The following is a 63,890-nucleotide window of genomic DNA, read 5'->3' on the forward strand; positions in this document are numbered from 1 at the left end:
CAGCTCAGCAGAGTAAGTTCTGTGTAAAAAGTTATACTCAGCTGCTCCCAGCTGCAGGTAAAAAAATAAAAGAAATGAAGAAATGAACAGCAGCCAATCAGCAGCATCAGCAGTGCTGCGGTCATGAACTCTTACTGTGATCTCATGAGATTTGACTTAACTCTCATGAGATTTCATAGTAAGCTTCCTTTACCTGATTGGTGAAATAATATGAGAGTTCACGAGGCTCATCCTTTCAGCTGTCCCAGGACAGACATAATAATATGCTGATTAGAAATCCTTTACAATGGGATGTGGCTACTGAGGAACTTTTTAGGTAAAATATCTTTCGTTTTTACATAGAGATGTTCAGGAGATATTTTCTAGTCAGCTTTTTACAGCTATGCTGCAGCACTTTAACCCCTTAATGACCACAGCACTTTTCCATTTTCTGTTCGTTTGGGACCAAGGCTATTTTTACATTTTTGCGGTATTTGAGTTTAGCTGTAATTTTCCTCTTACTTATTTACTGTACCCACACATATTATATATCGTTTTTCTCGCCATTAAATGAACTTTCTAAAGATACCATTATTTTCATCATATCTTATAATTTACTATAAAAAAATTATAAAATATGAGGAAAAAAATGGAAAAAACACACTTTTTCTAACATTGATCCCCAAAATCTGTTACACATCTACAACCACCAAAAAACTCCCATGCAAAATAGTTTCTAAATTTTGTCCTGAGTTTAGAAATACCCAATTTTTACATGTTCTTTGCTTTTTTTGCAAGTTATAGGGCCATAAATACAAGTAGCACTTTGCTATTTCCAAATCACTTTTTTTCAAAATTAGCGCTAGTTACATTGGGACACTGATATCTTTCAGGAATCCTTGAATATCCCTTGACATGTATATATTTTTTTTTAGAAGACATCCCAAAGTATTGATCTAGGCCAATTTTGGTATATTTCATGCCACCATTTCACCGCCAAATGCCATCAAATAAAAAAAATTGTTCACTTTTTCACAATTTTTTTCACAAACTTTAGGTTTCTCACTGAAATTATTTACAAACAACTTGTGCAATTATGGCATAAATGGTTGTAAATGCTTCTCTGGGATCCCTTTTGTTCAGAAATAGCAGACATATATGGCTTTGGCATTGCTTTTTGGTAATTAGAAGGCTGCTAAATGCCACTGTGCACCACATGTGTATTATGCCCAGCAGTGAAGGGGTTAATTAGGGAGCATGTAGGGAGCTTGTAGGGTTAATTTTAGCTTTAATGTAGTGCAGTAGACAACCCCAAGTATTGATCTAGGCACATTTTGGTATATTTCATGCAACCATTTCACCGCCAAATGCGATCAAATTGAAAAAAAACGCTAAATTTTTCACAATTTTATGTTTCTCACTGAAATTATTTACTAACAGCTTATGCAATTATGGCACACATGGTTGTAAATGCTTCTCTAGGATCCCCTTTGTTCAGAAATAGCAGACATATATGACTTTGGCGTTGCTTTTTAGTAATTAGAAGGCCGCTAAATGCTGCTGCGCATCACACGTGTATTATGGCTAGCAGTGAAGGGGTTAATTAGGTAGCTTATAGGGAGCTTGCAGGGTTAATTTTAGCTTTAGTGTAGAGATCAGCCTCCCACCTGACACATCACACCCCCTGATCCCTCCCAAATAGCTGTCTTCCCTCCCCCACCCCACAATTGTCCCCGCCATCTTAAGTACTGGCAGAAAGTCTGCCAGTACTAAAATAAAAGGTTTTTTTTGTTTTGTTTTAAAAAAAAATGATTCTGCTGTGTAGGACCCCCCCCCCTTAGCCCCAACCTCCCTGATTCCCCCCCCCAAACAGCTCTCTACCCCCCTCCTCTGCCTTATTGTTCACCATATTGGGTACTGGCAGCTGTCTGCCAGTACCCAGTTTGAAATCAAATGTTTATTTTAAGTTTTTCTGTAGTGTAGCTTACCGCCCTTAACACCCAACCCCCCACCCTCTCCCAGATCATTAATATTTTTTATTCCCACCCTCTCTCCCACTGAGTCCCACCTTGTGCCTCTTGCACTTCAATGCTAACTTCTGGCCAGTTTCACACGTGCACGCGCGTGCACGCACACCCACACGCGATCCCGCCCCCCTCCTCTACTGATGGCCGCCCACTCGCCTCCCTGGACACGCTCCCACCCACCAACGATCATAGCCATCAATAGCCGATGCAGAAAGGGCCACAGAGTGGCTCTCTCTGCATCGGACTGCTTAAAAAAGTTATTGCAGGATGCCTCTATATTGAGGCATCACTGCAATAACGTGAAAGCAGCTGGAAGCGATCAGGATCGCTTCCACTGCTTTCAAAGACCAACGACGTGCAGGGTACGTCCTTGGTCGTTAAGGACATTTTTTGGAGGACGTACCCTGCACGTCGTTGGTCATTAAGGGGTTAAAGTGTTTAAACATTTGGGTATTATGGCCCTTTAAGGTCACAAGTGATTCCGCCAGGATTGAGAATGAACTTGCTACAGGTTGGCAGCTAATTTGATGTTGAACCATCTGCGGAATATCACCAGCTGTTAAATATTGATGCTGATTTATGCTGGTTGGATGAACCAAATATATTTTCTACTGTACATAAAAAGTACTGGAAAACCGTATATAGCAAGTACATAAAATAATTCAAAGTGCAATATAGAACTGAAAAAAGGAGGTATCCGGAAGGGGTGGAGCTTCGATACACCTGCTCCAGGTCGGCGTTCAGGTGAACGCATGAGGGAAAACTACCCCTAAGCTCATAGCCACATAGCCCGCAGAAGTTTGCTGTTTTTCTGGGGTTTTCACTTCAGTGGCAATACGGAGTGTAATCACCTGCACTTGAGCTGGAAAACCTACACGGCCGTTAATGGCCTGCGGCTATACCGCATCTTGCCTGATGCTCTAGGCGCGGAAGTAAGACTGCTAGAGCCATAGGTCAATAACCTGAGAGAGCGAACATTGTTTTTTTAAACAGAGGTGTTTGCGAGACTGGCTATCATCAGTTGTTCCCTCGGCTGGAAAAGATACTGCAATTACTGCAGAGGACATACTCACTGAGTACAAAATCCCTAGGTGGTGCAATTGGAGGACGGAGCTCCCGACGCCCAGAGACAGCTGAGGTTCACGCCCCAGAATCATTACCTGGCTACAGGAACAAGACGGGGCTCACCGATATCAGTGAGGCTGTTCCGTGGAAGTAAAGAGCTGCCGATGCCTGGAGGCATTGAGCACATCACTATCGAGGCTTTACTATGGAAGGAAGGAGCTGCTGACGCCCGGAGAGATCCGAGCTTCATGCTCCAACCTCGCAGAAAACGCCCAGCTTCAGGAACAATATCGCTATACCTAGGTGCAGGAGCATCCAGTCAAAGGTTTCATCAGGAATCTGCTTTGCTAAAACGGGCTTACAGATTCATATTTGGGCAAATGGTAGCCTGATGGAGCTATAACGGAAAACGATAGCCCGGTTGAAATAACCTATTGATCCTTTGGAGCGCAAGTATTGACTTTTTTTTTTTATAATGGGACATTTTATAGCTGCCTTTGGTGAATATCTTATGGTATAAAATGTAAAGTGTGGTGAAGCCATTGATATTGGTATTGTATACACCTAAAGAGTAGAACTTAACACTACTAAACTAAGCCATACAAAGGCAAGGTGTTTGGCAGCAGCGATGTAAATGTGTTGGACGCTTCTAGTGGACTAATTTTCTCCAGAGATATTAGAGATCTGGTAGAAATCGTTTTTTGGGGGGGAAAAGTATGTTGCATATCAAGCTTTGAAACGTATAAGGTGCTTAAAAGAGAAAGGAAAGGAAGAAAGAAAAAGAGAGTTATATTATTTGGTTAACTCTTGCTAATATAGCTAGATAAAAAGAGTTGAATTAGTGTCAACAAATAACACAATTTTTGCATAATATTGTTCTGTTTTGCTGTTTAGAAGTTTATAGGTGGTTGGTAAAAAGGTTTTTTTTCTTTTTTAGGATTGTTATAACTCTGTAGCGAAGTTAATACTGATACATTGTTTCTGCATCTGTTTCAAATATTGTTCCAAATAGGAGGGAATAGTAGTAATTTTGAATCCTAGGCCTGGTCTCAGGCATTTAAAGGTTGTAAGCACAGATTTTTTGTTTAGATATCAACCTCGTCTGCATATATTGCACACACTAGCACTTCACGGAAACACTATTTAATAAGTTGAATGTAATTTTCATTTTTGGTTACACCTTTTCACTCTTTTCACTTTTTTTTTTTTTTTTTTTTTTTTTTAATATTCACATATTTAGTCATTTTGCAGGATTTGCACATTATACACTTAGTCACCTAACATTCACCTTCATTCACTATTTGTAAGTAATCTCACGATTACCTTATTACCACCCAATTATCTTTATTATTATTCTTTTTTCTTTCCCTTTCAATGGAAAGGTTTGTCACACAAGGCAGACAAAGCTCACCAATAATGCCTTCCAAATCAAGAGAAAAGAAAGGTAATAAAATGCCAGAGGTCAGTCTTGAGACTACTAATGAATCCTTAAATGACCCTCAAATATTGATAGCCCAAATAAACTTGCTCTTTACACCTCAATTTGAGGCAATAAAAAAGATCTCTCTAATATCTCTATAAATTTAGACATGCTTACTGCTGAAGTAAAGCAATTTTCTGCAAGGCTAACAGAAGCGGAAAATAGAATTTCGGATGTTGTAAACTTGGTAAATAACCATGATAATATATTAGCCAAACAAGATTCCAAGATCAAAAATTTACAATCTCGCCTTGAGGATATGGAGGATCGCTCTAGGCGGAATAATTTGAGAGTAGTAGGTCTCCCAGAGACAGCAGAGTTTGAAAATATGCTGAATTTTGCTTCTAACACTTTACCCCAGCTATTGGGATTTCCTCCCTCTAAATTACCTTTGCAGATAGAAAGAGCACACAGGGTAGGTCCAAGGAAATATAATGAAGATTGCTCTTTAAGAAATAGAGTGTGCTTATTTAAGGTTTTGAGGTTTCAAGACAAAGTTGAGCTGCTTAAGTTGTATAGGAAAACCGACACATTCACTATTGCAAATAAAAGAGTTTTTATATTTCAAGATTTTTCGAACGAGACTTCCTCAAAGAGGAGAAATATGGCTCCCTATTGTTCACAATTGATAGATAAAGGTATAAAAGCACACATGGTATATCCTGCTAGAATTATTATAGAAAAGGAAGGTATAAAGAAAAACTTAAACACTATAACGGAAGCTAAGGATTTCATAGCTAATCTTGAATCCCTACAGAATTAGAGAGAGACTCTAATAGCAGTGTAAATTAGGATAAAGATCTGTAAGGTTATATGGATTTTATTTTATGTCCCTGTGTGTTATTTTTTTTTTTTTTTCTCTCTTTTTTCTCTCTCTCCCCTCCCCCCTGCGCTCTGGAAGATAGGATTCTAATTTTGTGTCTATGATAGAGTTTTGTAAATATTTTAAGATACTATCCTGGAATGTGGGGGGTATCTCTTCCCCGGCTAAACCTAAACTGATTTTAAAAACGTTAGGTAAATTGACACCAAGTATTGCTTTCCTCCAAGAAACCCATTTAAAAGATAGTGAAATAGTTAAGTTGAAATCAAAATGGGTGGGAGAAGTTATAGGAGCTCCCTGTATAGGTAGAAAAAGTGGGGTGGCGATTCTGTTTAATAAAGATTTGACGTATAGTGTCACGAGCATTGAGATAGATATAGAGGCTAGATATATAATTGCACAAGTCCAAATAAATAATACAAAATTAATATTATGTAATATATATGGTCCTAATGGATTCTCCCCCTCTTTTGGGGATAATATGAAAGTTTAATTATTTCCATATATTAAATATAATCTCATTGTAGCTGTAGATTTTAATATGTGTTTATATGATATTCTGACCTAGAGAGATTTAATGTAGATCATCGTGTCCGATATAATAAACAGGCTAAATATTTTAAAAATTTCTGTACTCATTTAAAATTAATCGATATTTGGAGGGCTAAGAATCCTGATAAAATTAAATTTACTTGCGAATCTAAGTCCTTTAAAACTTTTTCACGAATAGATTATATTTTAATCTCGGAATCCTTGTCTATTGTTAAATCTCAGGCGTCTATAAACGACATAATGATCTCCGATCATGCAATTATATTGCTTCATTTTGATACATTGGTGAAAGTTAAAGACAAAGTAAATACCTTCTACAGTACTTCCCTAGATATCTATATAATAATCTTAGATTTAATAACTGGTTAAGACAGAAGTGGAAAGATTATTGTACATTGAATAACGCAATATAATCCGATTGAAAATTTTTGGGAGGCTTCTAAGGCTGTTTTAAGAGGAGAGATTAGTGCTTATATTTATGCTAGAAAGAAAAAAGCAAATTTTATTGAAAAGCAAATGATGAATTGTGTCAGAAATGCATATAGGAGATTTTTTAATAATCATAGTAATGAAAACTGGGGAAAATATATTAAGGCTCGGCAGGAAAGGGATATACTATTAAAACAAAAAGCTCAAGAGGAGAACACTAGACTTAATATGCATTTTAGGGCTTTTCATGGATGTTCAGCTAAATATTTAGCAATGTTAGTGAGAAACAGAAAAAAAAACTATATACTTGCAGTCAAAGAGAGGGAGACAAGATTTACGGATAACGCAGATATTATGAGGGTCTTTTATGATTACTATCAGAATCTATATTCTGAGAAAAAAAGTGATTTATTAAATCAGGAAGAATTTTGGGCTAAAATCCAAATCCCGAAAATAACTGAGGAAAATGTAACCTTACTAAACGCCCCTATATCATTGGAAGAAGTGACTAAGGCAATAAAAAAAGCGAAATTGAATAAAGCTGCAGGCCCATATGGCTTCCCAGCAGAATATCTGAAAATTTTAATGGAGGACATATCACCTATCCTACAAAAGCTTTATAATAATTATTTTATTTCAAATATGCCCATTTCAAATTATTTTTCAGCAGCTAACATATCTTTAATATTAAAAAAAGGGAAAGACCCGGAAGACCCTGCCTCATTTAGGCCTATATCAGTGTTAAATGCTGATTATAAAATATTAACTTCTATAATAGCTGGTAGGCTTGCTCATTGCCTCACTGACATCATTCATCCAGATCAAACTGGTTTTATGATAAATAGGAACTCCTCGAAAAATATTCGAAAACTTGTTACATATATGGATTACATATGGTCTATAACTATAAATGGAACAAGGAATCCCCAATTGACTCAGGATCTAGCAATCCTTACACTTGATGCCGAAAAGGCGTTTGATTCGATTAATTGGGAATATCTATTCAGCTCAGTATCAGAATTTGGATTCCAAAACCAATTTCTACGTTTTATACGTAATCTTTAAAAGAATCCTATTTCCTATTTGCTGGTCAATGGGTCTCTTTCGTCGAAAATTATAATGGGTAGAGGTACGAGACAGGGTTGCCTGCTATCGCCACTATTGTTTAATTTAGCTTTAGAGCCTCTAGCAATATGGCTTAGGGATATAATATTAGGAATAAAGCTAGGATCGAGTAGGCTAAAAATACTGCTGTATGCAGATGACCTGTTGATTTTTCTCCAGAACACTACCTATTCAATCCCATTAATAGTAGACACTTTACAGTTTTTTGCATCGTTTTCTGGGTATAATATAAATTGTAATAAGAGTGATATTATGTGGTTAAATAAAACTAATACTAGTTTGCAACAGATTCCATTTAAAACCACAGAAACCCTTAATTACTTAGGCATTAAGCTTAGTCCCAATCCTAATAAGTGGTATGCAGAAAATTTCTGTCCCTTGATTCAAAAAATTATTGCGGATTTAAAGTTATGGGCATCTCTTCCCCTATCAATGTCAGCTCGAGTAAACCTAATTAAAACTATTGTTTTCCCTAGATTATTATATCCTCTGCAAAACCTTCCTCTTTTTATTAATATTCACGACCAACGGAGAATTAACTCTGCTTTTTCTAACTTTATCTGGAAAGACAAGAAACCAAGAATAGCGTTAAAAAAGATGACCCAACCCTATAGAATGGCAGGTTTTGCATTACCAGATATTCATCTTTATAATATAGCCTTTTTAGCTAAAGTAGCAATTGAGTGGATGATAGATATAAATATGGTTTCATCGAATGATATTGAGAGTTTCTTTGTATATCCTTTTTCTCTGAAAGCAATCTTACATTGCCCTTTGAAAGAACTTCCAATTAATATAGACTGCTTAATATCTTTTAAAAATATTATTATAGCCTGGTATAAATTGTGTAGCATACTGGATATGGATCCATATTATTCAGATTACCTTCCTATTATGGGTAATCCAAGTTTCACACCAGGAATTAATCAAGATATCTTTAGAAAATGGTCAGATAAAGGTGTGAAATATATTGGTCAACTATTAGCGAATGACTGGGGTGTCGTCTCTTTTGAAACCCTCTTATTACAATTTGAATTAGCCAGAACTAGTTTTTTTTGCCTATTTGCAATTAAGACATTATATAGAGGATATGAGAAGGGATAGGAATCAATCCAAGGAATGGACAGATATTAAAGTATATATACATCAATACATAGCAGGCTCTACGTCTATCTCTTTGCTATATGATATTTTACTTGCTAAGCAAAGCCTCATGTCTTTGAATAAAACCTATGATAACTGGAAATTTAATTTTCCTAATTTAGATTTATCAAGAATGAATGCAAGCTTCTTGACTACAAGGAATTTAGCTATATCTATGAGCTGGAAAGAATCCCATTTTAAACTCATCAACAATTTTTATATAACCCCTGCACGATTAACGAAAATGTATCCATCACAAATTGCTAGCTGTCCACGTTGTAATTTCTTGAAGGCAGACATTTATCATATGTTTTATCTTTGTCCTAAAATGAAGCAGGTGTGGGAGAAGGTAGTTTTCTGGATAAATAAACTTTACAAGTCAAATATATATATTGACATGGAAACAGTTATGTTCTTAAAAAGGTATACAACTGATCTAGGAATACAGGTTAGAATATTAAATACGCTTATACTACTGGTAAGACATTTGATCGTAAAAAATTGGAAATCTACAGCTGCACCCTCATTGGCCAGGATAATTAAGGAAACTCAAAACCATATTGTATTTGAATCCTTTCATATGAAGAGTGTTAAGGAACATAAAATAAAAAGATTTATATCAGGCTGGTTACCTATAATTAAAACATATACATTACAGATTCAGAAACAAATACTGTATCCTTTTTTAAGCTCCGAGACATTTGCAGAGCTAGCTATATTAGACATATTTCCAGTAAATTGGTATTCTTCGTATAGAGAAGCTTAATACTCTAATTGATGAAGTATTAGTGAGAAGAGGCTTTGATGAGGGGGTGAGGGGGAGGTTTTCTTTTTTTTTTTTTTCTCCCTTTTGTTCTCTTTTTTTCCTTTTGTTTTCCCCTCAGAATTTGTTTTATATAAATAAAAATATGAGAAGCACATATGGGCAGACAGATCGATAAATAAGAGAGACAAATTAGAAAACAGAATGATGTTTAATTTTCTTTGTTTGTATATATATGTCTTGGTGTAATTGGAAACAAAAGGTAATGCAAGTCTTAAGATGACCATGTCTCTGAAATATGATTGTATTATCTCAAATGTGCCTCAACTAATAAAGAATATATTAAAAAAAAAAAGAACTGAAAAAATATTCCAGTAAAACATATGAAAAGAAACACAAAGAAGACGGTGTCATTTTATTTAATTTTTTTTCTCCATAAGAACAGAATGACATTATAATAGATATATTTCAATTCACAGGGGAAAAAAAACAAAGTATTTTGTTCAACCATAGCTTTGCTAGACAAATACAATAATCTTTACACATTTATATTTTTACATTACACAGCTTTCTTGGGCTGAAGCAAACTGCAATAGCATGTTGATATCTTGTATATTACAGCTAATTACAATTTCAGAGAAATGGATAAAAATAAGTTATTTAAATATGGATTTCATATACAGAAAGTGCAACATTGTTAGTTGTAATATGTTTTAAGGTTATATTTCTTTTAAAACAACACTACGGCTTCAATTAATACGTATAGTAGTAGTGTCCAACTCCACTCCTCAAGCTCTTCAAACTGGCCAGCAGAAGAGATTACACTCTCAGTGGGATGCAGGATAGTTAAGTAATAAAATGATAATTTTCCATTGTTAACACTGTGTGTTCTCTACCTAATTAATAATTCATTAGATTCCAAGACCATGCTAAGGGACAGATTCTTAAAGCCTGGAACAGCCACTGACCAAGAGTGGAGTTGAATGCGCCTCGAACACAGTAATGTATTGGTGAAAATTTAAAACTAGCTTGCAGAAAGCAATGCTTTTTATTTCTTTTTTTTGTAGAGCAAAATGCCCCAACATTTGTAAAGAACCATGGTCAGCTTTTATTGACTTTAATGCTGATTAAACGGACATAAAGCCCAAAATTTTCTTTCATAATTCAGATAGATCATTCTTAAACAGCTTTTCAATTTACTTCTGTTACCAAATATGCTTCATTCTCTTGGTATCCTTTGTTGAAAGAGCAGCAATGAACAATTGGGAGCTAGCAGATCCAATGACAAAAGGCATATATTTGCAGCCACCAATCAGCAGTGGTGCATTGCTGCCCCTGAAGCTACCTAGGTATGCTTTTCAACCAAAATAAACTCCAATTAATAAACCACAAATAACTTTCCGTTATAGATGTTTATGTCTTTTAATGTCAACCATGGGAATAGATTTTATTTACACTGCTGCAAGTATATTTATTCCAGCTATCAAACTATAACTGTCATGTTCTTAGCAAAAACAAAAATGTTATATTGAATACATATAGATCACAAAATAAAATGCCACCATGCTTTACAAATATTGGATCAGAAATAGGTTTGTTAAGAAACAAAATGGGCTTGTAAACGTAACCTCTGTAGCACAATGAACATATTGTACAAAGAGGTTTCCAATTATAATCCCTTTTATGGAATGAGGATTTTGTTTCAAGTTTTTCATTACACTATTAATATTACTGTTAAAGTGATACTAAACCCAATTTTTTTTCTTTCATGATTCACATAGAGCATGCAATTTTAAGCAATTTTCTATTTTACTCGTATTATACATTTTTCTTTGTTCTATCTTTATTTAAAAAGCAGGAACATGCTTATGGAGCTGGACTATTTTAGGTTCAGCACCATGGATAGTGCTTGCTTATTGATGGCTACACTTAGCAAACCAATAAGCAAGTGCAACCCAGGTCCTGAACCAAAAATGGGCCAGCTCCAAAGCTTTATATTCCTGATTTTTAAATAAAGATAGCAAGAGAACGAAGAAAATTGATAATAGGAGTAAAATAGAAAGTTGCTTAAAATTGCATTCTCTATCTGAGTCATGAAAGAAGAACAAAATGGGTTTAGTATCCCTTTAAACAAGGATGCTGACTTGGTTAAAAATAGAGTAGGCAGCTTAAACTTCCTGAACCTAAAATTCAACCTACTATAAACTGTATGTGATAAATACCCCTAATTGGTGAGAAATTATGGTTGATCATTTGTTACTCTGCAAAAGTGTTAACATCTAACAACTGTGAATTGGTTCCATTTTATACTGAGAGCTCACCAATGCTATAGTGATACACAGTCAGTTGGTCATAAGAGGATCAGATTCAGTACATCCTTCTCACGAATACTTAAAAATATGTTAAATATGCTATATTATTTATACAGTTATACATTTGGCATAAAATAAAACTCTGTATATAGTTCAAAACTAAAAAGAACTGTACAAGGAGGAATTTATATTTTGTAACAATATTTATGTCCCCCCCTCCCAAAAAAAAAATAGCATAGAAAAATATACACATGATATGAGCATTAGCAGATGAAAGGAAATTGATCAACAGTGGGTTATTAATTGCACCCAGTCTCAGGCTATATTTGAGTAGGTTGTCAGTGATGACAGATGTGATCAGAATAATGATTCATACAGCATATATTAATAGGCTATGAGTAATGAATATCTGTCTATAGATATATAAAACTATGGACTATTGCAGTAACATATAAATGTTATATTACTGGTGATTTGTTTTTTTATAATTTACATGATGTTCTAAAGAAATATAAAAATAACAACTCAATAAAATAATTGATAGATTCCTGTATTCTTTACTTACCAACCTAATAAAGAAAAAATCAAACCAGCACAAGCCAGAAACCAAGCTATGTGATATATCAATAATATAAAAATATTACTAGAAGAAACTTTAGGTTGTAGATATACTAATTAGGATGAAATGGCAAAATACTGTGTCTGTACTGATGCTAACTGGATTTACTGTAGATATTCTTGCATTAAACTTTATTTTCAATTACTACCTGACCAGTACAAGGAATTGTTAAAAACTGAGCTTCCTACAAGAGAAAGATATAGAAAAAACATACTTTGGCATGTATTCACTGCAACTAGTCTATCTACCATTAAAGGGACAGTTCACCCAAACAATGTATCCCCTTTAAATTATTCCCAATGATCCTTTTAACCTGCTAGACTAGAGTGTATTAAATTGGTTACAAGTAGCTCCTTTACTCCTATTTCAGCATTTGAAATAGCTGATTTAGCCTGTGGTATCGCCACCTACACTGAACAAATTAATACTGGAGTATAGGCTATTGAATAGCCTAAGTATACACAGCCAGCAGAAGAGATTACACTCTCAGTGGGATGCAGGATAGTTAAGTAATAAAATGATAATTTTCCATTGTTCTCTCTATGTATTGAGCTTTGGTGTTCCAGCCAAATAAAAGATAAGAACATAATGAGATCTGATATCACCTTTAAGTTCAACCCATTGTAATAGGCTGTGGTTTCAAAGCACAAAATCAGCTACTTCAAATACACAAATAAGCATGAAAATGGAATTTCTCAAATATTTTATACTCTTCAGTTGGTATAACAAGTCATTTAAAATTCATTAATGGAAAAACAATTTTACAGTGTACTGTCCCTTTAAAGGGACACTGTATAGTCAAAAAAATATATTTATCATTCATTTGAAAGTGCTGTAACTAACATGGTGAAATTATCTTTGCCTGAAAAAAAAATGTTTTAATTTAAATCCCCACTAATAGATATGTACTTCCTGCTTAGGCGCTTTGGCTGATAGATCCTTCCTGGTAATTGTCATGTCTTACAAATGATCAGCTAATGAGCACTCTCAGAAAGTACCTATCAGCCAACGTGCCTTAGCAGGAAGTACAAATCTTATATTACTATATTAACTTTACGCTAAATTTAAACAGCTTTAACTTATTTTTTTAGGCATTTTTTTTTTTAAATTTCACCGTATTTAAATGCTGCTATTTCAGATGGGCAATTTAAATTAGTAAAAAACAATATCCCTTTAAACTCAGAAAGTGGAGAGCAGTATGCTGATCAGCAAAATGTTCACATATGGTATAGGAATATGGCAAGGGTGCGTTAAGTGTATTTTGCACACATATTATATTGCTGATCTTTCTGAATATAGTAAAACAAGAAAAAAAACTAGATGGGGCTATATCACTTTGTATAGATAAACTGATTCTGTTAAAATAGGTTTTTAAATTTGTAAAAAGCACTTTAATCTAAAAGTATTAAATTGAATCTGAATTACTATCAACATATTGATATAAACATGCACAATGTATGAGGTGCTTTGTTTTAATCTTACCTGTATATTTTGTCCTTTTAATAGAACTAATTCTACCCTGGGACAGTAATCAGCAGGCAGAAGAATAATAACACTTTTAGAGGAATAGCTTGCTATATGACAAGCATTTTTATCCATAAACATATGTAATAGATATTTTGGTCTTGGCAGGACACCCCTATTCTTCTATAAAATATGTACATTTTTAAGGGTTCAGAAGTCAGAACTGGCTGGTCAAAGAGAGAGGATGGTGCCACATTAATGGATATCAAGATCTGGATTTAAAAAAAACTCTTCAACATAGCATCAGTAAGATTGATTGAACAGTGAACACTTGATTAATGCCAATAGCTACTGTGAGAGCTGATTTCTCATGCACCTGTTTGGATAACCTGAGGTATACAAATATTAATTCTTAAAGGGACATTATACTCTATAATTTTGTTTGCATAAATTATCCATTTATATAGCCCATCTATGAGTGTTTTTGTAAAAAGTGTATAGTTTTGCTTATTTTTAAATAACATTGTGCTGATTTTCAGGCTCCTAACCAAGCCCCAAAGTTTTAGATGTATACCAATGTATACAGACTTCAGACTGCTTCTGTTTGTGTAATGGGTCTTTTCATATGCAGGGGAGGTTCTGCTATCAGCACCTTTCAGTGGGTGTCCCAGACTTATCTCATTAACAGTGTTAAATTGGGAGATTCTAAGTAAGTTTTTAAAAGGTTTTACACTGAATTTTTATATCAGTATCTGTGCATATTATTCGTTATAGTATTGTCTATTAAATGCAGTTATATGAAAATTGGTGTATACTGCCCCTTTAATGCCTCATTAAAGGGACAGGAAACCCAAACATTTTCTTTCATCATTTAGATAGAGTATATCATTTTAAACAATTTTCCAATTCACTTCTATTATCCATTTTTTTAGTACACTTTGTATCCTTTGTTGAAAACCATATATAGGTAGGCTCAGGAGCGTTAGCTGCTGATTGGTGACTGCTGATATATACCTTTTGTCATTGGCTTACCAATGTGTTCCGATAGCGTCTAGTAGTGTTATGCTGCTCATTCAGCAAAGGATTCCAAGAGAATGAAGCAAAATTGATTAAAGAAACAAATTGGAAATATATTAAAAATATATGAAAGAAAAAACATTTGGGCTTCATGTCCCTTTAACCTTGAATATATAGTTTGTCTTTGTTATGATCATTTCAATAACTTAAATATTCTGAAGTATGTAGGAAAAATGTGTCAAAATGATAAGAAATTTGTATGAAAACAATAATCTATTGAGATAGTTTATATTGCCTATTTACCAGCATATGCTAATTCAAAGACCTAAAATTGCAATCTATAAATAACCCAATATGTAAATATGGCTACTTTACAAAGAAAGGTTTGTTATTGAACCCAACACTGCAAGCCTTATTAAAGCATTATTGAATTATAAATATGCATATAAGCAAAGAGCAATGTCAGGTATTTATCACAGTGGAGTAAAAAACAAAGCTCATCAACAAGGGACTGCAAAAATATTAGTTAGGTGACTTGAATTTTTTTTAAGATAAAGTCCATGAATGAAATAGGATAATTAGTACTTTTAATGTGTATGATTTGGTATCTGTCATCTAAGGAAAATTATACAATTAAGAGTTAAATGTGATATTGTTATTCTTCTTTGACTTTGTACTTTTGAATGTCTCAATAAAGTTTGTAAAAGGAAAAAAAATATCATTCATATAAACTCTATGATGGCTTTAAAATCATAAAAACAATTAAAGGGACACTAAACCCCAAAATTTTCTTTCATGATTCAGATAGAGAATACCATTTTTAAAAAGTTTCCAATTAACTTCAAATTTATTTCATTCTTATGTTATTCTTTGTTAAAGAGATACCTAGGTAGGTAGCGTGCACATGCCTGAAGCACTACATGACAGGAAATAGTGCTGCCATCTAGTGCTCCTGCTAATGTATAACATTGTTGCAAAACTGCTGCTATATAGTGCTGCAGACACGTGCACACTTTTGAGCTTACATTTCTGCTTTTTAACAATGGATAACAAGTAAATGAAGAAAAATGGATAATCAAAGTAAATTAGACAGTTGTTTAAAATGTTATGTTCTATCTAAATCATGAAAGAAATGTTTTGGGTTTTATGTCCCTTTAATGCCTACTTTATTTTAACCCATCTTGGATCCATAGAGTAACACTGTTTAGTGCAAGTCAACTTTAGTCATCTTCTATATAGTGTACAGATATACATTAAAACCTATTTTTAAAATTGATGTTGTTGTGCTATGTGAATTGTCATGTGATATGTAGTGCTAGTGTAGTGTAAGTGATATTCACTGTTCAAGCCTAATTACAAAGGAGAATCCATCATTACATCCATAATATACACTGGCCTAAATTCTCCTGAAACTCTTACAGTCAACACAGCCTTATAAGCAATTGTATTGTAACTGCCAGGTAAAGCAATTTACAGGTGTAAATCTCACTTGGATGTGGTTTCAACAGAATTACAGATGCTGATGAATTCATGATACACGATATGTTAAAAATGCTGCCAACCTATTCAGTTAAAATAGATTTGTAAACAATAAACAAAGACAAGAGGAACAATCAATGTTTTAATAGGCCCTAAACTGTGAAAAAATACATGTTTTTAATTGGTTAGAGCATGTAATGTAATCACTAGTGACTCTGCAATGCTGTGTTTAACCCACACAAAGGGGTTAAACACATAGTTAAAATACTGTTCAGGAGCTGTAGAGATTCGCTGAGTTACCAGAGAGAAAACAACTAAAGCATGTACATTTTTCCACTATTATGGATATTTAATTTAAAGTCCATATATTGGTGAGATATCCGAGAAAAGCAATGTTTTTGGTCTTACCTTATATTTCAATCATACCGCAGGTAAGGTTTAAAATCATCACTTTTTTGGAATAGGCCCAATAAATGGAATTGAATTAATAACCTTATAGTCTTTGACTAGCAGGATATGGATAGTGTGGCAGAGACCTTTTAGGAAGCACTAACAGGAGAAGATGAAAATTGTACTTAAGTCCAATAGTGTTTGCTATAAATGAACCTTGAAGTCAGAAAACATATCCCACATATTGCATATTACATTTGTCTGGAAGCCAGATGATAAACTTAAAAATGGTCAACCAGTAATAAAACAATACAATATACACATTATACTAAAATATGTTTTAAGGCAAAATAATTTGGTTATTATGAAGAAGCCCCAAACAATACTGAATTCTCAGTAATGAGACAGCACAATGGTATTAGTCATGTTGAGGTGCTAGATAGCTGAATCCATGTGTTGCTATGTGTAGCTATGGCCCCTCACTGTTGGAATGATGATAAACAGTACAACACGGCAAAGCACTTGTTTGTCATTTTTGCTATTTGCTGCACAACACACATTTAGTATGTACAATCATTTCAGTCAAGCAAAGCAGCTGAAAGTCCAATGTAAGACTGCTTAGAGTCATCATATAGAAGATTCAAGTCAGTTTAGGATATCTTGTTAGGAAATCCATGTGCTTTTGATCTTAGCCCGCATATTTTAAGATTGGACAGCAGAAGCAGGTCTCTGAAAAAGCAATTGGTTTAAACAACCTCTGGAGTAATCATTTTAACGAGTCTTGCTGCACTTAGGAGCTTGTTAATATGCTTTTCCTCTTTTATACCAGCTTGCAGTAAGTGAGTCTTTGAAAGAGTAGGCACTTTACTTAGTTCGGTGAATCCTGCCTCTGTGATTGGCCGGATGTACATAGGTAGTCCAATAGAAACAAGCCAATCTGTGACAGTAGAAATCTGACCCGGGCAAATGGGCTTTCGGCATATTTCAGTAAGTCCTCCACTTGGGATCTAGGGTAAAATACACAGAGATTAAACAACAGTAAACTACAACAAACTGTTCATGCTCAGTCTTGTCAAAAACTGTGACACAATGTGGTAACTTTCAGTTTTAATTAACTGATAAAAGATTACACTAAGGGCTCTATTTAGCAATCATTTGGGAAATTCTCCTTTCTGTTCTCCTATTAGTTCTCTGCAGCTCTCCTTTGGAGAGGCACACCTGTTCACCCGTATTTATCATAAAAAAGTAGTTTTTTTCTTTGCGTTTCTCCATAGGAGAGCTGAGGAGAACTAATGATAAATTTAGATATAATGATCGTGCTCTGTTATATATTATTCTGGCGCTCCATTATATATATTTTTTATCACCCCAATATAAATTATTATTGTGCTCCAATAAACATTATTATTGCGCTTTGTTATAGATAATTTTTGCACCTTTTAGAGCCCTTTGTTTTTTGTAATATCGCTTCTACAACTGGTAGAGAATAGATTTCTAATGCTGTTCTCCACAGTAGCTATGGAGAACTTTAATGCAGGAAATTGCAGGAGAACTTTCAGTCCTCTATAGGAGAATATCAATGATAAATTTGTAACTAGGAGAATTATTGAGGAGAACTATATGAAATATGACTAAAAGGATCTAATTTAACCCTTTTTTGGAGAACATGTTCTCAAAGGAGAATGGGAACAGAGTAAAATAATTTTACAGTCAAACTTGCCCAATTTTAGGCACATTTTTTAATGATAAATAGGAGAATTATTTCTCATGAGAACTTTTAGGAGAAAATATTGGAGAATATGAATGATAAATCGAGCCCTAATTGTAATATAAAGTTGAGTTAGTGACATTTTTTAAAGAGTTATTTAATGCCAGTAAATACAGTAGATTTACATCATCAGCACATACACGATAATAAGATAATGCACTAGCACTTAGTCTGAACTTCAAATGAGTTGTAGATTTTTTTTCTGACAATTTTCAGTTATGTTTATTTCCACTCCTCCTGTATCATGTGACAGCCATCAGCCAATCACAAATGTATATATGTATATTCTGTGAATTCTTGCACATGCTCAGAAGGAGATGGTGCCTCAAAAAGTGTAAATATAAAAATAATGTGCACATTTTGTTAACAGAAGTAAATTTGATAGTTGCTTTAAAATTGCATGCTCTATATGAGTTTAATTTTGACTTGAGTGTCTCTTTAATGTTTAAATCCCAAAAGGAGCATTCTAAAGCATTCTTTGTCAATATACTGTGTACTGTTCTCTGAGAAAGATATCACAAATTATTTTTTTTTTTTTAAAGATTGGGTGTTTATCTGTTAAATAAAAATGGGTATCAAATTAACAAGTGGTAGTAAAGAAAGACATTTGTGTCCCTCTGTCTATAAAGATTTTAGAAACCTTGATTCTTAAATCTATATAAAAGCTATATAAAAGGAATATTTTACGTTGTTGCTTCTTAGAGGATCTCTCATTATGGGCTAGATTACAAGTGGCGTGCTAACTATTGCGCGCAAGAGATATTTTTTTTGTCATTTTGCGCGCAACGGAAATAGCACACATATTAAAATTTGAAAGTAAATGGGATTGTAAGAGTGCAATTGCATTTTACACTTGTTGGGTTAGCGAGACTGAAACCCTCGTATAAAGTTTAGTGCGTTAAAAAAAAAGTTGCACTAAACACAACGTAAATATATTGAAAATTACTTTTACACTCATATAAACGCTATCTGATAAAATTGATTCACATAAATATTAAAAAAATACCTTTTTACTTTAATCTGCTTTTATGCAGATTTCCTTTAAGCCATAGCATCGCTGTATACACAGCTTTTAATCTTAGCCAGGATCAATACAGCAATTCAGAACAATCCTAGGACAGCTGTTTTGTTGTATTTGCCACTCATCATCTGGGAGTAAGTGCTGAATTGCTTTACCCAGCAGTGAAGAACATTGGAATGTAAAATATTCATAACTGCTGTTGAGTTAGCACGCAAGCGTTAGGTGTTAGGTTTTTTTCTTCTGCGCTCTCCATTAAAGGACCAGTAAACACAGTAGCTTTGCATAATCAACAAATGCAAGATAACAAGACAATGCAAAGCATTTACTCTGAATTTCAAATGAGTAGTAGATTTTTTTCTAACAAATTTCAAAATTATGTATATTTCCACTCCCCCTGTACCATGTGATAACAATTAGCCAATCACAAATGCATATACGTATAGTCTGTGAATTCTTGCACATGCTCAGTAGGAGCTGGTGACTCCAAAAGCGTAAATATAAAAGACTGTGCACATTTTTTTTAATGGAAGTAAATTTGAAAGTAGTTTAAAATTATATGCTGTATATGAATCGTGAAAATTTAATTTGACATGAGTGTCCCTTTAACTTCTATTTGGAGAATATGTTAAAGAAGTTACAATATTTGTTTAGTGCACGTCGGGTCTCAACCTTTTACTTTGCTTTTACTTTCAACTTCTAATACGCACATATGGCAGCACTAAATAGCACACAACTTGTAATTTGGCCCTTTATGTTATAACAGATGTTTCTGATGTTCCTATATGAATTAACCCATTTTTTTAAAGCTTGTGAAGGCTTATTGCTTCCTACCAATGCAGTTGTAGGAATTGACCCTATCAGCCATGGACCATGTAAACTGCAGTATTAGTTCTGCACATACATTCATTTCCCAAGAGATTCAATAAATATGTAAATATTTTTTGTTTTACGCTTTTTTAATGCCCAAGTATAGGTGTTATACAGCATGATATCACATTCCTACTTACTGCCATACGATGCAATTTCCTTAAGTGTCTAACTCGAATCTGGTCCATTACAGTCGCAACTTCTTTTGTCAACTGGCTGAGATCCTCTGCATATCGTTCAATTAAAGCTTCGGGAATTCCCCAGCGACCATGCTACCACAGAAAAAGAGGACATATTTAAGTAAAATACAAACTTCAAGAAATCTATTTGCAGAATCTGTGCTCTCTATTAGACTGAATGTAGCACAAAATCTTAATTTTCAAGTAACTGTTGATATAAAATAGTTTCTACTCACAGAATAATATAGTATATACCTGTATAATGCAATATATATATATATATATATATATATATATATATATATATATATATTATAGTTTATGTATATGTATAGTATATATAATGCAATGACATACAAAAAAATTGTATTTTACACTAGTATCTTTTATTTCTAGCACCCAGTATAGAACACTTATATAATGGGTAGTTTGAAGTCTTTGAGTAATAGCTGATAATTTAGATGAATCTATTTTGAGACCCTCTTCAGAGGTGATGTATTGTGAAAAAATGATTTTTTTTAAATAAAGTACACCCCGGTACTGAAATGATGAGGTTTCTTTGTATAGATGTTATCCAGATAAGTGATACAAAGAAGTGTGAAAAACTGCTGGTTCATTACAGAGGAAACAACATGGTACTCATAGTGCCCTGATCTTGTATTACATGCTGACTGTGATTTATAGAAACCCTTACATTAAAGGGACATGATACCCAAATGTTGAAGCACATGAAAGTGATGCAACATACATGTAAAAAGCGGACTAGAAAATATCACCTGAACATCTCTATGTAAAAAAAGGAAGTTGTTTTACCTCAAATGTACTGTAAAGAAACTTTAAGCAGCCAGTCAGGATGCTTGTCCCAGGGCAAGCTAGGGAGTGTGCATAGTCATGTTACTTTCCTATTCAGTTTAACTAAGTTTTATGAAATATCATGAGTTTTCAGTGAAATCTCATGAGATCACAGCAAAAGGCAAAGCACTGGAGAAGCATCGGTAACACAATTTACTGCTGATATTGCACAGATGTTGCATCCGTTTTTATGCTTGTATTCGCTTTTATCTTGTAAGTGGTAGCCTATGGGATAGGGGCTACTATTAAAACTTTTTGATACTACACTTAGATACTTTGTTTGGGCTTCTTTATTATTCTTCTATTTTCAGCCTCTGTATCAAGTGTTTTTGGATCATTTGTCTAAAGGAGCAGCACAAGGTGTCAAGTTGGATAAATACTTAGATAGGATCTATAGAGACTGATTATCATCCGGAGACTACCCTTTTATTGGAGGAAGGAATACAACAGATATATCTTCTGTCTCAAACAAGTAACTTCCCGACCCATATTTTTTGATTTAAGTGAACTCTTTCGACTTACATGTTTTTTTGTATTTTTATAAGCATTTTGACCATTGATGTTTTTATTATATAGCTTTTACCAGTCAGAATGATACTCAAGATAGCAGAGCTAAGTGTTTTTAGTATATTAAAGGCAAAGCATTACCTCAGCACTGCTGATGCTGATTGGCTATTGTTTATTCTAATTTTTTTTTTTCAACTAGTAGCTAGACAGCAGCTGAAGTATTAATGTTTACACAGCACTTACTCTAGTGAGCTGAAGAAATTGTGAGGTACAATATCTTCCTTTTTTACATAGATTTGCTCAGGTGATATTTTCTTGTCAGCTTTTTACAATTATGCTGCATTACTTTCAAGTGATTTGGCATATGAGTATTATGTCACTTTAACACACTTCCAAAAGAACAGAATTACATATTTTTGCACAGACATATACTCTACAGAAGGTCCTGCAGCTCCTGAATTAACTAAGGACAGTGTTTTAACTCTATGAGAGTTCAAGAACAGATTAATAGATAGGAGTCATCTTAGATTTTAAGTAGGTGTATAAAATCTGCTACTCAGTGGCACTTCTTATGACCATTCATAGCACTGGCATTTCCCAGCATCATACGACAATTCTTAAGGAGAAAACATTTCACAAAACAGCATATACAAAGACCTAGATTTCTTCTGTGGTCAACGTAGTTTGTGAAATTAATTCTTCCACAGAATATGTTATCTCCCTTAAAGTGAGATTAAAGAGTCATTCTACCGCAATGTATGCTCTATTTTGCATTGGTGAGCCAAAATTACTATGTTTCTAACCACCACAAAGGGATTAAACACATAAGTAAATTTATATTCCAAAACTGTAAACCTTTGTAGCTTCTGAGCAGTACTTAGTCATGTGACTGTCCTCCTGACTGTGCCATACTAAGGATCTGCAAGGGGTTATTTACATTGTTATCTAGGGTCACTATTGCAAAAATGATATGCTCTGGCAGTATATAACGTTTGCATAAGAATGTCCCTTTAAACAAGGAAATAATAAAAGTCACTTTGGGTCATGAAATAGAAAATACTTGAGGTTTAATTTTAAAGTGAAGGTGGAATTGACTAAATGTATCTACAGTAGGTGGGAGAGCTATCAATTTTTCAGATAGGGTATATTAGGCACAAGTAGATTAGGAAGTAAGTCAATTGCATATTGTTTTTACAGTCTTTCAATAGATTAAGCTATCAGCAGATTCTGAGCATTATTTAAACAGATTAAAACCTCCTTTACTGTAAACTCCGCCCACTACTTTCTCTTTTTGAAGGCGCAAATATGAACTTAAAGGGACAATAAACACCTTAAGATATTAATGTAAATGGTTTGAATACATGTAGTAAAACAACTTTGCTATATACTTTCATTATATATTTTGTTCTTCCTTTAACTTAAAGGGGCAGTATACACCAATTTTCATTTAAATGCATGTAATAGACACTACTATAAAGAATAATATGCACAAATAGTGATATAAAAATCCAGTATAAAACCGTTAAAAAAACTTACTTAGAAGCTCCCAATTTAGCACTTTTGATTAGATTAGCCTGGGACACCCACTAAAAGGGGCTGATAGCAGACCCCCCCCCCCCCCGCAAATGAAAATACCCCTTACACAAACAGAAGCAGTCTGAAGTTTGTGTACATCTATGAAAAAATAAGCAAAACTATACATTGTTACAAAAACACTACCAGATGGGCTATATAAATGGATCATCTACAAAACATTTATGCAAAGAAAATTCTAGTGTATAATGTCCCTTTAATTCTAAATATGTTAAACATGGAAGTGCAGACACTGCTATATTCCACACAATTGGTTGCACACTCTAGTAAGCCATTTATAACCATTCCTAATTGGCCTCAGAAGAAAAGGCAACCTAAGTTACAATATGGCAGCGCCCACTGCTTTATGTACATTACCTTTACCCGTATTTTTTTTAAATTTAAAAAACTAAAATATATTTTTTAAAAACATGTACAATTTATTCTCAGGCTAATCTTTGCTCTGAATACATAATTTAAGCAATAATTTATTTAGTGTTTAATGTCCCTTTAAGTTTGAAGATGAATCAGATTGCCATTGTGATTGTGTTAAAACAAAAATCTCCATTGTTTGGTGTCAGCACAAAATATAAGATAACACACTGCATATTAAGGCATGTGGCAAGGTTAGCTTGTCATTATTCTTTCACATTCCAGGACTAAAAAATCCACAATGTTCAGACTTAAAAGGACAGTAAACACCTTGTAATTACAACATGTTATGCAGTTTTACAATAGATCAACAAATTAGCAGAATTTGAACAATAACATAATTTATACATAATCTCTTGGTGGGCTTCTAATTAAAAAAAATAGTTAAAAAAAAAAAGTTCAAAACAAATAACTATTTTATATATACAGTCGTATGCAAAAGTTTAGGCACCCCTGACAATTTCCATGATTTTCATTTACAAATAATTGGGTGTTTGAAAGATCAAAATGAAATTGCTGATCCAAATACCTGAAGCACTGATTAACTGGAACACACAATTGGTTTGGTGAGCCCATTAAGCCTTGAACTTCATAGCCAGGTGCATCCAATCATGAGAAAAGGTATTTAAGGTGGCCAATTGCAAGTTGTTGTTCTCTTTGACTCTCCTCTGAAGAGTGGCAACATGAGGGCCTCAAAACAACTCTCAAATTACCTGAAAACAGATTATTCAACATTATGGTTTAGGGGAAGGCTACAAAAAGCTATTGCAGAGATTAAAGCTGTCAGTGTCCACTATGAGGAACATAGTGAGGAAATTGAAGACTACAGGCACAGTTCTTGTTAAGGCCAGAAGTGGCAGGCCAAGTAAAATATTGGAGAGGCAAAGGCAAAGGATGGTGAGAACGGTCAAAAACAGCCTACAGACCACCTTCAAAGACCTACAACATCATCTTGCTGCAGATGGTGTCACTGTGTATCATCAACAATTCAGCGCACTTTGCACAAGGAGAAGCTGTATGGGAGAGTGATGCGGAAGAAGCCACAAGTTACTTGAGGTATGCAAACTCACATTTGGACAAGCCAGCTTTATTTTGGAAGAAGGTGCTGTGGACTGATGAAACAAAGATTGAGTTATTTGGTCATAACAAGGGACGTTATGCATGGTGGCAAAAGAACACAGCGTTCCAAGATAAACACTTACTACCCACAGTAAAATTTGGTGGATGTTCCATCATGCTGTGGGGCTGTGTGGCCAGTGCCGGTAATGGGAATCTTGTTAAAGTTGAGGGTCGCATGGATTCCACTCAATATCAGCAGATACTTGAGAATAATGTTGAGGAATCAGTCACAAAGTTGAAGTTACGCCGGGGCTGGATATTTCAACAAGACAATGACCCAAAACACTACTCAAAATCTACTCTGGCATTTATGCAGAGGAACAAGTACAATGTTCTGGAATGACCATCCCAGTCCCCAGACCTGAATATCATTGAAAATCTGTGGGGTGATTTGAAGCGGGCTGTCCATGCTCGGCAACCATCAAACCTAACTGCACTGGAGATATTTTGCAAGGAGTGGTCCAAAATACCTTCATCCAGAATCCAGACACTCATTACAGGCTATAGGAAGCATCTAGAGGCTGTTATTTCTGCTAAAGGAGGCTCTACTAAATATTGATGCAATATTTCTGTTGGAGTGCCCAAATTTATGCACCTGTCTAATTTCGTTTTGATGCATATTGCACATTTTCTGTTAATCCCATAAACCTCATTTCACTACTGAAATATTTCTGTGTCCTTCAGTTATTTGATAGAACAAAATGAAATTGCTGATCCAAACACCCAATTATTTCTAAATGAAAATCATGGAAATTGTCAGGGGTGCCTAAACTTTTGCATACGACTGTATGTATATATATATATATATTTAGACTAGAATAAAACATAAAACACAAAATAAGACACAAACATCTATTCCATTAATGAAGAAGCCAAAATTCATAACAGGTTCTAAAATATATATTACTCAAGTGGCTTATTTAGGCTTAGTACTGTCACAGGCACAAATAAATTTATCACAGCCTCTCCTGCCAATTTTATATCTTATTACATATATTTTTCTCACAACATAGCAGTTATATCTTTCCTGACAGTAATACACACATTAGACACATTGTTTAAAACTCTGCTAGAGATCTAGAGATCGTGGTGGTTCTATGGGGGTGCTATGCACCTCCAAAGACAGGTGAAGCACCCTCCCTGAGGTGTGAAGGTCAGCACATGCTCAGCCAAGCAGCTCCATATATTAGATGTTTTGTATTTTTCAACTTTTTAACCACCTTTGTTAGCCCCCCAAGAAGTTGAAAGTAAAGTTCCACTCGCATGCTAAACTAATACACCTAAAAAGCTGAACTTAGAATATCACCCACAACATAACATAATCCCCATAGAAGTTAATGGAGCAAAAAAGTGGAAAAATCCTAACACCCTACTCGCACGCAAACCCAATCGCATATTCTCAAGTGCGCTAACCAGACATGAAAATATGACTATTTCACATTACAATGTTCTTCATATAAATGTTATATTTATTGATAAATACATATTTCCACATATATCTATATACAGATATAAATAGGAATATCTATTTATAAATACAAAGAACTATGTACAGGACATTGGAAAGTGAAATATTTACGGTAAATACATAGTCAAAACCATTATTAAATATGAATATTGCATAAATTAATTTTTTTATGCTTTAATCTACTCAACTGCAAAGGGCTCCAATGTATGTATGTGTACACACACACACATATACATATATATATATATGTATGTATTTGTGTTTATATGCGTATATATGTCTGTAAATTCATATATATGTATATATATATATATGTATGTATGTATTTGTGTTTTTATGCGTATATATGTCTGTAAATACATATATATGTATATATATATATATATATGTATGTATTTGTGTTTTTATGCGTATATATGTCTGTAAATACATATATATGTATATATATGTATATATGTATGTATTTGTGTTTTTATGCGTATATATGTCTGTAAATACATATATATGTATATATATATATATATATATATGTATTTGTGTTTTTATGCGTACATATATATGTATATATATATATATATATGTATGTATTTGTGTTTTTATGCGTATATATGTCTGTAAATTGTATATATATATATATATATATATATATATATACATACATAAATACATCTGTACACATATATAACACACACATACATATCTAGATTGTAAGTTCCCACGGGAATAGGGCTCTCAATTCCCTGTTTGTTTGTTTTTCTGTAAAATGTTCTCGTATTGTTTCTCCATTGTACTGTTATCCTTGTACCCATGGGCAGCGCTGCGGAATCTGTTGGTGCTTTATAAATAAAGAAAAATAATAATAATTTAGACATGTATATGTATGTATCTCTATGATAAATCCCTTTGCCTGCCTTTTTTTTTTCCTAACACCTGAGACCTCATAGCTTTGAGCCCTTATCATTTTTTTGTGCAATACTTTTTAAAATAATTTTTATTAGACAGTGTTATTATGAGTGTAACTGTACTTTGTAATGTATATTTGATGTGTTTTATGACACGTTTTTGTTTTGCAAAACAGTTAACCAGAGCTCTGAGGACGCGCTATCCTGACACATGTTAACTTCAATTGCGCTTAAGCAATAACATTTACTTTCAACTTGTAATACGAGCAAAAAACCTAATGCACACAAACAGCCGCTAGAAACCCCTTTTCGCTTGCGTGCAACAGTTTAAATCTAGCCTAGAGTAGTGATTAAACAGCTGACACTTTATTACCATGTACGGAAATGGGATTTGGATATTGATAGGCTATGTCATCTTTTATGTTTTATTTTAACATTTAAGATATTAGTAAGTTTTTTCCTATATTATTTTGAAAGTAGGACATTGTATGGCAATGTTTTAAAAGGTCCATGAAAGTGCATTTGAAATATCCAATAAATATTTTATAATCAATTCTTGTGATAATGCCACAGTAAAATAATGCAATTATCATAAACCGGTAATCTTACCTTATCTGAATATGGTTCTTCTGTAAGGTCAATTTCTTCAGATTGCAACTTGTTTTCTATCAGCAACTCCTGATCCATTCCTCTGGCAGAAGAAATCTTTCTTGCTGATACAGGTCCCAGTTTTAAAGCATGTTGTATGATACTAGAAGTCTCTGAAGAGTTGGACATCCAAGGTGGTCTTGGAGATGTTGGGCTACTGCATTCTGATGCAGGAGACGCCAATGGAGAACAGTCTTCAGAGATCAAAGGTTGCACTTTTGTAACTGGAAAACACATTTCTTCTGAATTTGAAACAGAAGCACAAAGAGGGGGATGATACAAACCATTAGCAAATCGTTCTCTACATTTTTTAGCAGGAACAGGAGGAGGTTGTGAAGGGTTCTTTGTTTGAATTTTTGTCTCTCTAGGACAAACAGACACAACCTGAGGTCCATGGCTACTTTTTGAAGCATACTGGTCATTAAACTCAGTCTTTATAGATGTATCCACATTACAAGAAAGCCTGGTATGTGCACTAACAGTTTCTTTTACAATAAGATCTTTAGACCCATCTTTTTCACTGTCTTTTGGAAGGTTTGCTACGTTTTTGTTATCCTCCTGCTCTTCATTGTCGTCCCCTTGCAGATTGACCAAAGAGTGAGATCTTGTCCAAATTTTTAAAGTAGGGGTTCCTTCTTTCTCATAACTCCTACAAACTGGAATTGGCATACTTCTCCGATTTATTTTAGATTCTGGGATATTAACTGACTTTACACAACCAGCAGAAACATGAAGCTTTCCATCATTTTCTTCCAGCTTGGTAACTTCCTTGGAAACAGATAATGACTGCATTGGATATTCAATTAATGAATTTCTGTTAAAGTCACGGTTTGATGCATCCACAGGAGAAACAGGGGAGGTCTTCTGACATTTACCTAAAAGTTAAGCATATTTTCACTATTTAAAGACAAAATATCCATGACAATTAAATATTTTAAAAATTAAAATATCTACCTTATAGTCTTTTTGCATTGTAATATAAAGGTGAATGTGTACAAGCTACTTAATGTTCCTGATTGGTTAAATACTTTATAGTTAGTATATAGCCGGCAACTGGTTACATATACTAAATATGTATTATGCATTAGATATATTCTTCCAGAGTTGTTCTTAAACTTGGGTGCTTTAGTTGACCATCAGTCAGCAAGGGTGAGTGTAAAAGATTAAAATGATGTATGTAAATGGTTCCCTAGGGATTTTTAATAATGCTTTGAATTTATTTATTTTTGAACATTAAAAAACAAAAGATAAGAGTGTCTTATCATCTGAGGAATGCCAGATACACATTTAATTCAAATAAAAAGATTAAAAAAAAGATTTATTCAGTAAAGGGGGACATAATGGCATAGATTACATGTGGAGTGCAATTAATAGTGCAAATCCACACTAGGATTAGTGTGCAATCTGGTATTACAAGTTCATAGTAAGAAAGAATAATCAAATGGATGTTGGCCATGCTAATCATTCTCTAGCATGCCCTATACTTTAAATGGCTAAAGACTAAGGTGCATGTACCATCTGGTAATGACTCCATTTGTTAATTGCTGACATCAGCAGAAAAAGACCAGAGGCGCCACCATGGCCTAGTACCACCAAAACAAATGGAAAGCGGTGCAGGATGTCAAATTATACTCACAAAGGTGTAGCACCCAGCGGTGCTAGTGGGGCAGACTGGAACTTCCAGTGGTCCAGCTCAATTATTATTGTTTTTATGTTGAGTGTAAGGAAGTGCCCCCTTTGGGTTTGTGTGTACTTCTGTACACCCAATCTCGTATTCAAATTGCTGACATCATACAAGCCCTACTGGTGTTCTGAGCAGCTGTAATATTTAAAATACTGGTGCACTGAAAACATCTGGCTATGCCTCACATGCAGAAAAAATATTAACACTAAAACAGTGATACGTTTTACTAGAAGCATTTTTGCCAGTACATGTATATTGTAAATATGTTTCTATACAAAGATGTAACTATGTGCATTTAAATTTTGACCTGAATGTCCGTTTACAAATGCTTTTTCCCAGAACCTATTTTGTTGTATTAGTTTGTAGCTGATAGGCACAGCAAAAAAGTTAAATAAAAATAAAGCCTGACGAAACTTTCCTTTCATACATTTATACACTAAATAAAAAATGAGGATAATACAAATTAAAATAGTATAATTTCCCTCCTGGGTTTTATATTGTTGGAATAGTTAACTATGAGTTGATCCAAATGTCCAAAAGATACATGCAATTACTTTTGTCAGAAACCCTCTCTATTGGTAAAAAAATACCTGCATTATTGTACAATTATTTAGCAATGTTTTAGACATAAATAGTCTATATCAGCAATTAAATACTGTTCTAAAAAGCAAATGTAAAAATAAAAGTTTCACATTTTTCAGGGTTTGGTACTTTCAGAGCTCACCATGGATGCACCCTTTTAAAGGCCTCGCGTATATTTAACTTACATCTTTTACTGTGGCCAAACAAAGTCAGATGTAGATGAGCTCCTGCAATGATCTAAACAATCACTATGTAACATGTAGCAGTTAAACAGCACCATACTTAAGCAAATATTAAATTCTCTAATTACTTAACATGTAATTGTATCACCAGTGTGACCCTGCAACTTTGTATTACATAGTTAAAGTGTTACTTGGGAGCAGCAGAGAACTGCTGTTCTAGAGCTGAAACTGCCGCTGACCCAATCAGCAGAGTTAGTCGCATGACCAGCAGCGGTTTCTGCTCAGGAGCATTTTAACATATACGCAAGTTTAAAACAGCAAGCTAGGTCATCAGATTAAAGGGACACTAAAATTAGTTTCATGATTAAGATAAAGCATGCAATAAAAAAAAAAATCCAATATACTTTCATTACCAAAACGTGCATATTCTTTTTATATGCACACTTTCTGAGGCCTATGAGCATGTGCATAAAGTGCACAGTATATACTATATGCATTTTGTGATTGGCTGATGGCTGTCTGTCACATGATACAGGGGGAGGGAAAATTTGATTTTTTAACTTTGAAACTTGACCAAAATTATTCTACAACTCATTTCAAATTCAAAATAAGTGCTATTGCATTGGCTTTGTATGTGTATTAGTCAGTTATTCAATATAGCAGTATTTAGTGGACATTTAATAATCTGGACGTGTAAAACTAAACGCTGGATCTCTGAAAGAAACCATCTACATTAGTACAGCAATTAACCTGATCTGCCTGTATAGGGTTCTATATAGAAAGAGACCGTCTTAACCTACTATATTACATCATTTTCTCTTGCATCCATTTTTCACTCTTATGTGTTCTACCTTTTTAGTTATTTGGATATAAATATAGTGTATTGGGTTTTTAAAGTGTATATTATATGATGATATATGTCTCCGAAAAGTAGATTTTATTATGTAAATATCGCCCTATTGGCCATTATTTAATACCCTGGCATGAGGCACACCTGAAATATGATTACATTTTAGGGGAAGAGAACCACAATGTCATTCATTTTATTGGTGAATTATTGGATACTTGTAAGTAAATGTGAATAATTCCAACCAATGTACATAGCCCCATTACACAAAAACTAAACATTAAATATGCTGTGCCAACATAGTTGTTTTCAGCAAAGGTCAATATATTTTTTTTCATAGCCCCGTTTTAAAATAAAACGTTCCTAACTTTTACCATCACACAACTAGACACTGATAAAAGTGAATAATGTAATGCTTCAATGCTAGAATATCTTAAATAACCATAATGTTCTACACTTTGATAGCCTCTGTTCTGCTATTTGAAGTTATTTCAAAGAGATCAAATTAATTTAATTTAAGGTGCTGGTCTGCCTCATCTTTTTTCACTAATTAAAAAGTTGCCATAAATTATTAACTGAATTATAACGGCAAGCAACATTGTAACCTGGTTTACAATGATGCAGGATATATGAGATACATTATTCAAGAAGGAAGAATTTAAATTATGTTGCCTTATGATTGTATAATTGTAAAAATAATAATGCTTTCTTATACAGTTGACCATTTTTGAACCAATGAAGTAGTACCTTTATTATTATTATTATTATTATTATTATTATTATTATTATTATCATTATTAATAATAATAATAATTCCAAGTCTATAAATGTTACTTTCACAGAAGAGATAACATTTTTTTTCTTTACATTTTGATATAAGAACACAATCTTACCTTAAAAAAAATTAGGATGTTTTATATCACACATTTATGTGTGTTTTTGAAAAACAACTTAGTTGTGGGTTTAAAGGGATGTGACACCCAACATGTTTCTTCATGATTTATATAGAGTATACAATTTTAGACAACTTTTTATTTTACTTCTATTATCTAATTTGCTGAGTTATCTTGGTATCCTTTGTTGAAAAGCATACCTAGGTAGCTAAGGAGCTTGGAGCTAGCTACTGATTGGTGGCTGCACAGTATGCCTCTTGCAATTGGCTTACCAGTGTGTTTAGCTAGCTTCCAGTAGTGAATTGTTGCTCCTTCAACAAAGGATACCAAGAGAATGAAGCAAAATTGATAACCGAATTAAGACACGGCATGAAAACTAGCGCAGCGAAGGGGGTAAGTTGTTGGCAGCAAATTGTAAATATATATGTATATGACTATATACATATATATTTATGTGTTAATATGTGTATATATACACACACATAAATATATATGTATATAAGCATATACATATATATTTACTGGGAACACACAGTTTCCATAGACCTCTATGTAAAGGCACTTTTCAGTGAGATAAATTAGAGGTCCACTTGTTATTTAGCCATAAATATATTTCATGTTCCTCTTTCTAATTATGGATGCCGCCATTTTGGAACCTAGGTTACACTGCATGGAGAGTTGCAGCACATGTGCAATGCAAACATATCAGCACTGGAATGCAGTGAACGCCAGGTTACAATATGGCGGCACCCATTACTAGAAGGAGGTGGAACAACATCAATACGATGCTATTTAGTGTTTAATGTCCCTTTTAATGTCCCTTTAAACTATTGTTTCAAATTACACTGATTTCTCATCGTCTCAGGAGTCCATCTAAACATATTCTGGTAAAGCTGCTAAATGGCATGGATAGGTGGTATTTTTGATACAGCGTTTATGGTTTTGTTAGATTGAAGGTGACCAAAATAAGATACCACTCCTAAAGCTGTTGTTTTCCTTTAAGCGCATATGCACATGCAAGTCAGGACATTGATTTCTAGATGTTTAAGTACCTACCTCTTTAGTGAGATATATACTGCTTAGTAGATACGCTTTAGCAGTAAGTAAATTTAGTATAATTATTATGCAAATGAATAGGGTTAGTGAAAATGATGCAATAATCCAGCATTAAATGGTGCAATAACAGCGCAAAGCAGAGCAAAATGTTAGAGACAATGCACAAACATTATTTGAGGTGGTCAACAGAAAAAGCAAGCAGACAAGCAATAAAAATGACATTTTTATTAGACATTTAGTCATTTAGATCTGATCCCATTCATGTGGGATATTACATCTTACATACACATGCATCTTTATTTACAAATCACAGTTCTATAAGTACAACTGTGACATTTTCTATAAAAAATATACAATACTGTCATACTCCTTTTCAAGTATTAAGTACGTTTCTGTTGTGAGAACAGCACCTTAGACAAAAACCAGTCAGTCAGATTAAGCAATAAAATAATTACTGTGAATCTCCTACAGCCTCTGTTAACAATACAAACACTAGTAAACATCAAATAAAACTTTTATTCAGTTTTTGATTAAGGATATATGACCAGTTTGTATATTCAGCACAACTTCAAAAGCAGCTTCTAAAATATCAACAATTTTAATGAGAATGGGGTTTTGGTAAATCATATTTTGGTATCGTTGGCCAACGATAAAAGATTAATCACAATTTCATTTTGTTGGTTTCAGTGCTAAAGATGAACACTTCAATAGTTTAAAAAAAAACCCTGTTTAAAAGGTAAACTGTACAAGTTGTTTTTTATTCAGTTGAGAATTTGTTTATGTCCACAGATACAACGCAAGTAAGAACATGACAAAACAATGTCTTCTGGGAAAATGACTGTCGGAAGCTTTTCAGTTTCCTGTACAACGCTTATTATAATATGTTTTGAGATTGCACAATGAAACAAAGTGCCGTTGATATAACTGTATATAGACAGGAACAACAACCAATACAATCTATTATTTACATATCAACAGGCAGAAGAATACCTGAAAATTTTAAATATTTTGGGAACCAATGCTTCCTACTCTAAATTTTAATTTGCTCAGCCACCAGTTCCAATAATGATAAAATACATAAAGGTTGTGCTGATGGTTTACATTCATGTTTATGTAACCAAATGCATTATTTTACAGACGCTTGATGACAACAATGATTTGTCAAGTTGTATATTTAATGGTTCCTGTAAGAATAAATGTATTAATCAAATGTATACACTGTACACTTTTGTTATCATTTGAATTTGTCTGGGTTAACTATGCAAGTGTTAGTGGAGTTCATCCTCATGTGCTGAGCATGTCCTTGGTTAAGTTGATGTAAACAATGATAATGCAAATGAAAATGGTGAATGCAGGCAAAGAAGGTAAAAAAAGGCATTGCATTAGTCACAGAATTAATGAAAAAGCCAGGCATGGTGACGTTCCAGGTTAATAGAAGCACGGCTGCAACCATGTACAAAAGTCCACACAAAACCTCTAGATGTATTACTGGCCAAAACTGCTATTAGGAACACTTTCAGCTAGTAATTTTAAGCAGTGTCATTCTCAACGGTCCTTTAACCAGTGGATGGGGGTATATCCCTGAGTCTTCTTACACTGCACAGTTAGGAATGTTTGGCCAGTATGAGAGCGCGTACACATATGTCTGAGCATATCAGCAAAGGGTTAACTGCCGTCATTACCATTCTCTAGGTTCTCATTGCTTTCAAAGCAGCCTGAGTCTCGGGGAGAACACCCACTTTTACTTTCTCCTTCTGTGAGAAGCTTTTCTTGAGACCCAGAGTGGTCACTATTACCTGAGTGGATGAAAATACAGAAATGGAAACCATGAATGACAAAAGGAACACATCTAATACATTGTTACAATATAAAGAAAAAATGCACCATATTTATCAAGTTTTTATCTTATAAAGAAGTGTAAGACACACAGGTACATACATAGATAGATGGATAGCTAGATAGATATATGATAGATGATAAAGAGAGATAGATGATAGAGATAGATATATACTGTAGATAGACACTGCAAATAACAGGATTATGCTACAGAATATTACATTATCGCTAATCTAACAAAATGTTTATATTTCACTACCAATATACCGTATGGGTTCAGGTGAGCTTAAATGAGGCACATTTGCATCAAATCACAATGTATAGTGCATAATAAATAAAACAAGAGATAATGGATAAATCAGTATGGTTTGTATACAGTTTATACTATAGGTTTATGTATTTTCTACATGCATGTCTCTATGCACAGCTCTGGCTGCTTTTTGTTAAAGGGACAGTATACACTCATTTTCATATATCTGCATGTAAAAGACACTACTATAAAGAATAATATGCATAGATACTGATATAAAAATCCAGTATAAAACTGTTTAAAAACTTACTTAAAAGCTCTCAGTTTAGCTCTGTTGAAAAGGTAGCTGGAAAGCCCACTGCAAGTGGGAAATAAGACACTCCCCCCCCTCCCCCTTCTTTTGCATATGAAAAGACCCTTTACACAAACAGGAGCAAGCTGGAGAAGGTAGCTGACGGTATTCACATAAAACTTTGGGGCTTGGTTAGGAGTCTGAAAATCAGAGCAATGTTATTTAAAAATAAGCAAAACTATACATTTATCTAAAAAAAAAACTTTATGGGCTATATAAATAGATCATCTACAAAACATTTATGCAAAGAAAAAATGAGTGTATAATGGCCCTTTAACTTTTATAAGTAAATAAAATTTGTCTGATTCATTTAAATAAGGCTTACTGTCATATTCTTGCAGCAGCTCAATAGCTGTAAGTAGCACTGCTTTGTGTTCAGGGTTTTGAATATTCAATTCTTCTAAATCTTCTTCCTCAAGAAGCTTAAAGGTGTCTAGGTCCTCATAACCATTAAACAGAAAAGTTGGCATGTGCTCCTGTACAAACAAGCAATGAAAGAAAACAATTATAAGGTAACCTTGTGTTTAAAATGAATTTAGATGACATTTTACCAATAAGTAATATAAATATTCCATATAAGCTCATAAAAAGGGTACTGTAGGTAAATTATTACTGGAAATAGTTGACATCTAAGAAGAAACAGACATATCTATAACATTGTACAATGAATCCGGTGCTCTCCCCAGATAATATATTAATATAGAATACAAAATATTTTTTAAAGTTCCTCTCAAATATATTCAGAAAACATGTTGTGGTCTATCATTTTTGTTTTGATGAAACAACTTATCTGCTGCCATTTATAATAAAACATTAAAGGGACATTTTAGTGTAAATATACAATACTCAAATTTGGTGGAGCATTTTATTTTTAAACCAATTCATTCTTTAACCCCTTAATGCCCTTAAGACGTTCTATGCCATCCTAACCGCACTGGGCTTTTTTGCCCTTACGACGGCATAGAACGTCCTAGCCTTTTGGCTGTACTAAAATATGCTTTGTAAAATAAGGAACTGTTTTAATGCTTAGTGGTTTTATTACTGAGCTAAGTTCTTGTACAATTCTTAGATGATACTTATGAACTCTATTAAAGTGAAAGTAAATCCTAGCGTTTTACAAAAGCTAGGATTTACTATTAAAACAAATAAAGAGCACTTTCATTCATGAAGTATAAGTAGGGATGGGCGAATGTTTATAAAAATTCAAAATTTAAAACAAATGTTGATACATTCGTTCATTCTAATCGAATTTCGAATGTTTATATAACATTCTAACATTCTATTTTCGAATTTTCGTTTTCAAATTTTTCAATAAAATTCAAAAATATTCGTTCGAATAATAGAATGTTTAGCTATCTATTCATTCAATTTCGAAATGTAATCGAATTCTAGTCTAATACTGTGTTTTTTAAATGTAATATTCGAATTCAAATGTGATATTCGATTCAAATGTGACATTCAAATTCGAAATAGTATTTCTAGTCTAATACTGTGTTTTATAAATGTAATATTCAAATTTGAAAGTGATATTCGATTCGAATGTGACATTCGAATTCGAAATAGTGTTTCTAGTCTACAATTGTGTTTTATAAATGTAATATTCGAATTTGAAAGTGACATTCGAATTAGAATGTGACATTTGAATTTGAATGTGACATTCGAAAACTGTAAATAACATTTGAAAATCGAATTTTTAAGAATATTCGTTTTTATCAACATTCTATTATGTAAATCGAATTTCTACAATAACATTCGTTCTAACATTCGAATTCGAATATAAACACAATCGCCCATCCCTACTTCATGTAGAAAGCTCCTTTATTTGATTCAATCGATTGCCGCTCTTAGCTCCTACAGCAGAGCACGGCTAAAAAAAAAATTGTCTAAGAGGTGACGTTTTCACCTCTTAGCCAATAGCCGTGCGGTAAATCTGGCTTGGCGCCCATGGGAGCCGGATTTACCGCACGGCTATTGGCTAAGAGGTGAAAAAAGCAACATTTATATTCTACTCACACCACTGCTGATAAGCCCATAGATACATTTATGCCTATGATTAACAGCATCAGACGGACAGCCTCTCCTAGCATTAGGAACATCAAAATGCAATGTGCTAGAGCAATTTTATTATTGCACTATTGCTGGCATATACAATTATGTGTTTAACGCCTGCAAAGGGGTTGAGGTTAGGTCCAGAGCCAATGGCATACGTGTAGAGCCACCAGTCAGCAGCTAGTACCAGTTGTGCATTGCTGCTTCTGAGCATACCTAGGTATGCTTTCTAACAGAGGATACCAAGAGATCAAAGCAAATTTGATAACAGAAGTAAAACTCTATTAAAATAGCATCCTCTATCTGTCCCATGAAAGTTTAATTCTAACTCATGCCCCTTTATGCCTTATGTTTAAAGGGATATTCAAAGAGATAAAATAGGGCAGCTCTCGTAGACAGTGGGTGAGACCACTGAATATCTCCTGGAATTCCTCCTTGTTCTATTACAGGGTTAAAAACACCTTAAGGGCACATGATTTACATGGTACATCCAAGGGTTAAACATTTTACATGGAGATTACATATTGATTTTAATATCCTTTTAATTCTGGTTCCCACAAAAGTAACCAGTAGGACAGGACTCGACAAACCCAGGACTCAGGGAGCCCTGAAGTAGGAGATATCTGTTTTTACTGATACATTCTACTAAACAGTATTTAATCACTGGATTGACAGGAAAACTCACCTTTAAATTGATGCGATCTAGAAGATCTTCTACCGATTTGGGCTTTGGTGGTCTTCCCTTGCGTCGCCTTCTTGTGGGCCGTTTTGGTTTTTCCTCTACTTCATTTATCACATCCACATATATAAATTTAAAGGTTCCAACCTTATTGTTTAATAGACCCATCCAAGTGCCCATGGGAGGCTTGCTTATAATATCAATAATGTCTCCTCTCTGCATTAGAAGAAAACAGTATGTTTCTGGATTAGAAACAGTAACTAACAAGAACACGAGCAAAATGAACAATGTTATTCTTTGGTTTGAGGCTAAAGTCATTTTTCAGAAAGAAAGAAAACACATTAAGAAACAATTTAGTACAGGAAATGTAATTGGGTAGAGACACTGTTTAACTTGGTGTGTTATTCACTTTAAATAATTAAAGCAATAAACCATTTATCTCTACAATGGGTTCCCTTAGAAGCATTTAATAACACTAAATCAATTGTACTTGTTCATTCAATCCTGTGAAAATGAATATAGCCCTGTCTTCATTCCAACACACATAAACAGAAGTATTTTTTCCTTCAGTTTTGTGCATTTCATATCATTGAGAGAAGAAGAAGAATAAAAGCTGAAAAGATATATTGTGCTGTGGAGTTTTTTGTATATTGTGTGTTCAAGGGACATGAAATCCTTTGAGATTGTGATCAAATATTTAATTATATGAAATAAAAATCTTAATTTCACTGCAATTTAATTATTTTTTAATTCTGAGAACTGGAAATGCACACTGTAGGCTTCCTCAGCACAGGTGATTAGATAACACACTGCAAAACTATATATGTTGTCCAAACAAAATGATAGTGGCTAGCCTTGCCTACTCCAGATATAAGTTCACATTAGTTCTTCCAAATAAGACAAGTGGTTGGAGGAATTTGGCTGAAGAAAAACAAATGCAGCAAACAACATATTAATGTATTCAGAAAGCTGTTAATTTATTGCAAGACTATAGTTCACTAATTACAAAGTATTTTATGCCCCTTTAAAATGGTCTAAAAGTAAATATCTTTCATACTTTTGATAATAGTTAGTGTGATTTTAAATTTAAAAAAATAAAAAAAATTATCCTAAGATCACTAGGTGGAGCTAGTTACCTAGAATCCCTAAACTATCGGATTAAAAAAAAAAAACATGTAAATAAATAAAATGGTATACAAACAATGTAAAAATGCATAGAACAAAAATGTATTTTCACATAGGCATGAATGAGGTAGAAAGTCAATAATCACATAATTGGGTGTGATACATATATACACACAGGCAGCTCCTCTTCAACCTCCAACTAGAAACTCAGACAGAGGGAATCATACTGGATATATAAATTCCAGTCACTGTTTCCCTCTGGTCTGAATGAAGTTATAGATCTTGCAGTTTTCTAGTGTTATACATATAGGAACTATAATGGAGTTTCATATTAGAGTAATATTGTAACAAACACCTATCACATATTTTCACAATATTCATTAGGAGAGATCATTTCACATTATAAACTTCATTTATCCATTCACATATGGAAGGTCCTACATTATTGTTTTTTCACAAAGGTATTAATCAATTTTTAGAAGGGAAGTCTTGACACAGAGCTTAGGGCATAGGACTTAATTTACATTACTTTCACATGTTTTATACTTTCACATTATTTATTTATTCCCCAATGGAAGGTCCTATTTATTTGTTTTTCACATAGGTTTTTTTTTATTAAATTTTAGAATGGAAGTCTGGACACATAGCTTAGAGCATAGGACTTAATTTACACTTTTTGGGTAATAGCGACATAGGTACTATTTTATGAGATATGGAATATGTAGATATTTGTGGTCCGGTTTCACTTCACCTCTTAAATATGTATAACACTATATATATATATATATATATATATATATATATATATATATGTGTGTGTGTGTGATTTGGCCCTGCAAGTGATAGTGAGTTCATAATATTAATATGTTAGGATCATTTATTGAAGGGAAGTGGGATATAGGCAATCGCATAGTTCACAAATAGTATAGCCTTATACACACGTCACCACACACCTTATGGGGCAGACACCATCATTTAGTTAGATTAGTGACAAGGACCAATATTTATTAGGATCTGTCATCAGATCTTAGCATAGCAGGTAGTGGGCAGGGTATCTTATGACAGTTGTACCAAGTGACGGATGAATACGGCGTTGGAGTCATTTTAAAAACCAATAAGCTTTAAAGGGACACTGAACCCAAATTTTTTTCTTTCGTGATTCAGAAAGAGCATGCAATTTTAAGCAACTTTCTAATTTACTCCAATTATGAAATTTTCTTCGTTCTCTTGCTATCTTTATTTGAAAAAGAAGGCAACTAAGCTTTTTTTCTTGGTTCAGCACTCTGGACAGCACTTTTTTATTGGTGGATGAATTTATCCACCAATCAGCAAGGACAACCCAGGTTGTTCACCAAAAATGGGCCGGCATCTAAACTTACATTCTTGCATTTCAAATAAAGATACCAAGAGAATGAAGACAATTTGATAATAGGAGTAAATTAGAAAGTTGCTTAAAATTTCATGCTCTATCTGAATCACGAAAGAAAACATTTGGGTTCAGTGTCCCTTTAATGAAAGCGTCATTGCTCTATTTAGTATTGTTTTGACATGACTTGGCATGACACATGAATCATGTGACGATCAAACAGCCAATGAAGCACAATATATAAAATATAATAGTTAATGGGATTCAGTATTTGGAGTTTATAAATGGCACGCAGTTATACAAATAGGTTTATATAGTGGGGGTAAATAAGTGTGTGATACATATATAATAATGCCTCCACTCTATTAACATAGTGGATGTCAGATTTAATATACGAGTGGGTTAATCGCATGCGTGTGGGAGGGGCTTGAGAAGTCAGGTAATCTGATTTTGATAATTAAGCATATAAAGCTGGGTTTTAATTAGAAAGATACGTTTGAATATTAGTTATATTTAAGGTAGCAATAAGACTGTTATACATGCCTGATGAAATGGTGAGAAAGCCGAGAAATGCTTCGCATGGGGTCATTAACTGTATGGTGCCCTTTTGATGTCACAATTGTATTTTAAACTCTTTTTACTTATGTTTTATAAAAATAAAAAAAAAAATGAAACGTTTGGGAAATCAGACCATTATTGGAGCATTGAGAATCTCAGGGTGCTGCTACTAAATGCAAGTACCCTGGACCCTTATACTGATGAACAAGTGGGAGAAACTATTGATATACACATGAGGCATCCTCCTTGTCCGTTTGCATTTTTAGAGTGATTTAAAATTTCATTGCATTTTTGATCATTTAAACACAAGTCACTAGAATAGGGGTGACAAACTATGGCAAACACGCAAGATGGTATACAAAAAACATGTCATTAGCATGTAGCGCTGCCCATCTGCTACTCGCTCTGCCCTACACAAGCTCTATGTTGCTTGTGAAATTCTTCTTTAGAAGTTTATTTGCCACCTCTGAACTATGCTAAAAAAAATTTCACTTTCCACCAAAGTTGAGTTCAGTCACCTTGAGTTTCAGAGAATCTGAGTCATAAGGACTTGGTGTGAAATCTGTGTGAACTCTTGCTCTACCGCAGAAAGGCCCCCTGTAAGGCGGTTCCTCATCATCACCATCTTCAGACTTGACACTTTCCCTGTTGCTGGCGGACGAATCTGTTGTACTTACAGTCTGACCGCCTAGAGACAAATAAAAAATTAGACCACAAACTAAAATAATAATTCTTCACTGAATCCCAGCTGACACCATCACTACTTGCACAGAACAACACTCTATAATAACACTTTTGCACACTTAGCGGATGCGACTTCATAACAAGCGCAATGAACAGTAAATCTTCTCTTATGATTTGTGTGTATATAATATACCACTTACTACTATATTACTTCCTTTTTGATCAACTTTATTAATTCAAAATAGGGGAAGGAGTGACAAAAAGAAAACAATGAAATGGTTATACAGAATTACATGTTTGTTTTTGGCAGAACATACTGCTGTTTTATTGTACCATACTATGTTACTCACTCATAGAACTCTGCCCGCTTAGCGAGCTCCGAAGGCTTTCTACAGAGCCGCCTGCTTTAAGTTTAGGTTTTTCAAGCGTGTTGGTAGGGGGTTGGGGGGATTCAGGTGAGCCTGGCATTCCGTCAATGCTGGAGTCCTGAAAAGAACAAACAAAAATAAAATTTTAACAAAATGAGAGAGGGAAATGTGATATTTAAACTCAGATAAAAAACAAAATCGAACAATAGATTTATACACTATCAGAGAACAAACAAGAACCAGTCACCATTATTAAGACCATTAAAAGGACACTCAAGACAAGATTTAGCTTTAATGATTCAGACAGAACTTGCAATTTAAAAAAAACAACAATTTTTTTTTACAGTTTACTGCCATTACCATATTGTACAAATACTTTTTATATGCAAACATTCTGAGGCATTATATTCTCCTGAGCATGTGCAAAACTTCCCAGTGTATACATATACCAGTCTGTGATTCGCTGATGGCTGTCACATGATACAGGGGCAGAGAAATGGAAGCATTTTCAAATTTGAAAAACACAAAACAAAATCTACTCATTTGAAATTCAAAGCAAGTGCAATTGTAATGTCTTTTTTATTATGTGTTTGTTGATTATGCAATGTAATGGTTCTTTATTGAAAGAGAAAAAAAGAAGATCATGCTGTATAAAAAGTAGACATCTTCATTAACATTTTAAGCTTTGAACAAATTCTCTGTCAGTGTTAAAGGGACAGTCAACACAAAAATTGTTATTGTTTAAAAAGATAGATAATGCCTTTACTACTCATTCCCCAGCTTTGCACAACCAACATTGTTATATTAATATACTTTATAACATTTAAACCTCTAAATTTCTGTCTGTTTCTAAGTCACTAAAGACAGCCTCTTATCACATGTTTTTTTTATTAGCTTTTTACAACAGGGGAGTGCTAGTTCATGTGGGCCATATAGATAACATTGTGCTCCCGCCCGTGGGTTCTAACAACACAGTGCTAATTGGCTGAAATGCAAGTCAATAGATAAAAAAATAAAAAGTCATGTGATCAGGGGGCTGTCAAAAGAGGCTTAGATACAAGGTAATTACAGAGGTAAAAAGTATATTAAAGGGACAGGAAACCTAAAAAATAATGTTATATAATGCTGCACATAGTGCAAAACTGGGGAATGGGTAATAATGGGTAATAAACATTTTTTTAGTTGACTGTCCCTTTAATGCTAAAGCTGGCTGTCTGATCTTTATCCTATTAAACATATACAAGCATTTGTTTATAGAAACATTATTGTTGTGAGAGTATGGTTTTATTTTTTTACATCCTTTCCCTGAAAAAAATTCTGCAGCTGCCCATGTGACAAAAACAAAACAAAACAATGTTGTTGTTTTTTTTGGGGGGGTTATAAAGGGGCATTTCACTCAAAAATTGTATATCCTTATGAAAGATCAGCATTTAAACAGGTAAAAAAATGTTTTCACTGAAAAATGTAAGTAAAAGCTGTAAAGCGAAATTAATCTTAAGTATTAATTGTGTACTTTTTTCTAATACTCATTGGCACATAAGTATAACTGCAACATCTCTATTGGTAGAGGAGAACACATCTACAAATCTGAAGTGAAAAGGATTATTTAGGATACATGGGCATAACTACGACCGGGCTCGGGAGGTCCCCCCCCCCTCAGGGGGGCCCAGCTGCCTTCAGCACAAACTTAGCTATAGATCTCATTGGCCACTTTGGAGTGTACATTGGCTCCTGACTGCACGTGTAGTCTCTTCAAAAGCTAAAAAATTCCTGAGCTCCATTAAATATGTTGTGGCTGAACTCTTAATTGATAGATTGGCTTCTCAGGATTTCCCATTAACTCTCTGCACTCTGACATCACAGAGGGAAGCAGCCACTATCCATTGTGGTACTAGGGAGCACAAGGCTTCAATTCTCAGTGAGTTTTAAAATTGTAAAGTGTTAAAAAGTTGTTACTAATGAATTAGCCTACTTTTTACAGGAATTTCCTTTGTTTTAGTTTTATACTGCCCTATACATTCATTGCCTTCAAAATTGTACTTGCTCATATAAATCTTTATGACACTGAATTTAGTCTCCTCTTATGGCTAGATCTATTTTTATTCAGAATCTTGTGCTGCTTGTAGTTTTCAGAAACTATTGGTGCACATTTATAATAATTACCCACTTGATGATGCTTTGGTATTATAGAACTTAAGGAGACCAGGGATCCATAATATTATTTACTCTTGATATATCTCTATATCTATTTCATCTATATCTATAAATATATAGATGAGTAAATAGATAATAGGGATTGCTGGTCTGTTTATGAGGGTATTGTGTAAAATCTAACTTCAGCAGCCATGTGTGTGTGTGTATATATATATATATATATATATATATATATATATATATATATATATATATATATATATGTGTGTGTGTGTGTGTGTATGTATATATGTATGTGTATATAAATATATATATATTACACATACTGTTCTAGCTAGTACACTCTCCAGCGGCATATCTTGTGAAATATTAATATTGCAGAAGCCATATGTGTGTGTGCATATAGGTGACTGTGGGTCCTTATGAATGTCTATGACCCGGGGCCCTGGAGTTTCTAGTTACGTCAGGATAGGAACAGCATTAAAACAAATAATAAAACTGTAATACAATTTGATAAGCCCTCTTTTGGAAAAGGCTGAGAAGAAAAGAAAAAAAAAGATTTCAATGTCGCTGTAATGTTTAGAGAGTTCCGTTTTTGACAAATGTATTAAATAAATAAAAAGTCTTGAAAGTAGCTCTCCCTTTGTCTACTGTTTTTGTATATACTGTTTTTGTATATACTGTTTTTAGGAACTTATGTATAGGGGCTGAAGAACTCCCATTGTCACACAAACATATTTTATGTGCCTGGGTATCTAGATGTTCTATATACTTTGTATACCTTAAAGGGACATTATTGTGAAAATCTGGCATGTTTTAAATTGTTATAACATGTAGTTTAAGCACTACTGACCTTATGAGTTTATATGCTTAACCAGTAAAGAGGGTTAAATGCATAGTTAAAGTCCTGCTAAGGAGAAGCAGGCAACTGTTTGTCCCAAACAGGGAAGGCCAGTGATTGGTGGGATTGTGTGATTGCTGATTGACTTAGTGACCCTTTCTTAATGGGACCAACAGTTCTTTACCAGTCTACTGCTCAATAGTAGTACTTTAACTAAGTGTTTAATCCATATGCAGGGGTTAAACATATATACTTACTGGATTGTGCTTCAATTACATGCTGAAAAGATTTAGAGCATGTAAATTTTGCACTACATTTCCCCTTTAACTATCCCCTTCACATCTGACTCTTTCATAAGGCAGATGTGACAAATATACACTGTACAAGGCTGTTCGCTCTTCCTATCTAGCAAATTCAATGTCTGAGGATAATTTAACAAACCTTCTACTTTTATAAATCAATCAAAATGAAACTATATGGAGTACAGTGACGCTTAAATAAAGCAGAAGTACAGTATTTGGCAAACACATCTTTACTTTATCCTACATTATGGATCCCACTCAACTGGACAGCAAATCCAATTTATTTCAAAGATATGCAATGTTATTCTGCATTCTCATAACTGTCTAAGCTAGGCAGCAGCAAATGTGACTTTAACAACCAATGAATCATGTATTTGGTTTAAAGGAGGTCATAATATGTTTTGAGAAAAAGCAAAAGTTGGAACCTTGTATTAGTTTTTTCCCCTTATTTTGTAGCATTAGACCATCATGCTTTGGGAATTATACATTTCCAAACTGGAGTCAGTGGTGGGTAACACACAGCCCAATGCAGCCTATTGAAAAATATCCTGTGTGATTATTCCTTATCACTTCTAAACCATCACACAAATTAATTTCCCTATTTCTCTCATATATCTTTCAATAAAACTCTCTGTCTCTTATTTGTGTATTTTATCTTAGATTCCAATGCGATGGTGAGTGCATTTTCACAAAACAGGGAACCTACATAAATAAGTATTTATGGGTATATCAGGATATATATTTCATCAAGAAAAAAAACCTAACTGAAAAACTAGCAGCAGGATGGGGGGATCCCCACAACTACTGTTGTTAAAGGGGCAGTCAACTCCAAAAATTTTATTTTTTCAAAATGATAGATGATCCCTTTATTACCCATTCCCCAGTTCTGCATAACCAACAAAGTTACTTTTTACTTCTGTGATTACCTTGTATCTAAGCCTTATTTGACAGCCCCCTGATCACATGGCTATTTGTTTATTATTTATTGACTTGCATTTTAGACATTTAGTGTAGTGTCATGCACAACTCCACAGACGTGAGCACAATGTTATCTATATGGCCCACATGAACTAGCAGCCTCCTGTTGTGAAAAGCTAATAAAATGCATGTGATTAAGAGGCTGTCTGTAGTGGCTTAGAAACAGGCAGACATTTAGAGGTTAAAATGTTATAAAGTATATTAATATAACAATGTTGGTTGTGCAAAGCTGGGGAATGTGTAGTAAAGGTGTTATCTATCTTTTTAAACAATAACAAATTTGGTGTTGACTGTCCCTTTAAGTAATATCATAATTAGGGCTCAATTATGTGTCGACAAATGTAAAACTCAGGAACCACCCAAATATTGAGGATTCAGTCACACTATTTGTGGAAACCATGAAAGGAATATTTAAAATAGATGTATGTAAAATAATCCCAAGAATTAGAAGCCTGATGTAATACTTTACAAACTGTAGCTCACTAGCTCCTGGGAATTGTCAAGCCCAGTACTAAAGACTACCGACCATGCACAGAAATGACTAGTCAGCTTTATTTATTGTTAATCTTCAGGTATATTTTTACTTGTGGCACAAGTGGACCAGTGGCAATTCCATAAATGACACAATAGACACGTGTGGGCAGGAACTCAGGCATAGGTAGGTGTACTGTTAAATATGAACTCTCCTAAATGTGTAGTATTATTGAACAAGCAACCTGAACTATAAGTGTGTTTGTCCAGCTGTAGACTTTCTGCATGAAACGGCTACACCTATCTGGACGGATTCCTATGTAATGAATCGGGTGCAACATAAACCCACATAGTACATCAATAAATATAAAACTACTTTACTTAAGAAAATTACAGTGGGCAGAAATTTCAACTCGTCTGCAGAATGACAACGCCAAGAAAGGTTCGGACAAGCCAAGTACATGGAACTTATGACAAGTCATAAAACTAGTTAAATGAAACCTGTAATTTGCATTTTTGCAAGAACAGCAGCAAATAGTTTTAAAAGTAACAACTTGACTGAAACAAAACATGGTCAATGCACAAAATAAGCCCTGTTTGCCTGCTGCAATTTCACTTATCATTGTGGTTGCCACACATGATATAATGATGATATTGCTACAGTATCCTACAAAAGGGAGTACACCCCTCACATTTTTGTAAATATTTTATTATATCTTTTAATGTGACTACACTGAAGAAATAACACTTTGCTACAATGTAAAGTAGTGAGTGTACAGCCTGTATAACAGTGTAAATTTGCTGTCCCCTCAAAATAACTCAACACACAGCCATTAATGTCTAAACCATTGGCAACAAAAGTGAGTACACCCCTAAGTGGAAATGTCCTAAACTGTGAGATCAGTAGGAACTGCAGTGATAAAGGGGCTAGTGTATACTGCACTGAACTAGTCCAAGGCACCTATTTTAGCTCACTTGAAAGATCAATGACTTCCTGTTCCTATCCCTTTAAGATCTCTACATAATATTACAACAGTGCTCTGATGAAGCAATGTGTCCCTGTAATACTACTATACTAATAATAATATAAATTTGCCTTTTTTTCCCTTTCCTAGTTATACTATTATAAAATAAGACCCTAAAAATATTTGTTACAGTTGTATTTTTTGTTTTTAGTGATCTGTGTTTATTTACACAATTCCTTTCTAATTTTTAGTTTCTTTCTAAAATAGAATAGAATGTTAAGAAATGCTGATAATACCTGCTTAACTACTTGCTTTGCTGTGCTGGCAAAAGGTTCCTAGACTGATAATTACATTTGGAAAATGAACGCAAGGTAATTTTAATCAGGAACTTTAGGCATTTATTTTGGAGCATTATACACAATGTAACCAAATTACCACTAGAGGGCAGCATTTGCTAATGCATAATATACTGTTTTTAAACTTGAACAGAGGTTTAAGAATATAAGAGCTGAAAAATGGCATTTTAAATTGAACTTATTTTAGCATTTGTTTAAACCAGTTATCTTTATTTATGGATAGCTGTAGAGTATAATTTAGATATGTATGTACTTATCCAAGATTAAACTGTTTGAGGCCAACAACAGCAGTAAAATCAAATATTTTTAGCTACACATGTGCAGTATAGTGCAAACAGCCATATGCATTATTTTACCAACTCTTGCAAAAACTGTTTGGATTAAAACAAACAAACACAATCACCTTCCCAAAAATATAAATGATAACAATGCAAAGGGTAGAATGTGCCTGCAGAGTGACCTGTCTCATGCAGCACCTGCCTGTTTCATATATCAGCCCAGAGCAAAACAAAATAATCATCTACCCAGGTGTGGTTTTACTGGTTTTTTATCTAACATACATTAGCATTTATAGTCAGTGCAGTGCTTCTCAAGCGCTATGCTTTAAAACACACCTGACATCATTTGAAAAACTTGCAAGATGCCCCCAATATATTTTTATATTTAGGTGCAACCACTGACCCAAACATCTACTAAGATAAATAAACGGAGAGCTAAAATTATTATTATTTATTTGTAGAAGTCCATCAGATTCCATAGCGCTAAAGCAATTCTTTACAGCGCATATCTCTAAAAATCTAACACAAAAAAAGACAGGACATACCACTAAATAAATGCATGAGGACAAAAATATATATAACATATTTATATAATGATAAAAGGAAAATGGTAGAATATTTTGATCCTAAAATTCTGTGACAAGCTCAACAGCAAGATTTATCTTTTTCATTTTCTTATAAAAAAAAGGAAGAATTATGGATTAAAGGACCAGTAAATACAGTAGATAATCAATACATGCATGATAAAAAGACAATGCAATAGCACTTAGTCTGAATTTCAAATAAGCAGTAGATTTTTTTTCCGAAAAATTTCAGTTCTGTCTATTTCCACTCCTCCTATATCATGTGACAGCCATCAGCCAATCACAAATGCATATACCTATTCTCTGTTAATTCTTGCACATGCTCAGTAGGAGCTGGAGATTTAAAAGGTGTAAATATAAAAAGACAGTGCACATTTTGGTAATTAAAGTAAATTGGAAAGTTGTTTAAAATTCCATGCTCTATCTGTCCCTTTAATATTTTGTATGTTGCTAAAATAAACATTTTAATAAGTTAATTGAAATGTTTCAAAGAAATATAACAATAGAAATACCAAACTCATTGTGCTCTGATGTTACCCTCCAATGCTTTATATAAGACTAAATGTAACTTTTATGATTCATATAGAACATTGTTAGGTATGCTCAGGAGCAGCAATGCACTACTGGGAGCTGATAGCTACTGATTGTTGGCTGCACATATATATGCCTCTTCTCATTGGCTCACCTGTGTTCAGCTAGCTCCCAGTAGTGCACTGCTGCTCCTTCAACAAAATATAACAAAATAATAAATCAAATTTGATAGAAAGTAACTTGGAAGGCTGTTTAAATGGTATGCTCTATCTTAAAGGGACAGTAAATTCAAAATTAGACATTCATGATAGAACATACAATTTTAAACAACTTTCCAATTTACTTCTACTATTTGATTTGCTTCCTTCTCTTGCTATTCATTGCTGAAAGGTTTATCTAGGAAAGCTCATGAGCAAAGAACCTAGGTTCTAGCTGCTGATTGGTGACTGCATATATATATACCGATTGGCTCACCCATGTGTTCAGTTGGAAACCAGAAGTACATTGCTGCTCCTTCGACAAATGATACCAAGAGAATGAAACACATTTGATAATAGAAGTAAACTGGAAAGTTGGTTAAAATTGTATGCTATAGATGAATCATGAAAGAAAATGTTGGGGTTTCATCTCCCTTTAATCATGAAAAACAATTTTAAGTTTAATCTCCCTTTAAGAAATCTCTCAACTACTAAAGTGCCTCAATTAAACCATCTAAAGGGGAATCCCCTGCATTTAAAGGGCCATATTAGTCCCCTTCCTGAGTGGAAATTGCAACTTATCCAATCAGCAGCGCTCGTTGCATGACTCAGATGTGGAATGTTCTATACATTTACTACTCTGCAGCAAGTATAACAAATCATTAGGACAACATATGAGGGGTACTTTTACATTTGTAACACTACAGTGTCCCTTTAACCCCATATACTTATTAAATAAAACCAGCAGAATAGGTTCTACATACAGTGCTATAGTAGCTACAGAAGCCATACAGTATATGCACAAGGTACTGCAGCTATACAGTCCAGCTGGGCTCCCAAGTCACAAATGCTTAGTTTTGTGTTTAAGACGGCTGAATTTCAATAAATATTGCGTGTAGCAAGTTGATAAATTCCTACTGACCTGTTCTGACACAGAATTTGTGTACTTTTTGGACATTCTTTTCCTCATGGTTTCCTTGACAGACTTCACTTTTTTACCAAGTGAAATGCGTGGGGTGGTGGGAGACTTGATTACTTCTTTGTAGATAAATTCTCCTTCTTTGTCCTGCTAAAAGATAGACCATGATTATCTTTAAGGTGATTGTCTCACTAAATAAGTACAAAGGAAATGCACATAGTACTTATTACACAAACACCACATAGTAAACACAGATTTGATGAAAAGTTTTGCATTTTTAAAATCTAGCATAATTAACAGAACTCCTGTTTCTAATTCATTTAAATTTAAATTGAGCCAGAAGAAAATGAACGAACACTACAATTAAATTGGGGATAGACAACTTAATCATCAGCAGTTTATAGGAATATAAGTTGTATTCATCACATATGTATCTTAATTTTTTGTATAATATTTTTTTATACTCATAACACTTTAAAGGGCTTTGAACTAATAGCACATTACAAAAAACAAAGCACTGTACATGAAGTAAAGTATACGGATTTGCCTTTACAACATGGTAGCAGGTTTCCCAAGATGGCCACCACAACATAACTGTACATAAAAACCTGTCATCGTACAAGCGCGTATCATCTAATGCAGACAAGCCAATGAGGGGCCTCGCCCCAGCATTTGCCCTAGGGCACAGTGAGGTTTAGTTATGCCCCTGGATGGTTTACTAATGGAGGCACAGCAGTTTTTCGGGTAAGACGTGAAACGAGTATGCATTTAAGAGGTATTTGACAGAAAAAGACAGCAAAATAACCAATTCATGTATATTGCAATGTTGTTCTATTTTCCTTAAAGGGATAAGAAACCCAAATAATGTATTTTGTGATTCAGACAGAGTACACAATTTAAAAAAGTTTCCAATTTTCTTCTATTATCAAATTTGCTTTGTTCCCATGATATTCTGTGTTCAAGAGATACCTAGGTAGGCATCTGGAGCGCTACATAGCAGGAAATAGTGCAGTCATCTAGTGTTTTTGCAAATGGTTAACATTCTTGCAAAACTGTGCCATAGAGTCCTCCAGAAATGGGTCAGCTCCTAAGCACATGCTTTTCAACATAAGATACCAAGAGAATGAAAACAAATAATAGAAGTAAATGAGAATGTTGTTTAAAATCGCATTCTCTATCTGATTTATGAAATAAAAATGTTGGTTTTCATATCCCTTTAATAAAAGAATGTATGGTTAAATTAAATGTTAAGTTGAATTACTCTTTAAAACTTGAATTGTATTCTCTGTGACAAAAAACAACTTTATAATCTTATTGCCTTATATCATGGCAAATAATCATTAACTGGCAAAAAAAAAATAATGTGTGCAGAGTTATCTAATAAACAGTATATTGTGCTCGCAGTGGAACATTATATACATCTTTTTGTCAGTATTTGCTCATGTAAAATGTCAATTCTGTAAGCGAGTCTTATTGATGTGACAAACATATGAGGACATTTGTTGAGGGGGGGGTTTGCGTAAGCGAAAGATTTCCTATTTTTTTATGGCAGTACAAAAAGTAAACACATCACTGAATTGTGCAAATGCTTCTTTTCTTGTCTTGCATATTTAAATATGCTGCAGTTGACCTGAGTGCAACGTGCCACAGAGTTAACACAAAAGAGGAAGAATTAACATACACAAAATCGTAACCTTGGACTTTTCTGCAACACAGAACTGCAAATTTTACTGCCAAAATAATAGATGAAAATTCATGTAAAACATTGATTTTTGTTAAGATGTATTACAAACTGTGGTTAATTGCTAATACATACTATGGATAATTAAAAATGACTTTTATGTTCCATTAAATTGTTCTGTTTTTCTTAAATCAGTTAAAAGTCCTTACTAGCTCTAAAAGGCTGCTGGATTTAAAGGGACAGTAAAGTAAAAAAAAATATTTCATGATTTAAATATGGCATGTAATTTTAAACAACTTTTCAATTTACTTTTATTACCAATTTTGCTTTGTTCTTTTGGTATTCTTAGTTGAAAGCTAAATCTAGGAGGTTCATGTGCTAATTTCTTAGACCTTGAAGACTGCCTCTAATCTGAAAGCATTTTGCCAGTTTTTCACCACTAGAGGGCGTTAGTTCATGTGTTTCATATAGATAACATTTTGACAAGTCTGTCAAAAAAACTGAAATAAGGGGGCAGTTTGCAGAGGCATAGATACAAGGTAATCACAGAGGTAAATAGTATATTATTATAACTGTGTTGATTATGCAAAATTGGGGAATGGGTAATAAAGGGATTATCTATCTTTTTAAACAACAAAAATTCTGGTGTTTACTGTCCCTTTAATTGCTGATTTTCCAATATTTATAACATTTTATACATTACTCCTTAAACATTAATTTAAAAATATATCTATTCTACTGCATATCTTTATTGGATTCAAGTCAGCTAAAAGATAAGATACAATCTAGATCCAATTAGGCAAAATATTTAAACAAAAATTATATATATAACAGTGTTAAGAGAAGACTGCTATTTCTTCTTTAAAGGGACATAAAACAAGTTGGGATAGAGACAAAATATAATAATATTTACTTGAATTACTTTACCTGCAAATGTATACTGCAGTGCCTCGCCATTTACCCTTTATTTTTAGTTTCTGAATTGTAAAGCTCTAACTCCCCCCAGACAATTCCTTTTATGGCTGTAGCTATATCTATTGCTCTTTTGTTAGAATGCACAAATGAATAGGGATTATGTGCTGGAGCATGCCTAGAAGCTGTGACCTCAGGTGAAATACAATGCCTGTGTCTAAACACTGATAAGGAGGGGTGGAGTTAGCTGCTCCAGGCAGCTAAGCTATGTAATTCATTTAGCTTATTTTGGAGAAAAAAATTAAAATACTTGCTAGCAATTTTTAAACAATTTTTTATGCAAAACTAATTTAAATGAATTAGCCCTTTTAATATATGCACAGATCTCAACCTTTTTTATGGCACTTTAAACACTAAAAATACAGTATTTGTAATGCATCTTTTAACTTACCAATTGGCCACCATTATTTCCAACATGCAAAGAACGATTAGTTAGATCAAAGCCACCAAAACTGCATGTCCTCTGTATAAAAAAAAAGCAACAACGTTAGAATAGCGAGACAGGGGAAGGAATTAATATATTTGGGGAGACAGAAAAAAATAAGTATCTCCCCTATATCACAAATTATATATATATACACACACACATAATGTAAATGATGAGAACAGGCACATATGGAATGAGGACTCCATTGAAGTCTGACCACAATGTTTCATGCTTGATTCAGATTTACAAATGCTTTTTCATGAGGACATGCAACCAATGCGTTGTAATGGATGTGTTCCTCAAAGATCTATAAAGCCATTTTTGGTTTGAAGGAATAAAAAAAGATTTATAAGATGTTGGAGCCAGTAGTTTGCAGAGACAAACTTCAATCATGTTGAGATTTCATACATCATGAGCCGACGTATGGTAACCATATGGCCCATTGTTTATTAAAACGAAAATGGTTTAAGTGGTGTTGTCCAACCTAAAACCCTGGTAAAAAGCATTTATTTTTAAATAGTACTGTACTGTATATGGTAACCAGCAAGATATTGTTTAGCCTTTTATTGTAGGACAGCAATGTATCTCTCCAAGCATTAATAGTAATGATGTGAATGTTTTATTGGTTGATATTTGAGGACAGTATATTTTGTGTGTTTAGATAAATAGAACCAAACCTACAAACTCCTAGTATAAAATGATTGGCAGCACTTGGTTAACTTGTTTTTCAGAATTCAACAAATAACATGTTAAAACCACATAGCAGTTCTGGGAAAAATTTGACTAATGTTCTTTTTAAAAGTGGTTACTTCTAAACTAAACTGTATACATCGGTATAGGTGGGAATACAGCGGGTAAAAGTAGTTATTTGAAATAACAAAATAAAGGTATAAACAATGTAATAAACTCCAGCACGTAAATGGATCATTGGAACACATTCAAGTGGATATTTTTTTACAGTACACCATCCTTTTAAGCACAGCTACAGCTTTGTATATACAAGGACAACACTGTTATCATTAGCCATGTATGGCTCTGATCGGCAGTCATAATGGCAAGAACAGCTGTTTTTGCATTTCATACATTTAGAGAATGCAAAACATTTCTAGCACGACACCGGTGGAAGTAGTTTGTTGTACATTTCAGTTCATTTATCAAGAACATAAATAAATTTAATTGCCATGAAATCCAAAGTTTTTCTTTCACAATTAAGATAGAGAATACTAAATTAAACAACGTTCTAATTTACTTCTATTATCAAATAGTTTTTTTCTCTTGATATCTTTTGTTGAAAAGCAGGGACTTATGCTCACATGCACGTGTCTGGAGCACAATATAGCAGCAGTTTGCAAGATTATCAATTTGCACTATTTTCCTGCCATGTAGTACTTCAGACACCAACCTAGGTATCTCTTCAACTAAAGGGACACTGAACCCAATTTTTTTCTTTCAGTGATTCAGAAAGAGCATGCAATTTTAAGCAACTTTCTAATTTACTCCTATTATTAATTTTTCTTCGTTCTCTTGCTATCTTTATTTGAAATGCAAGAATGTAAGTTTAGATGCCAGCCCATTTTTGGTGAACAACCTGGGTTGTCCTTGCTGATTGGTGGATAAATTCATCCACCAATAAAAAAGTGCTGTCCAGAGTCCTGAACTAAGAAAAAAAGCTTAAATGCCTTCTTTTTCAAATAAAGATAGCAAGAGACCGAAGAAAAAGTAATAATAGGAGTAAATTAGAAAGTTGCTTAAAATTGCATGCTCTTTCTGAATCACGAAAGAAAAAAATTGGGTTCAGTGTCCCTTTAGTTGAAGAGATACCTAGGTTGGTGTCTGAAGTACTACATGGCAGGAAATAGTGCAAATTGATAATCTTGCAAACTGCTGCTATATTGTGCTCCAGACACGTGCATGTGAGCATAAGTCCCTGCTTTTCAACAAAAGATATCAAGAGAAAAAAACTATTTGATAATAGAAGTAAATTAGAACGTTGTTTAATTTAGTATTCTCTATCTTAATTGTGAAAGAAAAACTTTGGATTTCATGGCAATTTAAATTTATTTATGTTCTTGATAAATGAACTGAAATGTACAACAAACTACTTCCACCGGTGTCGTGCTAGAAATGTTTTGCATTCTCTAAATGTATGAAATGCAAAAACAGCTGTTCTTGCCATTATGACTGCCGATCAGAGCCATACATGGCTAATGATAACAGTGTTGTCCTTGTATATACAAAGCTGTAGCTGTGCTTAAAAGGATGGTGTACTGTAAAAAAATATCCACTTGAATGTGTTCCAATGATCCATTTTACGTGCTGGAGTTTATTACATTGTTTATACCTTTATTTTGTTATTTCAAATAACTACTTTTACCCGCTGTATTCCCACCTATACCGATGTATACAGTTTAGTTTAGAAGTAACCACTTTTAAAAAGAACATTAGTCAAATTTTTCCCAGAACTGCTATGTGGTTTTAACATGTTATTTGTTGAATTCTGAAAAACAAGTTAACCAAGTGCTGCCAATCATTTTATACTAGGAGTTTGTAGGTTTGGTTCTATTTATCTAAACACACAAAATATACTGTCCTCAAATATCAACCAATAAAACATTCACATCATTACTATTAATGCTTGGAGAGATACATTGCTGTCCTACAATAAAAGGCTAAACAATATCTTGCTGGTTACCATATACAGTACAGTACTATTTAAAAATAAATGCTTTTTACCAGGGTTTTAGGTTGGACAACACCACTTAAACCATTTTCGTTTTAATAAACAATGGGCCATATGGTTACCATACGTCGGCTCATGATGTATGAAATCTCAACATGATTGAAGTTTGTCTCTGCAAACTACTGGCTCCAACATCTTATAAATCTTTTTTTATTCCTTCAAACCAAAAATGGCTTTATAGATCTTTGAGGAACACATCCATTACAACGCATTGGTTGCATGTCCTCATGAAAAAGCATTTGTAAATCTGAATCAAGCATGAAACATTGTGGTCAGACTTCAATGGAGTCCTCATTCCATATGTGCCTGTTCTCATCATTTACATTATGTGTGTGTGTATATATATATAATTTGTGATATAGGGGAGATACTTATTTTTTTCTGTCTCCCCAAATATATTAATTCCTTCCCCTGTCTCGCTATTCTAACGTTGTGCTTTTTTTTTATACAGAGGACATGCAGTTTTGGTGGCTTTGATCTAACTAATCGTTCTTTGCATGTTGGAAATAATGGTGGCCAATTGGTAAGTTAAAAGATGCATTACAAATACTGTATTTTTAGTGTTTAAAGTGCCATAAAAAAGGTTGAGATCTGTGCATATATTAAAAGGGCTAATTCATTTAAATTAGTTTTGCATAAAAAATTGTTTAAAAATTGCTAGCAAGTATTTTAATTTTTTTCTCCAAAATAAGCTAAATGAATTACATAGCTTAGCTGCCTGGAGCAGCTAACTCCACCCCTCCTTATCAGTGTTTAGACACAGGCATTGTATTTCACCTGAGGTCACAGCTTCTAGGCATGCTCCAGCACATAATCCCTATTCATTTGTGCATTCTAACAAAAGAGCAATAGATATAGCTACAGCCATAAAAGGAATTGTCTGGGGGGAGTTAGAGCTTTACAATTCAGAAACTAAAAATAAAGGGTAAATGGCGAGGCACTGCAGTATACATTTGCAGGTAAAGTAATTCAAGTAAATATTATTATATTTTGTCTCTATCCCAACTTGTTTTATGTCCCTTTAAAGAAGAAATAGCAGTCTTCTCTTAACACTGTTATATATATAATTTTTGTTTAAATATTTTGCCTAATTGGATCTAGATTGTATCTTATCTTTTAGCTGACTTGAATCCAATAAAGATATGCAGTAGAATAGATATATTTTTAAATTAATGTTTAAGGAGTAATGTATAAAATGTTATAAATATTGGAAAATCAGCAATTAAAGGGACAGTAAACACCAGAATTTTTGTTGTTTAAAAAGATAGATAATCCCTTTATTACCCATTCCCCAATTTTGCATAATCAACACAGTTATAATAATATACTATTTACCTCTGTGATTACCTTGTATCTATGCCTCTGCAAACTGCCCCCTTATTTCAGTTTTTTTGACAGACTTGTCAAAATGTTATCTATATGAAACACATGAACTAACGCCCTCTAGTGGTGAAAAACTGGCAAAATGCTTTCAGATTAGAGGCAGTCTTCAAGGTCTAAGAAATTAGCACATGAACCTCCTAGATTTAGCTTTCAACTAAGAATACCAAAAGAACAAAGCAAAATTGGTAATAAAAGTAAATTGAAAAGTTGTTTAAAATTACATGCCATATTTAAATCATGAAATATTTTTTTTTACTTTACTGTCCCTTTAAATCCAGCAGCCTTTTAGAGCTAGTAAGGACTTTTAACTGATTTAAGAAAAACAGAACAATTTAATGGAACATAAAAGTCATTTTTAATTATCCATAGTATGTATTAGCAATTAACCACAGTTTGTAATACATCTTAACAAAAATCAATGTTTTACATGAATTTTCATCTATTATTTTGGCAGTAAAATTTGCAGTTCTGTGTTGCAGAAAAGTCCAAGGTTACGATTTTGTGTATGTTAATTCTTCCTCTTTTGTGTTAACTCTGTGGCACGTTGCACTCAGGTCAACTGCAGCATATTTAAATATGCAAGACAAGAAAAGAAGCATTTGCACAATTCAGTGATGTGTTTACTTTTTGTACTGCCATAAAAAAATAGGAAATCTTTCGCTTACGCAAACCCCCCCTCAACAAATGTCCTCATATGTTTGTCACATCAATAAGACTCGCTTACAGAATTGACATTTTACATGAGCAAATACTGACAAAAAGATGTATATAATGTTCCACTGCGAGCACAATATACTGTTTATTAGATAACTCTGCACACATTATTTTTTTTTGCCAGTTAATGATTATTTGCCATGATATAAGGCAATAAGATTATAAAGTTGTTTTTTGTCACAGAGAATACAATTCAAGTTTTAAAGAGTAATTCAACTTAACATTTAATTTAACCATACATTCTTTTATTAAAGGGATATGAAAACCAACATTTTTATTTCATAAATCAGATAGAGAATGCGATTTTAAACAACATTCTCATTTACTTCTATTATTTGTTTTCATTCTCTTGGTATCTTATGTTGAAAAGCATGTGCTTAGGAGCTGACCCATTTCTGGAGGACTCTATGGCACAGTTTTGCAAGAATGTTAACCATTTGCAAAAACACTAGATGACTGCACTATTTCCTGCTATGTAGCGCTCCAGATGCCTACCTAGGTATCTCTTGAACACAGAATATCATGGGAACAAAGCAAATTTGATAATAGAAGAAAATTGGAAACTTTTTTAAATTGTGTACTCTGTCTGAATCACAAAATACATTATTTGGGTTTCTTATCCCTTTAAGGAAAATAGAACAACATTGCAATATACATGAATTGGTTATTTTGCTGTCTTTTTCTGTCAAATACCTCTTAAATGCATACTCGTTTCACGTCTTACCCGAAAAACTGCTGTGCCTCCATTAGTAAACCATCCAGGGGCATAACTAAACCTCACTGTGCCCTAGGGCAAATGCTGGGGCGAGGCCCCTCATTGGCTTGTCTGCATTAGATGATACGCGCTTGTACGATGACAGGTTTTTATGTACAGTTATGTTGTGGTGGCCATCTTGGGAAACCTGCTACCATGTTGTAAAGGCAAATCCGTATACTTTACTTCATGTACAGTGCTTTGTTTTTTGTAATGTGCTATTAGTTCAAAGCCCTTTAAAGTGTTATGAGTATAAAAAAATATTATACAAAAAATTAAGATACATATGTGATGAATACAACTTATATTCCTATAAACTGCTGATGATTAAGTTGTCTATCCCCAATTTAATTGTAGTGTTCGTTCATTTTCTTCTGGCTCAATTTAAATTTAAATGAATTAGAAACAGGAGTTCTGTTAATTATGCTAGATTTTAAAAATGCAAAACTTTTCATCAAATCTGTGTTTACTATGTGGTGTTTGTGTAATAAGTACTATGTGCATTTCCTTTGTACTTATTTAGTGAGACAATCACCTTAAAGATAATCATGGTCTATCTTTTAGCAGGACAAAGAAGGAGAATTTATCTACAAAGAAGTAATCAAGTCTCCCACCACCCCACGCATTTCACTTGGTAAAAAAGTGAAGTCTGTCAAGGAAACCATGAGGAAAAGAATGTCCAAAAAGTACACAAATTCTGTGTCAGAACAGGTCAGTAGGAATTTATCAACTTGCTACACGCAATATTTATTGAAATTCAGCCGTCTTAAACACAAAACTAAGCATTTGTGACTTGGGAGCCCAGCTGGACTGTATAGCTGCAGTACCTTGTGCATATACTGTATGGCTTCTGTAGCTACTATAGCACTGTATGTAGAACCTATTCTGCTGGTTTTATTTAATAAGTATATGGGGTTAAAGGGACACTGTAGTGTTACAAATGTAAAAGTACCCCTCATATGTTGTCCTAATGATTTGTTATACTTGCTGCAGAGTAGTAAATGTATAGAACATTCCACATCTGAGTCATGCAACGAGCGCTGCTGATTGGATAAGTTGCAATTTCCACTCAGGAAGGGGACTAATATGGCCCTTTAAATGCAGGGGATTCCCCTTTAGATGGTTTAATTGAGGCACTTTAGTAGTTGAGAGATTTCTTAAAGGGAGATTAAACTTAAAATTGTTTTTCATGATTAAAGGGAGATGAAACCCCAACATTTTCTTTCATGATTCATCTATAGCATACAATTTTAACCAACTTTCCAGTTTACTTCTATTATCAAATGTGTTTCATTCTCTTGGTATCATTTGTCGAAGGAGCAGCAATGTACTTCTGGTTTCCAACTGAACACATGGGTGAGCCAATCGGTATATATATATGCAGTCACCAATCAGCAGCTAGAACCTAGGTTCTTTGCTCATGAGCTTTCCTAGATAAACCTTTCAGCAATGAATAGCAAGAGAAGGAAGCAAATCAAATAGTAGAAGTAAATTGGAAAGTTGTTTAAAATTGTATGTTCTATCATGAATGTCTAATTTTGAATTTACTGTCCCTTTAAGATAGAGCATACCATTTAAACAGCCTTCCAAGTTACTTTCTATCAAATTTGATTTATTATTTTGTTATATTTTGTTGAAGGAGCAGCAGTGCACTACTGGGAGCTAGCTGAACACAGGTGAGCCAATGAGAAGAGGCATATATATGTGCAGCCAACAATCAGTAGCTATCAGCTCCCAGTAGTGCATTGCTGCTCCTGAGCATACCTAACAATGTTCTATATGAATCATAAAAGTTACATTTAGTCTTATATAAAGCATTGGAGGGTAACATCAGAGCACAATGAGTTTGGTATTTCTATTGTTATATTTCTTTGAAACATTTCAATTAACTTATTAAAATGTTTATTTTAGCAACATACAAAATATTAAAGGGACAGATAGAGCATGGAATTTTAAACAACTTTCCAATTTACTTTAATTACCAAAATGTGCACTGTCTTTTTATATTTACACCTTTTAAATCTCCAGCTCCTACTGAGCATGTGCAAGAATTAACAGAGAATAGGTATATGCATTTGTGATTGGCTGATGGCTGTCACATGATATAGGAGGAGTGGAAATAGACAGAACTGAAATTTTTCGGAAAAAAAATCTACTGCTTATTTGAAATTCAGACTAAGTGCTATTGCATTGTCTTTTTATCATGCATGTATTGATTATCTACTGTATTTACTGGTCCTTTAATCCATAATTCTTCCTTTTTTTTATAAGAAAATGAAAAAGATAAATCTTGCTGTTGAGCTTGTCACAGAATTTTAGGATCAAAATATTCTACCATTTTCCTTTTATCATTATATAAATATGTTATATATATTTTTGTCCTCATGCATTTATTTAGTGGTATGTCCTGTCTTTTTTTGTGTTAGATTTTTAGAGATATGCGCTGTAAAGAATTGCTTTAGCGCTATGGAATCTGATGGACTTCTACAAATAAATAATAATAATTTTAGCTCTCCGTTTATTTATCTTAGTAGATGTTTGGGTCAGTGGTTGCACCTAAATATAAAAATATATTGGGGGCATCTTGCAAGTTTTTCAAATGATGTCAGGTGTGTTTTAAAGCATAGCGCTTGAGAAGCACTGCACTGACTATAAATGCTAATGTATGTTAGATAAAAAACCAGTAAAACCACACCTGGGTAGATGATTATTTTGTTTTGCTCTGGGCTGATATATGAAACAGGCAGGTGCTGCATGAGACAGGTCACTCTGCAGGCACATTCTACCCTTTGCATTGTTATCATTTATATTTTTGGGAAGGTGATTGTGTTTGTTTGTTTTAATCCAAACAGTTTTTGCAAGAGTTGGTAAAATAATGCATATGGCTGTTTGCACTATACTGCACATGTGTAGCTAAAAATATTTGATTTTACTGCTGTTGTTGGCCTCAAACAGTTTAATCTTGGATAAGTACATACATATCTAAATTATACTCTACAGCTATCCATAAATAAAGATAACTGGTTTAAACAAATGCTAAAATAAGTTCAATTTAAAATGCCATTTTTCAGCTCTTATATTCTTAAACCTCTGTTCAAGTTTAAAAACAGTATATTATGCATTAGCAAATGCTGCCCTCTAGTGGTAATTTGGTTACATTGTGTATAATGCTCCAAAATAAATGCCTAAAGTTCCTGATTAAAATTACCTTGCGTTCATTTTCCAAATGTAATTATCAGTCTAGGAACCTTTTGCCAGCACAGCAAAGCAAGTAGTTAAGCAGGTATTATCAGCATTTCTTAACATTCTATTCTATTTTAGAAAGAAACTAAAAATTAGAAAGGAATTGTGTAAATAAACACAGATCACTAAAAACAAAAAATACAACTGTAACAAATATTTTTAGGGTCTTATTTTATAATAGTATAACTAGGAAAGGGAAAAAAAGGCAAATTTATATTATTATTAGTATAGTAGTATTACAGGGACACATTGCTTCATCAGAGCACTGTTGTAATATTATGTAGAGATCTTAAAGGGATAGGAACAGGAAGTCATTGATCTTTCAAGTGAGCTAAAATAGGTGCCTTGGACTAGTTCAGTGCAGTATACACTAGCCCCTTTATCACTGCAGTTCCTACTGATCTCACAGTTTAGGACATTTCCACTTAGGGGTGTACTCACTTTTGTTGCCAATGGTTTAGACATTAATGGCTGTGTGTTGAGTTATTTTGAGGGGACAGCAAATTTACACTGTTATACAGGCTGTACACTCACTACTTTACATTGTAGCAAAGTGTTATTTCTTCAGTGTAGTCACATTAAAAGATATAATAAAATATTTACAAAAATGTGAGGGGTGTACTCCCTTTTGTAGGATACTGTAGCAATATCATCATTATATCATGTGTGGCAACCACAATGATAAGTGAAATTGCAGCAGGCAAACAGGGCTTATTTTGTGCATTGACCATGTTTTGTTTCAGTCAAGTTGTTACTTTTAAAACTATTTGCTGCTGTTCTTGCAAAAATGCAAATTACAGGTTTCATTTAACTAGTTTTATGACTTGTCATAAGTTCCATGTACTTGGCTTGTCCGAACCTTTCTTGGCGTTGTCATTCTGCAGACG

The 63,890-nt window shown here is 33.7% G+C and overlaps 1 protein-coding gene across 1 annotated transcript; it reads right to left on the reverse strand.

Annotated features, from left to right (window-relative positions):
- Positions 1-16,406: 16,406 nt before the first annotated feature.
- Positions 16,407-54,205, reverse strand: LOC128643469 (SAM and SH3 domain-containing protein 1; the record flags this gene model as incomplete). Its single annotated transcript, XM_053696317.1, is given in 10 exon segments — positions 16,407-17,674; positions 20,464-20,595; positions 27,964-28,877; positions 34,929-35,042; positions 36,010-36,160; positions 38,419-38,628; positions 41,980-42,149; positions 42,496-42,631; positions 51,093-51,239; positions 54,134-54,205. Coding segments are annotated over 10 exon segments (2,307 nt in total), but the record flags the coding sequence as incomplete, so codon positions are not given.
- Positions 54,206-63,890: the final 9,685 nt, after the last annotated feature.

This window comes from Bombina bombina, unplaced genomic scaffold (genome assembly GCF_027579735.1).
Source record: "Bombina bombina isolate aBomBom1 unplaced genomic scaffold, aBomBom1.pri scaffold_1030, whole genome shotgun sequence".
Taxonomy (NCBI): domain Eukaryota; kingdom Metazoa; phylum Chordata; class Amphibia; order Anura; family Bombinatoridae; genus Bombina; species Bombina bombina.